At 41.1% G+C, this 68,291-nt stretch overlaps 6 protein-coding genes across 8 annotated transcripts in view; 3 read left to right on the forward strand and 3 right to left on the reverse strand.

Moving 5' to 3' along the window:
• The first annotated feature begins 697 nt into the window (after positions 1 to 697).
• On the forward strand, positions 698 to 4,314 carry tmem230b (transmembrane protein 230b). Its single transcript, XM_028034884.1, has 3 exons — positions 698 to 1,050; positions 2,279 to 2,401; positions 2,496 to 4,314. The coding sequence occupies exons 1-3, from the start codon at positions 958 to 960 to the stop codon at positions 2,634 to 2,636; spliced, it is 357 nt and encodes a 118-aa protein (XP_027890685.1). The 5' UTR covers positions 698 to 957; the 3' UTR covers positions 2,637 to 4,314.
• Positions 4,315 to 6,810: 2,496 nt separating this feature from the next.
• igsf9b (immunoglobulin superfamily, member 9b) lies at positions 6,811 to 39,929 on the forward strand. 3 transcript variants are annotated; one of them, XR_003597673.1, is made up of 23 exons: positions 6,811 to 7,323; positions 13,699 to 13,782; positions 18,810 to 19,016; positions 28,527 to 28,673; positions 29,842 to 29,993; positions 30,076 to 30,193; positions 30,451 to 30,592; positions 30,930 to 31,075; positions 31,187 to 31,329; positions 31,420 to 31,560; positions 32,053 to 32,169; positions 32,256 to 32,406; positions 32,516 to 32,627; positions 32,716 to 32,891; positions 32,983 to 33,221; positions 33,303 to 33,387; positions 33,499 to 33,669; positions 34,149 to 34,185; positions 34,293 to 37,577; positions 37,726 to 37,895; positions 38,069 to 38,250; positions 38,608 to 38,883; positions 38,972 to 39,929. XR_003597673.1 is itself a non-coding variant. In XM_028034874.1 (22 exons), exons 2-21 carry the CDS (start codon positions 13,734 to 13,736, stop codon positions 38,236 to 38,238), a joined length of 5,958 nt encoding a protein of 1,985 aa, XP_027890675.1. In that variant the 5' UTR covers positions 6,811 to 7,323; positions 13,699 to 13,733; the 3' UTR covers positions 38,239 to 38,250; positions 38,608 to 39,929. The 3 variants fall into 3 exon arrangements, 2 of the variants coding, with proteins under 2 accessions (XP_027890675.1, XP_027890676.1); XM_028034874.1 differs by having other exon boundaries at positions 38,608 to 39,929; XM_028034875.1 differs by lacking the exon at positions 38,069 to 38,250 and having other exon boundaries at positions 38,608 to 39,929.
• Positions 39,930 to 43,319: 3,390 nt separating this feature from the next.
• Positions 43,320 to 48,614, reverse strand: gatd3l (glutamine amidotransferase class 1 domain containing 3, like). The gene is made up of 7 exons (XM_028032896.1): positions 48,407 to 48,614; positions 48,284 to 48,336; positions 48,090 to 48,203; positions 47,841 to 47,972; positions 47,633 to 47,725; positions 43,645 to 43,810; positions 43,320 to 43,540 (listed from the first exon to the last, which is right to left on the reverse strand). Exons 1-7 carry the CDS (start codon positions 48,521 to 48,523, stop codon positions 43,400 to 43,402), a joined length of 816 nt encoding a protein of 271 aa, XP_027888697.1. The 5' UTR covers positions 48,524 to 48,614; the 3' UTR covers positions 43,320 to 43,399.
• Positions 48,615 to 50,179: 1,565 nt separating this feature from the next.
• On the reverse strand, positions 50,180 to 53,309 carry tmem127 (transmembrane protein 127). The gene is made up of 3 exons (XM_028032800.1): positions 52,537 to 53,309; positions 52,284 to 52,448; positions 50,180 to 51,725 (listed from the first exon to the last, which is right to left on the reverse strand). Exons 1-3 carry the CDS (start codon positions 52,772 to 52,774, stop codon positions 51,415 to 51,417), a joined length of 714 nt encoding a protein of 237 aa, XP_027888601.1. The 5' UTR covers positions 52,775 to 53,309; the 3' UTR covers positions 50,180 to 51,414.
• Positions 53,310 to 53,879: 570 nt separating this feature from the next.
• On the forward strand, positions 53,880 to 56,590 carry ciao1 (cytosolic iron-sulfur assembly component 1). The gene is made up of 7 exons (XM_028032798.1): positions 53,880 to 54,250; positions 54,757 to 54,905; positions 54,978 to 55,089; positions 55,193 to 55,281; positions 55,358 to 55,559; positions 55,646 to 55,715; positions 56,158 to 56,590. Exons 1-7 carry the CDS (start codon positions 54,112 to 54,114, stop codon positions 56,396 to 56,398), a joined length of 1,002 nt encoding a protein of 333 aa, XP_027888599.1. The 5' UTR covers positions 53,880 to 54,111; the 3' UTR covers positions 56,399 to 56,590.
• A 283-nt stretch (positions 56,591 to 56,873) lies between these two features.
• snrnp200 (small nuclear ribonucleoprotein 200 (U5)) overlaps positions 56,874 to 68,291 on the reverse strand; it is a 15,388-nt gene continuing 3,970 nt past the window's right edge. Inside the window, exons 14-44 of the mRNA XM_028032797.1 lie at positions 68,066 to 68,236; positions 67,793 to 67,986; positions 67,584 to 67,707; positions 66,932 to 67,081; positions 66,602 to 66,844; positions 65,515 to 65,703; positions 65,240 to 65,437; positions 64,997 to 65,149; positions 64,814 to 64,894; positions 64,646 to 64,729; positions 64,450 to 64,556; positions 64,248 to 64,366; positions 64,015 to 64,169; positions 63,743 to 63,932; positions 63,491 to 63,664; positions 63,241 to 63,401; positions 61,802 to 62,029; positions 61,531 to 61,722; positions 61,261 to 61,439; positions 60,855 to 61,006; positions 60,647 to 60,755; positions 60,455 to 60,563; positions 60,015 to 60,204; positions 59,764 to 59,928; positions 59,554 to 59,675; positions 58,539 to 58,682; positions 58,280 to 58,456; positions 58,032 to 58,192; positions 57,421 to 57,502; positions 57,244 to 57,336; positions 56,874 to 57,161 (exon numbers count right to left, since the gene is read on the reverse strand). Coding sequence (XP_027888598.1) covers positions 57,012 to 57,161; positions 57,244 to 57,336; positions 57,421 to 57,502; positions 58,032 to 58,192; positions 58,280 to 58,456; positions 58,539 to 58,682; positions 59,554 to 59,675; positions 59,764 to 59,928; positions 60,015 to 60,204; positions 60,455 to 60,563; positions 60,647 to 60,755; positions 60,855 to 61,006; positions 61,261 to 61,439; positions 61,531 to 61,722; positions 61,802 to 62,029; positions 63,241 to 63,401; positions 63,491 to 63,664; positions 63,743 to 63,932; positions 64,015 to 64,169; positions 64,248 to 64,366; positions 64,450 to 64,556; positions 64,646 to 64,729; positions 64,814 to 64,894; positions 64,997 to 65,149; positions 65,240 to 65,437; positions 65,515 to 65,703; positions 66,602 to 66,844; positions 66,932 to 67,081; positions 67,584 to 67,707; positions 67,793 to 67,986; positions 68,066 to 68,236 — 4,746 coding nt within the window. The 3' untranslated portion in view covers positions 56,874 to 57,011. The remainder of the gene's footprint in view (positions 57,162 to 57,243; positions 57,337 to 57,420; positions 57,503 to 58,031; positions 58,193 to 58,279; positions 58,457 to 58,538; positions 58,683 to 59,553; positions 59,676 to 59,763; positions 59,929 to 60,014; positions 60,205 to 60,454; positions 60,564 to 60,646; positions 60,756 to 60,854; positions 61,007 to 61,260; positions 61,440 to 61,530; positions 61,723 to 61,801; positions 62,030 to 63,240; positions 63,402 to 63,490; positions 63,665 to 63,742; positions 63,933 to 64,014; positions 64,170 to 64,247; positions 64,367 to 64,449; positions 64,557 to 64,645; positions 64,730 to 64,813; positions 64,895 to 64,996; positions 65,150 to 65,239; positions 65,438 to 65,514; positions 65,704 to 66,601; positions 66,845 to 66,931; positions 67,082 to 67,583; positions 67,708 to 67,792; positions 67,987 to 68,065; positions 68,237 to 68,291) is intronic.

Raw genomic sequence — 68,291 nt, forward strand, 5'->3', positions numbered from 1 at the left:
GATGAATGGGAAACCATTTTAATTTAGTTTTAAAGGAAATCTGATCCTGTCATCTGCTTAATACTTCAAAAAAATAAAGTTAGATCATTTTTATCAAATGAAAAATAAACAAGCACTTATTTTCAGTAGCATTTTTTCCTGTCAGCTGCAATAAGATTTTTCGTTGTTGTTGTTGCTTGTGATTTTTAAAAGCTCCTCTAAGGCTGAAAAACAGGTCTCAGCCTGTGAGTTTCAGCTTCTGTTTCACAGAAATGCGTCAAAAATCTGCAGAGAAGACAGAAACTCTATCATCTGGGGACACACAGTGATTACAGAGCTGTCCTGAGAGACAGAATAGCTCGAGTATTGAACATCCACAAAACAAAGTGAATCCTGACACTGCAGTGTCATTCTGTTCTGACCTGCTCGCTTAATTGAGATTTGACTGCGCCCTCTTGTGGGGGGAAGTGGAAAATGCAAGTGGTCACTGAACCCGCCTTTGGTACCTGTGGCAGCGATGCCAGGGACCGAGTCCTGTCAGAAAATAAAATGTGTAATGAATTTATTTAATATATGAGTTTCACTTTCTGAATAAAAAAAAAGTTTCACTTTATGAAAAGAGTGTCAAAAAGTTGAGCTTATTCGCGAATTTAAACTTTATAACGTAAAATACCAAACGTTTTCACTGCGTAATGATGACGTTTAGGCTGCGCATGCGCATATCCGCAGATCTGTAAGCCGTCGACACGGAAGACAACGGTTCTAAACAACACCTCGATATTGCTGCAGAAGGCGTTGTAGAAATTTGTAGTCACTCTGTCTTAACTGTAGAATATTAAATTTTACTTTGCTTTAACTATTATAGCTTGTGAGGTGAACATAAAAAACATGGCTGCCGCACTGTTAATTGTATTGTAGCTTGTTTGCCTCAAGAACGCCGAGAGTAAACTGTGGCAAGCTCCCGAAAAGCAGACGAAAATGCCAGCTCGTAATATTGTATCCCACGATACTCCTAACAAAGTTAGGTACTCCAGGTTAGCCACTGATGATGACGGCTACATTGATTTACAGGTAAGATCTACAGGTCAGATTTGCCGCTTAATGCTGCTGATCAGTCCTGCTCAGTCATTAGAGTTGAATGTCTGCCTTTTAAATTGCTTTATTCAACCAACATAGTCTAATAACTTAGATATGAAAGAGCAGAACTGGAACAGACCGATACTGAGGCAAAAAAAAAAAAAAAAATCACTTGCAGTCTTTAACAATACTATCCAGCAGTGCACGTTTCATTATGTTGACAGACTATAAAAGCACATCTGCGTTCCTATGGATAAAATGAAAAAAATGCACCATTGTTTACGTCAAGTTAAATATCAGTAATAAACTAAATACTCCATTAATGATTTCAAGAGTATTATTAAAAAAGGAAGTGAAGGGGAAATCCAGACGTTTTTCTCAAGAGGTCACTGATCTTTATATGTCATTCTATTTTATTGTTTATGATTGTGTATTATATATTTGTTTAATATATATTTGATTAGTGTTTCTACTACCTTGCTTGGGTACCTTTTCTTAAAGAAATTTCTGATTTCAACTCTTGGTTTATTAAGGGTATAAATAAAATAATAAAAGAACTTGATTTCCAGCCGTCATTCTCTGCCTGTGACCCTACAAGGATAAGCAAGTAGATGATGGATGGATGTTTGAGATTTTCTATACTATACAGTGTCAACTAACTTTTTCAAAAACTTTCATTTTGGCTGGAATGATGGTATAGCTTTATCAGGAGCTGGAAGATTGGCAAGTTTGTTTGACACCTTGACGTTAATGCAGTAAATAACAACCCACACAAATATATACTTAAAAAACACTGCATTGTCCAGGAATTTTCAAACTCACCAAAACCCCTTCTTTAGTTCAAATGACATGAGTTAATTTTAAAATTTCTTATTCATGTGTGTGTTGTTCTGCTTGGGTTGAATGTTAAATCTGTCAGAGCAGTGCATGGAGCCTCAATTTCGTATTAACCCACGATATTAGTATTTTGTGAGACTAATTCCCTAAAACTTCACTCTGTTAGTTTGGTTATTGTTATAATGGCAGCAAACATTGGCTTCAACATATGGCCTCAACAGAGTTAAAACCTTGAAAGACTCTTTCTAGACTTTGTGCAGATACTGCTATTGCCTTTTAAGCTAGTTCATGTTTTAGGCAATAACTATCTCACTTGGTATGTCGTCTGAAACTTGGACAACTTCTTTGTTTCAGATTTTGATAACTAATTTATCTTCCTCTGCAGTTCAAAAGGAGCCCACCCAAGGTCCCATACAAAGCGATCGCCCTCGCCTCAGTGCTCTTTCTAATTGGCTCTACTTTAATCATCATTGGTGCTCTTCTTTTGGCTGGATACTTTGGAGTTACTGTGAGTTCTTTCTAAAAGCAGACCTTTTTTTATCTTATGTTTGTGTGCTGTGTTATGTTAACATTTCTTAATAAAACATCACTGCATGTTTCAGAACTCCGACCGAACGGTGCCTGTGCTGATCATCGGCATCATCGTTTTCCTGCCTGGGATTTACCACTTACGGATAGCTTACTATGCATCAAAGGGCTATCCGGGGTACTCCTATGATGACATCCCAGATTTTGATGACTGAACCACACTAAAACCTCAGCGGCAGTCTTACTTCACTTGCATGCATTCGTGTATCGCTTGTCCTGAATTTAAAATGGCTAGTAACATCTTATAGCTTAATAATTCTTTTGGAAATCAGTGTTCTTTCTGTAGATTGTAATTACTAGTTAGTTTGTGAATGTGTTTATTTTAATAAATTACCAAAATGATCTTTTAACAATTCATTCGCTTAATGCCCTTTTTATGATTCAAGTGGTTTATCCTTATAGCAAATAATAATTAACTGAAACCAACCAAAATTATTATTCTCAAAGTTTGAGTGTCAAATTTCCAGATTTTAAAAATAGAAGTGATTCATAATGTTGTACCCAGTGCAATAGTTTGGCCTGTAATTTACTTATGTATACTTAAGATCACGAAAATAGTTTCCTGCACTATGATCCTTACTGTTTATCAGCTAAAGCCTGCCTACTTTCCAGATTTGTTGGGGTTTTTTTCCTTGGAGGATTTTATGTGATTAATTCTGATCCTTTGATCTCCATATGGTGCACCTGGTCCCTCTGATTCAGCATTATCAAATGAGGCACTACTAAAGCAATTACAAGCCTTTCCCCTTTCTGATCTCGGCTATCAACCTATAAATATCCGTGATTTTGAAGCAACCTGATGAAAGGCCGACCCCATTTTGCACAGCAGGACATCAAAATCATGCAAAGATGTTGCTGGTAAAGGTTTTCCTTCTGTAATCCCGTCAGATACGAGGCTACCTGCTGCTCTCCGAAGGGATAATTCAAGGATGCTTCTCTGCTATTAATTGCCACCCCTTGATCAGTTACCAACCGTACCTGGTATTAGTCAGATCGGATTATTCTCCGTAAATCAGCTCAGGAACTTTTTTCCAACAGAAAGGCTGTTTTTTTTTTTCGTTTTTCCCCCCATTGACTACTGTGTTTCTTAGGAAAGCAATAACCATATTGCCTAATAAATCATCTGCACTCCACTGCATTTTTATGTGCCGGTTTGTGTTGCAGATATATTACAGTAGTCTAAAAATCAGCATAAGACAAAGTCAAGGTGATCCTAAATTGAGAAACAAAGAATTAACAGCAGCCGCAACATTGAATTTTATTTAATTGAAAAGTTTTTTGCTTGATTTCTTTGTTTTGTTTTTAATACATTTTAAGTTTTTATAAACCAGACTTAAAAAATATTGAAACAACAGGATGGTAAAGGTTTTATCGCTTCACAGTGAGGCACTTTTTCCTCATCAACATGCAGTATCAAAGAGAAAGACATGTCTGGGGTTATTTAGAAGTTTTTAATAAAATGGGTCTAAAGGTGTGCAGCAGCTTCAAGTTAGTAGTGCTGCTGCTTTTTTACTCAAATATTTATCTAGCTATCAATCAATTAATCGATCCATTGTCTTTACCCATTATCCATGCAGAGGTGCATTATATATTTGTGCAATTATTACCATGTCTATATTGCTTGGTTTTTATAAAGATTTCCATTATGGGAAATATAGAAATACTGGAAAAATGTATATCAATATGGCAACATCAGAATCATCACAATTTGTGAATCCATTTCTTTGGGTCCCGGAAAATAAAATGCTAAATGACGATATGTATCTATTTGCTTATTTGACTCAGTTCTGTAAATGGTTACAGAGTGAAAATAAAAGCATATATGCCCGTTGAGACAAAGTCATAATTCATGTATTTATTTTATTTACCCTACTATTGCTATATCGCCCATGTTTTGTAATGTGTTACAATGTAGAAATGCACAAATTCTTACCTATTATTACCAGCCATACAAAATCTGAGCTATTTTGTTTAATATATTTATTTATAGACTGTGATTCTCACTTTGTCCTTTTATTGCCTATTTCAGTAATTTCTTACTACCTGTAAGCAATAACAAGTGGCGGTAATATGCCACAAACACACATTAGTAGTAGTAATAAGAATAATTATGACTATAGTAATCATTATTATTAATAATGTTATGTTTATAATTATAAATATAATTAATGTTATAACGTTAATAACTATTACTACAATAATAACATTGTTATAATAACGTAATGCTATTATAATTGTTATAATAATAATAGTAATAATAAATATTATTATTATTTTATTATTATTATTATTATTATATTAACATTATCACTGTAATGTTATTAACGTTATTATCGTGTCGTTATTATCGGAGGGTTGGTTTGTGGCAAATTACCGCCACCTAGTGGTGCTATTTCCGGCTCCTGATTGGCCAGTTTAAATATAACGTAAACGACGCCCCAATGTGCGTCTAATTATATTTCAATGACTAACTTTACCATCTTGTCATGGCAGAGCTGCAGAAGTGATTTTAAGGTAAGATAATGGAAAACGTTTGTGAATGCATAGCTTTGGGTCACGAAAAACAAAGTTATAGAACAATGTTTGAAACTAAAGTGCGAGATTAGCCATGGCATTTAGCTAATAGCTGTGTAAAAATAGAAGGAAATACAAGACAAGAGTCATAATCCAATCTTTTTGCATATACGTGTATTTCAGAATAGCAGAGGCCGAGTACGTCTTGCTAGGTTCACCGGTTCTAATTCAGAGCTAACATTTTGATCAAACTTTACTGTATATTTAATTGAAAATTAACTTACTTTAGCAACTTGGGTTTTTGAAAAGTATGCTAATACTGTTACGACCATAAAGACGACAATAAAAAATTATGTAATATTATCATTTTCTAAAGAAAACCTTAGTTACAGGAAGCTTTGACAATATAATTTATCGATACTCTGTGGAATGTTTCATTGATGGGTATTTATGGACCCTGGGGGTGAAGTGTATGATTGCTTCTGCTGTAAGCTGTAGGAAACGCGTCAGCTGGCTGCGGGTTTTCCTTTTGTTACAGTCACCAGTCTTTCCCACCGAAAGGCGCTTTTGTTTGAGGCGCTAAATTGCCAGGTTCGGCAAGTTACAGCGACTGAGGGATCATTAACGGAAGTAAATGTTTGTCCTTTCAAAATTAAAGCATTCTATCGTCGTTCCGAAAAAAGTGCATTTTTGTGCTCTTATTAGGAACATAGTTTTGACTAAGAGAATGTCTTCTAAATTTTACCTTAAGCTTGTTTTATGTGCTATTGACTTTTATTTCATAAATGAAAATTATACGTTGCTAAGTAAGGGCAGGCCAAAATTAATGACTAAATCTGATATTAAAAAAAAACCCCATTCACATTTATTTTCACAGTAAAAACACCCTATAATTTTACCCCAGTTCGCCTCTGTACAAAAAGAGCCCATAAATAACAATTTCCTAGAGCATTTGGGCCAAAGAACATTTTACAATAGAATTTCAATTGTAAAATTGACATATTTTATGTCAATTTTTTTTTTACACAAGATTGAGGGTTAATAAGGTTGTTTGAACAGTATTCAGTATGAATGGTTAACAAGAACAAAAACAAAGTTTTGTTCTGTTATGTGTTATCATACACATAACAGTTTATGAAGCTAAAACAAAAAGGGAAACGATAGCCTGCTGTGGAAAAACAAAGCAAACATGTAGTAGATTATATCTTTTTATCTAATCTCGAACAGACAGTTAATGTTTTAATTTATGATAATCTAATGTTGTATTGTCATTGCCAGAATCTATTGCAAATTCTCAAAATGCAGCAATTATTTGCATTTAATTAATGAAAAAACAAAATAATATATATATATATATATATATATATATATATATATATATATATATTTGCAACTATTTGATCTTCCTATGACCATCAAGGAAAAACTGATTAATTGGTGCATGTCTTAAGATATTGTACTGGTCATTGTGCTAAGGATAATGGGATCAGCAGCAAAAATTCTCAAAATGTTAATAGTTTCTTTATTTACTTTGTCAAGTAGTTAAAAATGCTAAGCTTTGAAAATGACAAAATAACAAAAAGTAGTCAGTCATAACATTTTTAGTTATGACTGAAACAGCTATTATAGTCACTTAAGTTTAAAAGCTTAGCTGTAATCAGAATTTAGCTAGAAATATGTTTTTCGGTTTGTGCTGGTGTGTAGATGGGCTAACCTTTATTTTGAAAGTTTGAACGGGAAGTGCCTTGCTGTACCGGTGTGGAACTTGACGGAAGTGTTTACAGCCACCGTAGTAGAAGGAGGGATGAGGCTAATGAGAGGAGGGACACCGCGGGGACAGAAACCACGGCAGTGCTTTAACTAACCCTGCGGCGTGCTCTGCCGAGGAGTCCCGCGCCTGGTGGATGGTCAACGTCGACTGGAAGTCGCTTCTTCTCATTTAAACAACTAAAAGCACTTCGAGCAAGTTTGGATCCAGGAGAATACTGTAATGAAATTAGCTGCTGGGAAAGTTCATCTTTTAACTTAAATGGGATGAGGTAGCATGTTTTTTAATATCAGTTTTTTTTTTTTTAAACTGAAGACGCAAAGAAGTTTGCGGGACGTCCGATCACCATGGAGAGGCGGGATTAAAATGGTTTTAATTTTTCTCGGATTGAAAGGTTAAAAATGTGCCTACCTGCGCCCCGTTCCTCTTGATCTGAGCTTGTTTTTAACCACAAATATCCGTGGCGATAAAGGAATGGACACTTAAACTGGTCTGCAAGAAATCTTAAAGCGCATCCATGGATTGAGAGACTGTACTTTCAGTAAAGTGCCTCATGAAAGGTAAGGTGCAGGTGGAGCTGAGACATCCTCTAGTAATATAAACCTTTAGACTTGAAGCATCTTTTGTTTAGTCATTTAAATCATGTGCACTTCCCTGATCTTTTGTTTGTTGCATGTTAATTTCTACACACACTTAATCCTACTGTAGCTTTTCCACAGCTTAAATATCCCCCAGTTACAGCCATGCTCACAATCCCTTATTTTAAATGTGTTGTTGTTTTGGGTATCACATGCACTATTTGTAAAGTGTGAGCGTGTCTTTTTTTACATGATAGACCATTCTAAAGAGGTTTAACTGTCTGCATTGCCCCTTTAAACCAGCAGCTCAGCTCCCTGGATTAAAACAAGGAAAAACTGACAGCAGTACATATGTATGTGCAAACTGTTTTAAAAGCCCGTCTTCTCATGTGGCTTTAGAGTCCCAGAGTAACACAAAAGATGCACCTGTTTTGTTTAGCAGAAGATCTTGGTGGCTTGGTGTTTGAGCGCACCACTTTATCAGCCTGCTGCCTCTGGAGGATGCAGGCTTTTGGACAAAAGCTAGTTGTAACAGTTTTACACAAAGGACTGCAGCTGTTCTTTGCACTGTTGTCTTGCTGATCACTTTATTGAGAAATATGCATCCCTGCAGAGGTCTGTTGTCTTGTTATGAATATGTATTTTGAAACCCATCTTAATAAGATTCCAGTCTAGAAGCATCTGAGCTTATAAATCAGATTGGTTGCAAAAGTCTTTGATTGTTTTTGACAATTTCATAGTAAGTTTTAACATGTATGTTCTTCTAAAAATGAACCCCCTGTGGAAAGCATCGTATCTTTGCTGTTTATAACAGTTGTAGTTCACGGGTTTGGAAAAGCCCCTGAATTATTTACACAAAACAGCAAGAACCTGTTTTTCATTTGGAATCAGTGTTAAACACGGTATCATCCAATCCCTGGAGGTGCTTAAAGCCTGTGCACGTGAGGAGCTCAGGTGTTGCTTTACACAGTGATGTTTCTAATGCTTGTCGTCTAGAAAGCCTCAATAGTTAATCCCGTATCTGGCATTGTTTAAATATGAAGATTACATGACCAAAGGTTCAGCTGTGGACAGACTGACCTGTTGTTTTTAGAGATGTCTCATTTATGAGCTGAATAAGGCAGAGCACATAGAAATAAATGAAGAAATGCATTCATGCTTGATCCAGCAAGAGAGTACCTACAGTCAATTAATTTCTCTAGCTTCAAATTACAACAGATGTCATCCTTTATTCTTTTCAAGACAAATGGATCAGGTTCCTATCCAGTTCTAAAGGTCTAGAAATTAGTCGGTTACTGGCATTGAAGTAAACTGAGGTTCTAAAAAGCTCTTTAAAAATTGGTGGTTAATATTGTCCAAGTTTTCCTTATCAGGCCGATGTGTTAAGAAATGACTAACATGGGCCAATACCAATGTCGATACCAATATATCTTGCATCCCTCATAATCCATATTCTTCTGGGATCAATAGGAATCACTTTTATTTTTTCCTTCTAAACAAAAGCATGAATCAATTTTTCTTTGAAAGTTTTGCATGAATACCATTATTTTTCTAAAGGTTATACATTATAATCACATACTGGTCCATGCTGGTATAGATCCAAATCCAGTTAATTTCAATACGATGCAATCATGTAATCAGATTGAAATAAATATAAGGTACAATATTATCCTTGTTATGTTGCCGTACAATCACAGTTAGTTGATTAAAAAGTTTTATCTAAGGAACTCCGTCCAGTGGCTTTGCAGCATTGACTTGTCCATTAATGCCCCTTTCATCACGCTATTAAGAGCTGTCCATAGTGAAAGAAATGAGTCTCTTTGTGTCAGTGTTCAATAAATTCAGTGCAATACGTCAGCATTCTGTGCTAAAGTTCATGACCTCAGACTTTAGGGCTTCGCTTAGTTTTATGGCTCTAACCTGCTTCTGAGAATTATAGGAGGTGAAGGACAAAAGCTCAGGACTTAAAGGGCAATGTGAGCTGCTTTGCTTTGCTGTATCTCAGCTACCAAACATGAATGTAGATCATCTCAGGAGAGAAAAAAAATTCAATCAGTCTGTTCAGGCATGAAGCACATGGGTAATTTATTGGTGTAATGTGAGGAATTATTCAGTCCCTGCAGAAGGTGCGCAGGAAACCCTGAATGCAAGAGACAGACTGACTGGAAGTGAGGAATTTGGAAACACTCTGCCAGTAATTATTGCTAAACCTTGTAGTGCCATATGTTAGCGTATTGGTTATCACTGGTAATCCATATACAGTGGGTTTTCCCTGGGATGCGGGGACTCCCCTCTCGTGCTCGTTGTCTACTCAGCTAATTTCCCATTTTGTTCAAATAAGCATCAATGGATTTTCCAAACTAGGTTGCGTTGCCAGGAACAAAATCCATGCATTGACTGCTCCAGTCTGCCGACTGGTTCCAGAGTTTTGGGACCAGTCGTTGTGTTAATAACTGTGTTTTGCCCGTTACAAATCTTTGGTTGGCCGGTCAGAGTTTCTGCTCGAGTAACACTTGTAGTTGCGGCACGACACAGGTTTGTACAAAGGCCACGGCCTGTCAGGATTAGGAGGGATTACTAAGAGAGTAATACTACTGCTTATCAGGCCTGTATCTGTCACAAGCATCACTGATGGGCCTGCTTAGGTACTGAGGGATAAGGCATACTCTCTCACACACATAAGGTCAAACTGACAATACAGAAACCGATATATTATGGAAATATAGAGCTCTTGTTTTTGGGAGACTCCCAACATTTAATCTAAAACACCTGCATAGCCAAGGACAGAGCATTTATCTATCTACACATCTGCAAATGTTTACCGACGTGCTTCTTGCTGCATTTCAGCAGGGAAAGTCTGTTAAGACCAGTCAGTTCAAGTGTCACGTGTCCTCCACATCCGAGCCTGAACATCGTATTAAAGCTGCCCACCTGGTAAACAATCCATGCGGTCTCCACTAGAAGAAAGTCTGGACCCCCCTCCCGTGGGCAGACCTTTGTGACTTGATATAGCAGGGATTGATCACTGCACTGCTACATGAAAGCATGTCCTTGATGTGTCTCAACAGTTTGATCTCTAATTCAGTTAAACTATTAACACTCGAAACAGGAGGCCAGGATTAGACTGAGTGTTACAAATGTACCGTCCAGAAGGCTAAGTCATGCCGAGATCCAAAGCAATTTGTGTCAGTGAAATCCAGAGGAACACAGCACCATTGCATATTGTCAACATGCATGGTTTGGTTTGAAATATCTGCTGCTGAGGTGTTTAACATTTACAGTTTTTTTTTTTTTTTCAAAAGTATTCATATTGCCTGGTGGTGGCAACGTCATTAGCATGGCCATTGCCTTTCTCCGCAATTCTGCGCGATTCAAATCTAGAATTTCAACCTGGCCAGTCAGGGAACAGAAGGAGAAGTTGTGACTAATGTCATCAATTTTTTGTGCTGTTTTTAAATTGTAGTCTGCCTGTAGTTTTAGCAATGGCCACGCTTTCAAATATTGAATAAACTTTAACAGCTGCCTCGTTCGCATTGGCAGTGGAGGGCGGTTTTAGTGCAGGCAATTTTGGCTAAGCTTCATACCATCAAACTGGTGCGTTACATGCATCACGGGCAAACGTTAGCAACTGGGTAAAATTTAAAACCTCATCACAGTCCACTCTTCCAGCAAACAGTCGTTTCTCAATAACTAAAAGTCCAGACCTTCTGTAGCACAGAACAAGAGACTGGTTTTACCAAGTGCAACATCATGCTTTGGGAATGTGTTTCTACAACAGGGGCTGGGAATGTAGTCAGAATTCATGGGAAGACGGGTGGAGCTAGGAGGGAAAAACTAGAAGAATAACCTTTTAGAAACTTCAAAAGTGGGGAGCAAATTCACCTCCCACCAGGACAACAACACTATAAACACAACCAGCGCTGCAATGATTAAGATCAAAATGTATTTATGTTTTAGTATTATCCAGTCAAAGTCCAAACCTAAATTCAGTTGAGAATCTGACAGTTTCCATCCAGTCCAACTGAGCTTTAGTTATTTTGCTTGAAGAATGGCCAAAATCTCAGTATCCTTGTCATGTAAAGCTGTAACTGCTTTGAAAGGGGGATTTCTTCAAAATATTGATGCGGGGAGCTAGATACGAAACTCAGTTTTCAGGGTTTTCTTTTTGTCAAATAAACCATATGTATGTTGTCTTCTTACTTTACAGTTGTGCCCTGAATACCTTTTCCAGGCGCTATGTGTGTTACATTGTATCATTTTATGCATACACTCTGAATTTAATATCTATCCTCCTTCAGAGGCCCTCAGAGTGCACATGCCAATTAAATGGCTCTGCTCTGCTGCATGAGGAAATAACCTGCTTGTCTCTGTCTAATACCGCACCTGCAGACAGAAACCCCCTCTGCCCCCATTCCACTCTTTCCTTGTCTGTCTGCACAAGACTGTCACATAGTACTTCCTGGTGCTGAAGCATATTTCAGTTTACTGGAACAAAGGTAAAGCTGATTTGAGATTGATAAATGATATTTGAGGTCTAGATGTAAGCTTAAATTGGAGAAACACTGTATGATGGGAATTTGCTGTATATCTCATTCTGTTAAAAAAAAAGAAGTGAGAAGGCAAAACGAAGGAGGATGCTGTAAAGTGCAATCACATCCATCAGTTTGTTGCCTGCTGGAGGTGACACATAAACAATTTGGACTGCACAGATTTGTTGTTTATCTTCTGAATCCATTGAGAGCGGCGCTTATTTCAACATCCCAGAGGGCAAACAGAGGGCTGTTGAAAGGAACCCTGCGCTTTTGCATTTCACCGTGATGCCTGACTGACTCTACGGTTCTTCTAAACAAGAAAGCCAGTAGAATATTGTGAAGTTCATGTTTCTGCTTTGCTATTCTGAGCTGTTTGTTTGCTTAAGCGCTCCGAAGCGATTAAATGTCTCCAGCGGATCATGGAGTTGGTTTGCATTTGTACGGTCTATCTGCGGCTGCATCATCACCTAGCATGTGTCCCACCTCTTTTCTAAGCACAGCCGCCTTCTGAAGTTACTCAAATGAACTTTAAGCAATGCGCTTATGGTAAGTGTACTGAATGAAGTGAATGCATGGAGAAGGGTGGAAGGGCTTCCTTTATGCTTGGAGGGCAGCAACTTTAACGAGTCTCTAATCCAATTTGAAGTAGGCAGAGGAGCCACTTTTCCACTTCTTCAAGTGGAGTCATGTTTGTCAGACTAATTAGGAGATCAAAATCTGGAGTTTGTTTTTTCTTGAAAGACTCATTTGGGTCATTTGTGCATTTAGTCTTTAGATGAATCTTACATGATTCTGCTGTTTGTTCGTCATGTGCTGTCTTAATGTTAATCTAAGTAAAGCTCGTCATCCAACAGAAATCTGTTTTTGCTGCTTAAGCATTAGCAATAAGGTAACATTTGGAACTGGGAGACTTACCTTTCAGTAGGACATTTATCTTTCTTTTTTTCCTGATACATTTCTTAGCAGAAGAATTTTGATTCATTGTTGTCACAATAAATCCCAATTAATGTTTAACTCTCAGAACTGTCCGTATTGTGTGGATTGTTAATTTTAGTATTTTCTCCACTGTGGATGTGCAATGAGATAAATTAAATAAATAAATTACAAAATATGATTATTGCAGTTTTTGTTTGCAGATTACCGGTAGTATTATAAATCACACTTCTTTATGGCTGGTGTCCGAAAGAAGCATAAATTGTATGTTTTTTTGGCAGCATACGTATTTGTGATTGCTATCATGCAGTCACAACCATACAGTTGCCTGAAAAAGAAGTAATAAATAGCTCTTTTGGTCACTTTTATTACTGTCACAGAACTACCACAAAATATTGTGATAACATTTTAAATTCATATTGCCCACCTCTAGCTTTCAGTGTTGTTCCTTTCTCCTGCCTACTGCTGTTGACCCATTTAGATTCAGGCCAGACCTCATGAATGTGCTGGACCAAACCCAAGCAACAGGTTAATCTGACCTTAAAGAGGTCTTCCTCATCGCTAACAAGCACACTTAAGTCCTAAACGTCCACAGGATGCAAAGTCTAGGCGGGTTTTACTGGTTGTTTTGAGAAGCTCTCATTGGATTGGCTCAGTTTGCCTTAAATCCAACATAAAATCAGATTATGTTTTCAAAGAATACACTTATTCATCAACCAAAGCACATCTGGAATATGGTGTTTGGCTTGGATAATGTGCAGACATAAACTCCAGGGATTACATGTGTCTGAGGAGGGGGATGTTTGAGGGATGTCCCCATGCAGCGGGGATTCTGTCAGTCTTTCTGTCTTTCTGATGAAGGGTAAAAAGGATGTACGGTCTTGTTTTTCAGACTGCAAGATGTGTGGAGGAGAGTGACGGACGGCCATGGGACTGGAGAGACGGTGGCTTCAGGCTGTAGCCATCTGTCTGCTAAGTAAGTATGCTAATGCAAATATGGATTAGCTGCATTCATTATTAATGCATTTCCATGTTGAATTTCTTTCTTGATGGCATTGTCCTTTTCAAGGGTTAGCTGAAAAAGGTAATAATTAACCCCTAGCAGAAATCTGTATTTGTGTAAGCTAAACAAAACGTATATATATATATATATATATATATATATATATATATATATATATATATATATATATATATATATATATATATATATATATATAAATAGAATACATATGAATAGTTAGACATTTTCTGATGAGAATTGTGTTACACAATTAGGCCTGTCACAATAAGCTTTAAATTAATAATCACATGATAAATTAAAACAAGCTCAATAATGTCCACGTGGAAGATTTATAATTTTTCTTTCTTCTCTCTCTTTTTCTGACAATAATTGTATGACAAAAGTCTTCAGTCTGATGTTTTGTTCTCAACTAGCCAATTTTTAAAAATAATTTCTTGGCACTAGTGGCCTTTATTTTAAAGTGATTAGACAGGAATATGGGTTACAAGATGACCGGCAAAGGTCATCGGGCCGGGACTTGAACCCATGACGACCGCTTGGAGGACTAAGGCCTCCATACATGGATCTCACATGTATCTCACACAGCAGCACTCCAACTAGGACAGTTTTGTTTACAGAGACTCTATAATTCATTATTTGTAGTTTCTGTTGTTAAGTGTATTTAGTATGGATATTTAAAATGTCCTCCAGTTTAAATATCCAACTTTAAATTCACTATAATTTAAAGTTTATTGCTCTTTGAGAATGCGTTCTTGTATTATTATACTATTATTAAAGTGAGAAAAATATGTTCCACAAGTTAACGTCAATTGATTTTGTCACCATAGTATTCAACAGTGATATTATTAAATGTTCTAGTTTGCGTAATTATTTTACAGCACTAGCTTTGGCATACCTTTATACAAGCAGGCATCCCTCGCCACCACTGTTACTTAGGATCAACAAGCATCTGGTGAAGCTTTGAGAAGCAGTGAGTGGATGTTGTTGATCAGCTGGACGCAGACGCTCCACATGTATAACATGGTTTATCGGCACTGCTTCATGTCGGGGAGAGAGTGAAGAGGCGGGGTCGCAGCTCAGACATGAGTGGACAAGAGAGAATGGGGACAAAATCCAACTTAAACAATATATCTCTGGGTGCGGATTTAGATCAATCCTGGATTTATGCTACCCCCCCTCAAACTCCAGACCCCAGGCACACGTCCTTGTGTGCATGCTTGTGTTTGTAGAAGGGGGGTGGTGGGTGGTGGGATTGATCGTGCTGGTTCCACACACCATGTGTATACCCCAGGGGGTGGTGAGAGGTTGGCTGGACCAAACACAGAGGCTCCTGCTGCATCAGAGCCTCGCCCCTCCTCCTCTTTCCCTCCCTTTGAGATTAAAGTAATCACCAGGCCAGATGAGTAGTGGAGCAAACACTGGCACCTAGTTGAGCACACACCCATGTTAGCACATGACAGCGAGAGAGATAAAGGAGGTGGAAGGACTGCTTCTTGCTCCAGGTGTCACTAATGGGATTGCAGCTACTCAATCTTTTCTACCAAATGCCCACATGATTGTTGTGAATGCCCTGTAATGGCCCGGCTTTTAGCAGTCGGGGAAAGTCAAACTCAGGAGCTGATCTGTGACCGGTTTCTGCCAGAATCAGTTATGATGTTATTTTTTATAACCCGTTTTTATAACCTCTTATTGACTTTTCTGTAGGCATGGGCTGGTGAGGTATGAAGCCTGTAGCATTTATTCAAAAATGTTGCATAGTATAATTGCTTTTATTTAAAGCAGAAAACCAGCAGTAATTCACACTTTTGGTAAAATAATAAATAAAACATATTATTTCAGTTGCTACAACCAGGTTTCTTACTGACCAGCATGGATTTCCAGTTTTCAGTTCTGACTGCTCTGAATTTGACAGATGAAATGGAAAAATCAAATAATCAAAGCACATCCGGTTTGTTCATGAGTTTTGTCAAGAAAATCCGAGCTCATCCCACTTCCCCATGCTGGAGATTTTAGTTTAACAGTAATAATAAATAAAGTTATCTTTAAAATGAATCACTCAAGTGACATCAAGGCCCAGCAGTAGACTTAAGTGTCAATAAAGTTAGTTTAACAGTAATAATAAATAAAGTTATCTTTAAAATGAATCACTCAAGTGACATCAAGGCCCAGCAGTAGACTTAAGTGTCAATAAAGTTAGTTTAACAGTAATAATAAATAAAGTTATCTTTATAATGAATCACTCAAGTGACATCAAGGCCCAGCAGTAGACTTAAGTGTCAATAAAGTTAGTTTAACAGTAATAATAAATAAAGTTATCTTTATAATGAATCACTCAAGTGACATCAAGGCCCAACAGTAGACTTAAGTGTCAATAAAATAAATCTAGTTGTGTGTGTTGTTTTTGTCTCATGCAAACTTTGCTTTAATTCTACTTTTTTCTATCTAATCATAAGAAATCATAGTCAGTCAGAGAGATTCATGAAACAGGAAAAGCAGGTTTCCTGGAAAAAGAGGAAGTTTCCAGCCTGCAGATTTATAAAAATAGTTGAGACTATTTTAAAGCATGAAAGTTTTAAAAAATTAAATCTAAACATTTTGAGTAATTTGATAAGATTCAAAGTAAAATACTTATATTAATATTGATTTACTTGTAATAATACTTACACTTATATTTGTGAGAACACTTATAAGAAAAACAAGCAAATGTAACTTTGGTATCAAATAATTAGAATAATAGATTATTCTTGGTTTCTTTTCAGAAAACATCTGTAATAACTCACATTAAGATTATAATAAGAGTAACTAATAAGTTATGGTTATAAAATCATAAATGAATGATAGATCAGAGAAGCTGAAGAAAATAAATGTGATATAAGTTATGGTTATAAAATTATAAATGAATGCTAAATCAGAGAAGCTAAAGAAAATAAATGTGATATAAATGTGATTTTGACATTAAACTTGAAATGGTGTAAAAGGTTGTAAAACTGCAATTAAACATCACTGATATGTTGGAGGTAGATGGTAGGTGAAAGGTGACAGGAAGGGAAAAAGGGGAACTAACAGGAGAGCAGAGATGATCAGCACCTTATATGGAAACAGGAGGTTGAGCAGCCCTGAGACATTGGCACAGACATCATGACATGATGTCTCTTAAGACAGTGACGGATATGAGATCATCTGTCTAAGCAGACAGATGAACCCTATATAAGGTGGGTGCAAAAGAGGAACCGTTCGTTGGATCCTCCGGGCAGCTTCGAGCCAAGATCGAGATGGACAAAGAACTCTGCAGCTGAAGAAGAGCCGGGGCCACGGAGCCGGAGACTGTCCTGCACATGGAGACCAACCCGTCTGGCCCACAATCTGTGGCTTCGAATCGCACTTCTCTCATCGGCTGGGTTCTGACCCCAAAGACAAAGATGAAGACAAAGACAAGGAAGAAGAACTGGTGCCTTTTTTCCTGCCAGCACCAAGTCCTGTGTGACCTCACCATCCATGCGGAGAGGAGGCTCATCAGACCTGCGGAGATCCTGGCCTTCATCGATCAACATCTTCCTCCTGTTGCAACACCTTCTTCATCATCAAGCCAGGTCTGGGGTTCGAGGCGCCAGGCTCCGTCCGTCTCTCTCAAAGGTTCCCTTTTTTAGTTCTCAGTATCAGCAGTAGGGAAAGATAGACTAGATGATTGATTTTACTTATTTGATTATTTCTGCTACTGAATTAAGCTGTACTGACCCTTGCAAAAATGCCTTACTAATAAAATATTTAGCATAAAGAAAATCTAAAAGATGTTGTGGACATTCAGTTAATGAGTCACCTTAAAGTTCTTTGATGGTTGTAAAATAGCTGTGATGTTTGATTCTGGAGAGGAAGAGGTGGAAAATGTTTTTAGGTTGCTGGTAGCCCATATTTAAAACCTCATCCTTGGGACTCGCCCGAGTCACTAAAACCTACCTGGTTCAATAACAAATGCAAGTTGCAAAATAGAGAACGAGCGACCGTTAACAGGTGTGCTCTGTGAAACTAGTTGGCTGTAGGCTGCTCAGTCTGGCTAATTCACAGGGGGAAGAAGGGTGGGACACCTGGATGTAGGCCGTCAGATAACCAGGCGAATCGTTTCTCGAAACCAGCTTAAACAGAGTTTACTTCAGTTCTGGACAGGGTAAATCCCAGCAGATTTAGGAAACTCAACGGACCCGTTAGACGGAGAGCTGGTAGCACATCTCCCCTCTCAGAAGAGGAAGTACGAGAGTGAGAGAGTAGAGACAGAAAGGAGGGGGGGGGTGTTGCGCAACAACAGTTTGTTGAAAGTTGTTAGTTTGGCCGTATTTATTAAATCAGATTTTCAGTATTTGATTTAGAATACAGATCAGAGCCAGTCAAATGAAAAGTGGTCGTATGAAATCACTGGCCCATTGATAAGTACATCTTTTACAATATTATTTGTTACATTTTTTGTTAATATTTGGATTTCAATGCATGGAGAAGAATATAAAATAAATACCCACTAAATTTAATATTAGTGTTTGTGTTTTGCACAACCTGAAATATTTCCAAATGGCTGAAAGATGTGTTCTTTCAGCCTGCAGACTGGCAGTGTGCAGCAGAGGAAAGGCCGCTACTCAACCTGAGAAAACTCTGATCACTCCGGCTCTTTTCCCTTGATTATGTTAAAACGACTGTAATCCATTACTTGGAAAAGTTAGGTGTTTTATGAAGTCATTTTTAAACTTTTCTATACTTTGTGGTTAAAGTTTCTCAGTAAAACTGATCCATTCTTCCTTAACAGCTTTCACATAAACAAAATTCCCCAAAGCAATCTCCAAAATTTCAGAGCATGTGATCCGGCTCTATTTGAGGCTGTAGCATCCTTGAAAAGGAGCATCTGTAATTTGCCCGTTCCTTGTTTATTGCCTCTTGCGCTGTCTGCACAGATCCACCCAGGCCTTTGCGCTGATGATATATCATCGTGTCTCCAGGTGTGTCTCAGGGTTTGGCATCGCTGGTCCATGCCAGAGAGGGTGACTCTGCAGAACTGGACTGCAGTCTGACTCCATCGTCCAAAGAAGCCACCACCCCGAACCTCTTTCCCTTACACGTTGTGGAGTGGGTGCGCCTTGGCTACAACGTACCTGTTCTCATTAAATTCGGAGTGTACGCTCCTCGTGTTCATCCTAACTACAAAGGTAAGAAAAGCAACACAAATTCCTCTTTGAAGAACAAGCGTCTGGCTTCCGTAGCTCAAGAAACCATGATCCCCCCCAGATAACAGATTTATTTGGTAACAAAACTTTCCTTCATCTTTTAAGAACAAAGGAAGTCATAAGGAGACTACACTGGTATTAATAACGACTTGGGGAGGAGATGTTGGGTTCAAATCCTACCCCAAATAGATAATCCACGCAAAGCACTGTAATTACAGGTGTTCAGTCTGTGTTTTCGGCATGCACTTGTACAGCAGCTCAGAGGGGAAGGGTGAGAATGAGCGACGGTTAAAGAGGGGTGGAGTGGAGATGAGAAAGGAGGAAGGGGCATACCAGGAACGCTGCTCACTGGGGGATTAGGAGTGTAGGTGGGGGCTTGGTTGTGAGCTGACAGTGTTTTATTAGTATGCTGAAGGGTGACCCAGTAAGAGGAGATTGTTGTGCTGGAAGGAGGATGCATGAAGCATTGGGAATAATGGGAGTTTTTCCTTGCTGGAAGCCCTATAATCCCATCATTGTCTGCCGGAGCCCAAAAGACAAAAGAGGGGTATCACAACCTCCCGTTGCGCTTCCAAAGCCGACAAGACCACTGGGGCACCCCAAATCCTGTACTGTCCCAACTGGGTCACCAAAAAGTAGAAAGTTTCCAAACATCCCAGCTCATTTGTTGCGTGGGTGTGCAGAGAAACATGTGAAATACCTGAGAAACCTCACTGTCACCTGGAACACGCTTCCAGCCATCAGGTGACTGTAACGCGTCGTTTTAGCTGCTGCTTATGCAGCCTTAGTTGTTATCTCATGCATGTGCACCCATAGTAACGTCAGCAACACTGCAGAGGTGAATTGTAGTGTAAAAAACTAGGTGTTTTCTTGTTTTCCCATATTCATCCTTTGTGTGTGTGTTTTTTTTTTTGTCTGGTGTGGGTTTTGCCTCTGTCTGCCTCAGATCCTCATATTTCCCCTCCCACTGGGGGCAGATGGCAGCATGTCAAGCGTGTCAGTGCTGCGGGTCTAATGTATGCTTCCCTCAAATTAAAATATTTTGGGATTTTAGATTTGACGCCGAGACAGGGTCAGGTCGCCAAACGTTTCCCGATCTTTGCGTTAGCCTGTCCGAAGACACAAGAGGAAATGCGGGGGAGCGTCAAGCTGAAGATCAAGATCAACCCATTAAGGATCAGAAAAAAGAGCTATGAATAATGGAGGAGCTGTGCTACTGTTCACTTCCTTTGTTAACAGAGCAGATTCTACCAGTTAAACTAAATACTTCTGTATCTATTGCTACCGCTTTTATATTTTGTCTTGTGAAACTTTTAATTCATTTCAAAGGGATTTTATGTGATAGTTGCAGCTTCTTGTAAAAAAAAAAGATACATAGTTTCAAAATTTATTACAAATAAAAATCTAAACATGTACTGTGTTCAGCACCCGCAGTTAAAATTTTGTAGAGTCACCTTCTGCTGTGATTACAGCTGCAAGTCTTTTAGTCTAAGTCTCCGTCAGCTTTGCAGCTCTGAACACTGACATTGTTTCTCTTTCTTCTTGACCAAATAAGACAACCCTTGTGACATTTTATGGAAAGATGCTCTACTGGATTTAGGTCTGGAACCATTCTAATACTTGAACATGCTTTGATCCAAAAACCATTGATTATTCGCTCTGGTTATAAGTTTGGTGAACCTCCATCCCAATCTGAAATGTTTTACTGCCTCTTTTCTTGTTTTCTTCCAGCATTACCTTGTACATAGTTCAGCCCCTTTCCAGTCAACTCTGACCAGTCTCCATTTCCCTGTAAAGCATCCTCAAAGATGGATTGGATGTTGGACAGAAAGTTGCTCCATTAGGTGTTTAAAGCTTGAGATGTTGCTTTATAACCAAATCCCTGCTTTGACATTCTTCACATCTTTCTGTTTGACGTGTCTGCTGTGTTCCTGTGTTTTCATGATGCTAAAGTTTTTTAACAAACCTCTACTCTTCACACAACGCCTGGACTTATACTGAGATTAAAAAAACACAGGTGAACTCAGTTTATTATTTGTTTAACTTTTGAAGTCAGTAAGCATTCCTAGATTTTTCTTAGGTGTAAAAAAGAAAAAGGAGTTGGATACAAATATCCAGCTCACTTTCCACACCACAATTATGTGCCTATCTTATAAAGTCCCAATAAAATACATTAAGTATTGGACCAGTATGTGACAAAATGTGAAAAGTTAAAGGAGAATCCCTACCTTTGTAAGACAGCAGCTAGAGATGTTTAAAACTAAAAAGCTCTCACTGTTAAAGTAGATTATGCTCCTAGTTTTTCTTCTGTACTCATTGCATTGCAAATGATGTCAGATGCTGTGTGTCCTCAGCCTGCTGCTATGTCCCAAGGTCGTTTACGCTATTAACAATTTTTATCAGCGGAGATGAAAAGAATCTCAGCGTGTGGCATCCGGGGTGCTTGTTTCCGTCCATTAAAGCAGCTGTTTTTGATATAATATCAGGTGCTCTTGAGATAGTGCTGTGTGTGCTCAAGGAGTGTCCCCACTCCAGCCATAGAAACCATTAAACACAAACCTGTCCAGCTCTCAGAGAATGCTTCATATTTCACCGTGGCCCGTTTCCCACTCTCGGCAATGCCCTGCAGGGCTAAACATTAGTCAGCTCACAGCTAAGAGGAAACAGCCAGACCAAACTGTGACCGACACTCTTGCAATAGCAGGCTTTAGTTGTATCTGTCCAGACAATGTGTTTGAGTCTGGCAGTGTCAGGATGGTTTACTGTCGCAGGGCTAGATCAAATGTCTCCTGTGTTGTGAAGAAAATCAGTAGAGACTGTGAGCGGGGGGCCCTGACCTGAGGTTAGGACGACAATGGGCAAACCCCCAGATCTCAGCGGGCCGCCCTCACACTCGCAGTGTGACTTGTGAAACCCCGGGAAAGTCAGAGTCTGTGTTTTTCACACACGTGCAGGAGTCAGTAAAACATTTACAGTCTTTAATGTTGACAACTGGTTCAGACAAATGCAAAATTTTTACCACCCGCCTTCTAGTAAAGTTTTGTGGAATTTATTGTTAAACATCCAGGCTTATGTAAATGTGGGCGTGTTTTACCTTCAAAAGCAAGGGGGGGAAATTGAAACATAAACCTGAATGTCAGTTTTTCTGGACCAGGTGATTGTGCAGCTAACAACAACACATAAAAAGCATAAGAGACTGAAACCAAAGTTCTTCATTTTTGTAATCTTGTAGCAGCAGGCTGACGCAGGGACCCGAGTGCTTCAGGCTTCATGTCCTGCAGAGTTTTGGCAAAAGGATGCAATTTGATTGAAGTATTTCATTGGTCTGGTCAAGCAAGAAAAAAAAACCCATTTGTAATCTCAAATATTTTTGCCTATCCTGTTCAGTACATTTGTAAGAACCTGTACATCCATTCATCTGTTTGGCAGGTGGGCATTTATCATATTTATCATTTATCACAATAAATTTCTTATAAAAGATTTGATTTGTCATTGTCGATAAATTGCAAATAATGACATTTAACAAAACAAGACCATTTGTATTGTCAACTTTACTATTTTCTCCTCTGTTCAATAAGAGTGAATAAATACCTCAAAATATGAAAATACGATAAAATTACTATACATTTTAGTGACACAAATCACACATCCTTATGTGAATGGAGTCTAAAAACCCATATTATATATTATATTAAAAGTTTACAACTGTAGAAATATCTTAAATTTTTCAAATAAGCCTGACAGCACCTCAAAATCTGGGAAATTATGACATTTTACTAGAAAAACGTATTATTCTTATTTTAAAATTAAAATAAGAATAAGCATTTATCTAAGGTCTGTCCATCTGAACTACGGAAACAATGACCAGACACATAGTAATAATTAACACAAGGTTATCTTTCCCTGATTCTCACACAAACTTCATGTTTTGCTCTGGGAAGAAGCTGATATACCTCTTCAAGTGTACTGAACTCTGAAGTTCCTTTGTGAAGATTTGAAAATTAAATCAAACGCTTTGTGGCCGTGCCTAAAGGGCTTATGCCTGTATTAAGTTGAGTTACTGTAGTAAATGTGGGCACATGAGCTTTGTGAAGCTGCGTCCAGCCCACTAGCTACGAGCTGGACGCAGCGAAAGGGGCAGAGTTAACTGTAATCTATCCCATGACAAAGAGCTATTCATAAGAGGGTTAAACTGATTAGTGGGACAGGAGGATTGAAGAGAGAAATTTGGGGGGAACGGGAGGGGGCGAGCTGTCCGAGGCAGCGGCCGGATCCAGACTTATGATTGTATTCAAATCAAAACACATCCCACAATGCACCACTGCCCCAGCTCCCTTACTCACATGTGGATGAACAAAGAAAAGCAAAGCTGATGCTTCTCCAAACAAAACAAAAAAAGCACTGCCTTCCTCCAAAGGTTTCCCTGTCAGCATATTGTATGAAATCTGCAATGCTACGCCTGTTTTATTTATGAATATGAAACAAGAAAACATTTGTACTGAAGCTGCAGTTTCCAGTAAGCTGATGAAATACAGTTTTCCTGCTTAGACGCTGAAAGAACAAGAGCTGTGTAATCACAAAGCATCAAGGCTTATAGGGGTTTCACCTTCGGGTCCTTTGAAAAAAAACCCGAGAAGGAAGAGATAACATCATGGAGACGATGGCCGGCCGGCAGCGGCTCCGCTCTAAAAGCCGAGTGGCTGCCGGCCCACCACCCACCGGGTGAGAACCTAACTCGCTAATATGAAGAGGCTGCGTCTTAGAGTTCAAACAGCGCTGGTGGGATTAGCGTTTCCATTTTCTACCCTTGGCTGCACTGCAGCTCAACCTGTTGGAAACAAGGACTCATTTTTAACGTGGAGCGGATCTGTCATGTGATTGCGACTGGACGAAGAAAGAAAAAAGGAAGAGGTGGAGATGGAGCAGCGGCTATTGTTTCAACCAATTGCTCTGTTCTCCATAGAGCTTAATGGCGTTTGTCTCTTGAAGGTGGACTTTGTGTTAGTGTAGGGCGGGGGGTGATGAATGTGTCTGCTGGAGCTCGGGGGTCAAGAAGGTCAACGTCTCATTGGTTTCAGTGGATTATCGATGCACATAATTTGAGTAACCTCCCCATAACCTCTTCCTCAGTTCTTCTCCGATTCAAACACGTGAAGGGTTGTTTGTATGCCATCGGTTTCCCATTTTTCCACACTTGTGTCCAGTCGTATCCCCGAAGAGATGAGCAACCTTATTTTTAGCGTCTGACAGGGCAGAACACCTGCCAAGTGCCATCTTAGGTTTTAATTCCAACATGCAACATTCAAATTTGGATAAAGCGCCATTTGTCACACAGCCTGGTTGTTTTGTCTGCCCACAGGGTGAAAGAGAAAGTCTCCTTTCTCTGTTGTTCATTATTTCTTTCATTCTCCCCTCTCCGTCTCTTGGGGTCTGGATTTTCATCCAATGCAATGTTTTTTCACCACTTGTAATTTTTCAAATCTTTGACAGTAGAACCCCCCTGCTCTCCCTCAGCCATGCACGATTGACCCGCCCCCTGCCCATGTTTGGCCGTGTCGTGTTTCTACAGCAACTGAATTTAAATCTAAACCTACAGCCCGGGCTTTCCTCGGTCTCATCACTATGGTAACCTGAGAGCACGAGGAATGACGGGGTGGAGCTGGGGAAGGAGGTTGTTGTCTCTTTGTAGTGACGGACATGGGGGAGGATACGGGAGAGGGTTAAGAAAGGGTTGGACAGTGAAGCCAGGCTTCAGGGGGCAGGGCACTCTCCGGTTTTTGAAAATCAACATGTACACACACCCACACTCACGTGCTCCAGGGCCCTGTGGCATCGTAGGGATTTCCACCGGCTGCATTTTAGCGATCCCCACAATGAGCAGCTCCACTCTTGCGCACAGAAGTGGGCGATAAATTCCACATCGGTTGAGAAAAGGTTGCAGAGGAAATGTGCAGCTGTGGGAGGATCCCTCATGGCACGATTAGAGGAAACCATCTAAAGTTATCCCGATACCTGTTATCATCTCCCCGCACATTTCCCCCCCGCTCTCCCAACCCTGCCCAGCTGTTTGAAAGATGCTGACCTGAAACCAATGGCATTCGTTTTATGGATCCTCTAAAGTGAGCGCCGCTCCCATCAAGTGCTTGTCCGTCTTTCAGGAGGTCAGTCAATCATTAAACCCAACTATTAAGCACAGCAACTACCCCGACAGGAATGCAGGGTTAATTGTTACCTATTGTCTGTCTTCACTCTCTGTGTGTGTTTCAACCCGTCTTAAGGCCGTACACATAGGCAAATAAAATGCAAAGCTTTCAGGCATTAATCAAAGGGTCTTCTTGTCTGGAAGGAAAAGATGTGTTTAATAGTCAGATTCTAAATAATGTTAATGCTGCTTAGGGTTGCAGGTTATAGAAGACTGTTTAAGATTAAGTGAAGCAATTTTTTTTATTATTTTGCATTCGGCCCCCTTTTAGTCTGATATCCCTAAATAAAAATTAATGCATCACTTTCTTTCAGAAGTCACCTAATTAACGTGTAGCTGTTCTACGAAGGCCTCAGAGGTTTGTTCGGGAACATTAGTGAACAAACAGCATCATGAAGAAACACAGCAGCTCTGGCAGAGCTGCAGAAATCCACAGAAATCTTCCAGCAGGACAGCTAATGGTCATGAAATGCACACATCTATGTGGTTATGGAAGAGTGTCAAGAAGAAAACCACAGATGAAAGAAAGCGTAAACAAGTAATGTTTGCAGTTTTCCACAAGCCACAGTGTTTCAGATTTTATTCAAAGTTAAGTGGAGCAACAAATGAAGGAATCCTGGAAGAAAAGGGTTAGAAGTTTGCTTTTCAATCTTACTGAGCTTGAGGTACTTTGCAGAAAAGGAATTTGCAAAAATTTCAAGGTATTCAAAAAGAGTTAGCTGAGACGTAAACCAACAAACCTGAAGCTGTAACGGCAGCGGTTCTACAAAGCATTGACCCTGAAGAGAAATTTACATCACTCTTTTTTCAGTTTCATTTGTAAATAAGACAATAAAAGCCAAAAACCGTTCTCCTTCCTCTTCTCAATTATATGCGAATTTGTGTCAGTTTTGCAAAATACATTAAAATTTGTGATTTATATAAAAACATTTTTTGAAAAAGTTAAATGTAATGACTGTCTTAGCAATGCATTTATTTGATTTTGCGTGGATGTGATTTTGAAACCTTTTCCAAAGTTTATCGATGCACAATCGGCCTAACCTGCAAGGAGAGCGGGTCGGTGGGAACTCCTTCACATTTCCGTGTTTACTTTCAAACTGCTCTGGCAGCGTCTGGTATGAGCATCGTGTGTGTTTTCCCCCCTGCCCGCATCCTCCAGTCATTTAAAGCCCTCAGATTGAAGGGCCAAAAAAAAAAAAAAGAGTTCATTGAGAGACAGAATAAAAGGAGGGGGTGTACCCTGAAAGCCAGGCTGCAGTCACCAGGCAACTAGCATATCAAGTTTCAAAGCTTGACAAGGAGTTGTAAGAACTACAGAGAGGAGCGGAGGAAGCGGGGCATTGGGGGTGTGTGGTAGAAACACTCGTGCATGGTCCATCTGTGTCTGAGCATGCGCTCACACAAGTGCAGTGTGCATCTGCCATGCTTCTACTTGTGCATTTCTATCCTTTGCCCCCCAATGAACAAAACAAGTGACTCATTTCTCCCATGCATTGTCTTAGATTTACATTTTTAGCCCAGCACTCCTGAATCCAAAATAAAAATGAGTCATATGCATACGTTTTTTATCGAAGTTCTTTAATAAAACACATTCAAGAATTTCTGGCTTGCTAACTGTAGCTCTCCGCTAAGCCGCCCAAACCCTAAATGACAGGACACCGTCTTCATCTGTCATCTTACATATCAATTTAACCATCGCTGTAGTGATTCATGTGTTTGCACTCCACCTCAGGGCCCCTGACTTCTCATCATCTGAGCTAGAGTCAGGAGACTTAGCCAACATGTTAAAGCTCGATCATTTTCACTGCGGTGCACGATGGCTACATAAATTCATTATGCATGAACGTTACTGGAAAGCATTCAGATTTATTTTAAACCAACTGGAGTCAGTGTTGTAAGAGATATTACAAAATACTTGAACTAATTATTGTTAGTGTTGTTTGCTTAATGAAGAGGTCAGAATGTAACACTGTAGAAAATTAAAGTTTCCTCTCAAGATAGATTGCTTGCATCCTCACAAAGCCAGCCTACCTTGACTTTTGGGATGAAGCCAGGGAATGAGGGAGTGAGGGGTTGTTCATTGTTATATGAGGAGCTTCGGTTTCTTGTAAAACTTTTAGTCGAGACATCCCTCTTGAAAATGACTCACACTGAGCTCATTTCTGGGTAAAAGAAGACATAAGAAAACCAATCCTCAGTGCTGTGCAATCGTATCTCTTCTTTTGTCATTGTGCAACTACAAACTTCTCAGTATTTTCATTGGGATTCTGCTCCAACCCAGATTAGTATCCCAAAGTAATTGAAATGAATGGAAAAAGTGTGGCATGCTTTGCGGATGGGAAGGTGGATGATCTAAATACAGTGCAGTCCTGCAAGGAAACATGTTAGAGACAGGAGGAAGAGGAAGAGGTTCACCTGCTAGCAGCAACAGCCTCAAACAGCCAGAACTGCAATAGATCAAAGCTTAATGAATGTGTTACAATGGTTCCACTCACTGAGTCTCATTGGGGAAGATTTCAGTGTCTAGATGTGCAAAGCTGATAGAAAGGAATTGCAGGGCAGCTTCTTTTTTTTCTTTCTTTTTACAAAAATTAACTGGGGACTGAATGCAAATACAAATATGCCATTCTTTAAAGATTGATATTTGTAAAAAGCCTTTTTTAAAAATCATTTCCTTCCACTTCATAGTTAATTATTACTGTGTGTTGGTCTGTCACATAAAATCCCAATGAAATGCTGGTTTCATTGGGGTTGTTAACTAACTAAATGAGTACTTTTGCAAGGTGACTGTGTATGTTTTTTTTTTTTTTCTTTTCTGGCCAAAACTTTGACTGCTTTTCATCAACAGAAAAATATTTCCATGCCTCTCCCTGGAAAATACAGCATCAAACTCCAACTGTGCACTTGTAGGTTCCTGGGGCTTGAATGACATCGAGGAACGATTGATCTTGGTTTTGACCATTTTAGCGACTAAAAATGATTTAATTTGCTCATCTGTTCTTCAAGATGTCTGCTGCTTCCACCATTTCTGCTGTTTTCATAAATCTTAACTATGTCATTTGTTATTTTGTATAAACTTGAAAATTCATCAGAGTCCCTCTCTGCATGTGGATCTGCCTGCTTGCAGAAGGTCTATGACTTTGACACTGGCCTTTGTGACAATGGATGGCTGTGTCCTCTGCATGAAAAGCCCTCTTCCTGCATATGCTGACGTTGCCTGTCTGCCTTTGTGCGTCTGTTAATCTTTTATTTTCCTCTTTGCCTTTCGACCCTCACCCTTCCTCCCACAGGGCGTGTGTCTCTGACCCATGGCGCCTCTCTGCTGGTAGAACGGCTGACCCTGGAGGACGAGGGCTGGTTCGAGTGTCGTATCCTTCTCCTGGACAGCAAAACCGACAACTTTCAAAATGGCACATGGACCTTCCTCTCCATCACAGGTGCAGCACTGCAGGGTGTTGGGAACATGGGAGCTGCTTCCTTCGTCACTCGTCGCTGGTTTAGACTTTATTTAGAACCTCTGCAGCATGGGGTCTGGCTATATTCTGAAGGCCCTGGCAAAAGGGAAATTGCTGAACATTAATTGCAGTGCATTAACGCATGCACACTGGATGCAAGGGGATCGCACCTTGTTTTTACCTGCCATGAAGAACTGACCAATGCTTGTGAGGTTTGTCGCTGAAGATTAAGGTTAAATGCTCAAAGCCTTTGACTCACATGCTTCTTAACTCTTAAGTCTCACTCACACACGCACGCGCAGCTAAAGCGGAGTTATGTCACTCAGAGTGTGAGGTAGAGGTTTGATATGATGATGCTGCAGTTGATGAAAGCCATCTGTTTGCTGCAGGACACATTTTTGGGTTCACAGCAGAAGTTCTTAGATATTGCACATGATATTGAATATCATATTATGTTCATATCTGAGAATTAATTGAATAATGATGGAATTCAATATGATGGTGCATAGTGCTAATGGAAGGGAAATTAATGTATGGTTTTCAAGATATTTACAAATATAATAGAAGTGTGACGTACGTTTGTGTTTACATGTAGATTTCGACCTGTTAGTATATTGAATCCACCATCTGTTCTATCCAAAATGGATCGACTTAAATACAGAGAAATCCTGGAAGAAAATATGTTAAAATGTGCAAAAGACTTGAGGCAGGGTTAGAGGATCATTTTCAGCAGGAAAACGACCCTAAACAAACAGCCAAAGCTGTTAGATTTAAACATGTTAATGTGTTAGAATGGCCTAGTCAAAGTGAAGACCAAAGTCAAATTTCAGTCTGGGACAAGAAATGAAAATTCATGTTTACACATGCTCTTACACATCAAGATATTTTTTAACTTCAATCCTTGGATGTGGAAACTCTTTAGGGACAAACACACCCAAAAACTACAAGCATAACATTTTGAAAACCATGTGTCATTTTCTTCCAATTAACTTTCAGATTTACTTTATGTTGGATTATAACACAAAATTCCTATTGAATCGTGGTTATAACATGAAAAATGTGAAATAATGAAGGCGTTGCATATGTATTGATACCTAATTTGATCATGTGAGTGAAATTCCCCCCCTCTGTGTTTGTGTCTTTGCTCTAGCTCCTCCTGTGTTCATCAAGACGCCGCCAACTTTTGTGGAGGTTCTGCTCGGAGACTCGTTGACTCTTAGCTGCGGAGCTCACGGCAACCCTCGACCAACGGTTGTCTGGCACAAAGATGAGAGTCCGATTGAGAAACACGAAAAAATTAAAGTGAGTCGCATCAACAGACAACCCTGCAGAGTTTTAAATAAATACTCATCCAATTTGTGTTTCATTATCGTTCATTTCTTAGGTGCTCAACGGTACTCTGTCTCTTGCGACTGTCACAAGAAATGTTTCTGGAGTCTATAAATGCCACGTGTCGAACACAGAGGGGAATCTGACCCATTATACGGAGCTGCAGGTTCAAGGTAATTGTTGAACGATCCGTCATCAAGCGCAGAGTCGCTGCATACCTAATATGAAGGAAGCGCTGTTGCATTTGTATGAGAACATTCAGCTTTTTGTCTTATCTGTTCATCTCCTTGAGAAAAACATTTGGAAAGGGTGTATTGCATGTAGTTATATGTTTGTGTATACCGCCACCTACAGTTCATTCTGTGAACTGTAGGTGGCTTAAAACTGACCAGCAGTAATTACGGATCTGTTCATTGCGGTTTTTTTAAAGGTCCACCGATCATCATCATCTCCCCTGAGGACACGACTCTCAATATGTCCCAGGATGCTGTTCTGCAGTGCCAGGCAGATGCTTACCCTTCAAACCTGACCTACGAGTGGCTGAAACAAGGACAGAACGTTTATCACATCGAGTGAGTCCATATCTGTAAAAAAAAATCTATCAAGACGCCCGGCACGGTGGGAAATATCGCACGTGGTAGTCTTATCTACTCGAAAAGTTGCAGATGTAAATATTTCCAAAGCACGCTGGTAATGCGATAAGTTTTAATTGGATTGTTCGTGAGATAATTATGTCATGTGATCATGAACAAGCTGAGACAAAGAAGATTGCAGTTTAGATTAACGTACCATCTTCTAAATCTTTCTTGCACATCCGTTTAGTAGAAGTCACTGTTTTCCGTGTACATTTCAGGGTGTTTCTTTAATATACCGTTTTATCATAAATTGCACCATGTTTTGTGTCTTTAGGTCCCTCAGGTCCAGAGTGAAGATTCTGGTGGATGGAACTCTTCTGATTCCTAATCTCATCCCAGAAGATGCTGGAAACTACACTTGTATCCCCACTAATGGAATACTGACTCCACCCTCGGCTTCTGCCCATCTGAAAGTGAAACGTTAGTGTCTTACCGTCTCATTCTTTGTGGCTCATCGAAAGATGAATGTGTTTTACAGCAATTTCTAATCAGAAAGCGGTTTTTAATTTTTTGAGTTTTTTTTTATTTCAGACCCGGCACGTGTTGGAAGAATGCTGCGTGAAACTTATTTGCCAGCAGGAATGGAGGGGGTGATCTTCTGCCCTGTACAGGCTGACCCGCCTGTGCTGTATGTCAACTGGACCAAAGACGGAAATGAGCTGAATCTTGACAATGTAAATGTTAGCACTTGTTTTATAATCTGTGCTAACTGGGTTCTCAAAGTCACTTTAGAGTTAATATTTTTGTTTTTTTCACTTGTTTAGTTCCCAGGTTGGATGGTGAACTCAGAGGGCTCAGTGTTTATAGCAACAGCCAATGACAATGCTGTAGGCATGTACACCTGCACCCCTTACAACAGCTATGGCACAATGGGCCAGTCTGAGCCCACCAAAGTTATTTTGCAGGTAAAGTTCCCATTTTCAGACTTGCAGTACCTTTAAAAAGTACTAAAGCCCCTAGAGCTTCTCCTCATTTTGTGACTTTACACCTACAAGTCTATGTGTGTTTTGTTGGGATTTTATTTGAGAACAATACAAAGCTGTGCAGAATTGTAAAGTGAAAAAAAGTATTCACACTGAATATTTTACTATATAAAATCAGCCCCTGAAGCAATGCTTTGTGTGACCAATTTTCCATTCAGTTGCAACTTTAAGTCATTTGGGTTATGCGTCTGTGAGTAGACATTTTCAAGTCTTGCCAAGCGACAGATTCTTTATTGGGTTTAGATTTGGCCTTTGCTTTTAGATTTGGCCTTTGCTTGGATGAAAATTTATCAATTTATTTATCTATATAGTGATTCTTAGACCTCTTATAACAAGTACCTCTCAGGGTCTTAAATATAAAAACATTAAAATGTATTTAGATGTGCAAAAGTCAAGACAGTGTCACTTTTTCAGGACCCACCATCATTTCGAGTTCCCCCCCTGCCAGAGTATCTCCAGGAGGTCGGCCGAGAGTTGATCATCCCCTGTGAAGCCAGTGGAGATCCTGCTCCAAATGTAACCTGGAGCAAGGTACAAAAACAAATTTTGCTTTTTCTGGAGCCTCGGCCAAGTCTGATGACTCCCTTACATGAACTTTCCGATGCTCTTCTCGACAGATTGGCCCTAGTCCTCGCTCACCGTACACGGTGCTATCTAATGGATCCCTCTTACTGCAGCCCCTGAGCAAAGACCACCATGGCGGCTGGGAGTGTTTGGCCACCAATCGTGTGGCGACTGTCAGTGCAGGCACTGTGGTCTTTGCACTTGGTGAGTGCATCGGCATTATCTGTAATGGACATGTAATCTACAGATAGATATAATGATATATGATGTGTTCATTGTTAACAGTATAGATTTAAAACTGTCTGTTGCTCAGGTACCAGTCCTCATGCTGTGTCCTCGGTGACCGTTACCACGGAGATGAACCAGGCCAACGTGTCCTGGGTCCCAGGTTTTGATGGTGGATTTACCCAGAAATTTACTGTGTGGTCAGTATTATAAAACACACCCAGGATAAAAGATTTTCTGCTATCAGCAACTGAAACTATTTACATACTTTGATTTTACCCTTTAAAGGGTCAAGCAAACATCCAGGGGGAAGCATGAATGGGCATCTTTGCCTGTGCCAACATCCAAAAACTACCTGCTTGTGACTGGGTTACTCGCAGGCACTGGCTATCAGTTCAGCGTCCTACCTCAGAATAAACTCGGCTCAGGACCTTTTAGTGAAATTGTATCAATACGGACAAAAGGTTTGTTCCTTGGTTTTGCCTTCCTTCCAGCCTCCTAGCGTCATTTTGCTTTCAGAAAGAGATCACCTATGAACACTTATTGTCCTCTTAGCTGTGCCAACAGAGGTACCTAAAACCTCCACGGGTGTCCCAGCCCTTGATCCTCCCACGTTGCTGTCAGCTAACCGGACTGGGCGAGGCGTTCTCCTGCAGTGGCAGCCTCCCGAGGCTCCTCTCTCCCCACTGACTGGTTTTGTCCTCCAGGCCCGCAGAGATCAGGGCCAGTGGATCATCATTGGCAGCAACATCTATGCCAATCGGAGCGAAGTACTGGTGCAAGGACTGCTAAGGGTAATTGTTATTTACTAGTAATAAAACAAACTGGGAGAATATTTGTTAAATAGTCCAATACACAATCTGTCTCTTACTCAGGACTCCGTGTATGATTTGAGGCTGATGTCACGCAGCAACAAAGTCCTGAGTGAACCGAGCGAGTCCGTGAGTGTTTCCACAACTGGTATGTTTTTGTTCTTAATTATTATTGAAAGTGACATAAATATTACTGGATATTTACTACATTTATTTATTAAACACAGAAGTTAAATGATTGACTTTGGTTTAATTACAGGAATGGAAATTTACCCACTTCGTCCTAGTTTCTTAGAAGTCATTCCTGAACCACTGATGGCTGGTGTGATAGGGGGAGCGTGCTTTCTGCTTCTTGCAATCATCCTCTCGTTGGTGACAGCATGCTACATGAGCAACAGGAGACGGCAGAGACTCAGAAAGAGGAGACAAGGTAAGACATAAATGTGTTAAAGAGAAAGGTCTTTCACAACACAGCTAAGATGCAGCCAAAAGATGCTGAAGAGTGATGACTGACTTGCTTTGAGCAACAAACTCAGGCATCATTGCATCACACAATGTTTACTACAAGGCAGACATAACTGTAGCAAAATCTGGTGGTCAGATGTGAGTTCACAAAGTGAAGATTAGATTTATTTGGTAATTTATCAAATCAGCTGATAAATAGGATAAGCTGATCTATTGGTTATACTGGCTTTTTGATGTGCTTATTTGTGTCGAGGTTGTGACTCAGAACACTATTTCTTCTGAAAATTGTGCTCTATTTGCTCGAAAACCTAATCAAAAGGTCCTAACGTGTCCATTTTATGCTATTTTTAGGTTTCATGGGTCTAAAATTCTGTCCCTAAAGTTTTGTTCTTTGTATTATGAAATACGTAACTAAAATATTTTTTTCCTGCTTTTTTCATTTAGATCTGCCAGCTGCCTTTCAGAAGAGCCCATCTCAAGAGTAAGTGTCTGGATAAGGTTGATGCACATTTCCTTCAATTTTGCCTTTCTAACATGTTATAGTCTCCATCCCTAATGTTTGAAGCTATTCTTCTTTGTTTTCTTCAGCACACGATCACCTTCACGCAGCCCGGACAGTGTCCTCAAGTTTAAACTATGTCCACCTCTGCCCTTCTTTCCCAACTCCTCGTTATCACAATCTGATCGCTCTTCGTTTGACAAAGGCAGCCGTGGGGAATACCACGATCAGCGGAAACAGCTTTTGTCCAACTCCTCTCCTCCACCTCATTACACCCTCTTCGAGAGTCATCTAGGTTCTCAGGCGCCTTCGCCAACTGCTCTGGAGTCCATTTCCCGAGGTCCAGACGGACGCTTCATTGTTCAGCCACTGCCAGAAGTTTCAAGTCCTTCCACTAAAAATATAAAGAAGGATGTTCTGCAAGTTAATGGAAGCGTTCACGGGTCAGGGAGCAACAGGACGTCAATCAGGGACTCTCCAAAATCAAGCATTTTGAGCTCAGAGAAGGACGAGAGGAAGGACTCTCCGCTTACAGTGGATGTCCCAGAGTTAAGCAGACCTCCTGCATCGCCTGGCAGAGTACGAGCCATGGCAAGAAACTTCTCCCGACATGGCTGCTTTTACTCCGATGACGAACAAGGCTCAGAAACTCTTTTGGAAAGAGCCAGTTTTTACTCTGATAGCAGTGAAAGAAAGCCCAGCGATTCCCTACGTAGATGTCGCATGCGGGGCAACACTGAAGACCTGTTCTCCAGTTTGGGAAGGAGAACAATGCTGCTGGATAGAGACAGACTCCACCATGGAGGCTATCGACCAATGGAAAGCCACCTGACTGACAACAGCACCCTCGTCTCCCAGCTAGAGAGTGAGCTGGAGATGGACAGCGTTAACAAGTGTGTCCAATTGGCAAAGGAAAGGGAAGAGATTGAGAGGGAGCTGAAGAATTTCGCAATGGATCAAAGACATTGCAGTCGAGTGAGGGACGCACCCTCTCCATGTAGTACAACAGAACGTCCTCAAAGGGATGAGACCGAATCAGTGGAAGAACCTGTCTGGAAACCTCAAGAAGTTACAATCAGACCGAAGTACAGGCCCACTGGTGTGACAAGTCGGGTTTCTGACTATAGGAGAGCTTGCTACTTTGGCAACACTAGCAGTCCGCTGGACAGGCTCCCCACGTCTCACATACAATGGGACGTTAGCCCTGTCACATCTGTCACTAGCCTCATCCCTGTTCAGACTCCTTGTAAGACTACGTCGCTTATCTCATCTAGAGAAGCCACGGAGGTGTCTCTTCCTTTAGATTCATCAAGCTCGCCGGTCACCCAGAATACGTCACTACCCATGCTCTCCCGTGATGTCACACTAGATAAAGCTACATCATCAAATCTTCAGAAAAACAAAGAGGCGTGTACCAAGTCTGGCACTGAGCAGAACATAGTAGAGGAGACACAGGAGTTAGGTGTTGTTTCTAAATCAACGAGTCCATTAGATTCTCAACTACGGGATTTGCCCAACACAGTGAGACCTGAAACTTCAGATTCTGTACAGCATAACCAGACTGAAAGAACTGCAGATATAGGTCACAAAACTTCAAGGGACCCCAGTCCTTGTAGTTCTTCAACCTTGCTGTATGATCATCATAAAGTAGGAGCTAAGTCCAAAGACAGAGAGACTCAGGACCACGATGACCAGCACGTTTCAGGGTTTTACTCCGATTTAGAGAAGGAAAGTGTCCGAACACGCTCCAGGAGAAGCGACAAGTGTCTCTTCCCTGACAGTCCTAGTCCCATACCAACCTTAACTCTTGTTGAAGAGGTCGAGAGTGACCAGTCTCAGTTTTTAGTCCCCAGAATGTCCGACTGCTTCAAGGCCAAGCCTGCAGCACCATCCCCTAAGATGTCCCCACACCAGACAAGTGCAATCCTTGAATACCTGAGTCTTCCAGGTTTCATTGAAATGAGCGTGGATGAGCCTGTGGAAGAGGGTCAGGTGACCGATGCTACCACAAAACAAACACCCAAGGAAGAATCTGTTGTGGCGAAACCTGATGTAGTTCCTAGAAACTGGGAGGTTCATGTTCAGGAAAACCCACAAGCTCTGTCAAGTCAGAAACAAGGTGATCCTCTGGGTTCTGCAGACTCTAGCTACGATGCTTATAAAACACAAGGAAATAGACGTTCTCCTCAAGTGACAGCCAGAGTGAGATTTCCTGATGACCCAAGGCCGTCCTCATCGGGCCCAGAAAAAACAAGCAAGGAGCTCTATAATGAGAAAACAAGAATTCGAGCAGGAAGTATTTACACTGTCAGACCTGAATCCAGACTTGGGTCCAGGTCGGCTCATACGTTGTTCAATGCAGCTAAAGGCATGGCAGACATTGTGTCAAAGCATTCTCAGAGTTGTGCAGACAGTGATGAGTTTTTGTCAGAGCAGCCCCAAAGACAAGCTTCTCAGGGAAACAGGACTAATAAAATAGTGTCTCGAATAACTCAAGCCCCTGTGCCATTTCTGAAGAAATCCTTAAGCCTTGGTCCCTGTAGGACTCTCTCTGGTGTGGCTCAGCCTCGCCCTTACCTTAAGAAATCCATTAGCTTAGGCTCACAGAGGTGGGAGCACTTTGAAAGCCCAAGACCATATATTTCTGAGAAATGTTACTGGGACGAGTTCCCAAACCCGGATGTGAGGGTGAAGTCCTACAGTCTGGGCCGCACGCCGCCTTCCCTCCCTAGACCGGGGCCCTGCTGGAAAGAATACATCCCATTCCGGCGTCCCAGCATGGGGAGCTTAGAGAGGCCCCACCACACACAAAGGTCTTTAGCTAGTCCTTCCTACCTCACTCCTTTGTACCCACCCAGACAAACCTCAATGTCTCCAATGCTTGAGCCCTCAGATCCACGACGCCAAGCTGCCATTTTCTCTGAGTCCTCCAGATGGTCCCCCTCTTTTCAAGACACCCTGAGGTCTGTCCAGCATCAGTTTATCCCTATGCCGACCTCTAACTCTCTACCATACTACCAGCACTGGCCGGATCCGAGAGGGGAAGGCTTGAGACACTCTGACTCTAGAAGAGGCCCTCCAAGGTCCTACCTCCCCCGGGGCATCAGCTGGCCTTCGCCTTATTACTCCGCCTTCCCACCCAGGGAAGGAGATGGCTACAGACATCCAGACAGGATGATGGGGAGGAGCGGAGATGCTGAGTTCAGGGACGGTGGCAGGGCCAGTTATGCCAGTCAGAGCAGCGGTAGAGGCAGCGCCGGTCTCTTTAGACAGTCCCTGTCTGTCACTCCCACCCTGCTCAGCTCCCCAGAAACCACAGAGGAGCATGAACGCCACAGAGCTGAGATGGAGCTGGCCGAGAGGAGAGTGAAAAGGTGAAAGACCGCCACCATCTGGAATGACTGACGATGTGGACCATCCTCTCTTCAGATGGATTCATTTACTGTTGCCAAAATGACACTTATCGTGAGACGTTTGTGTTTCGCTGTGTCTTTTCTGACCACTTTTTGTGTATCTCATTAGAAGGAACACGTCAGTAGATGAAAGTTATGAGTGGGACTCCGCTGATGCCTGTTTGGACTCCGAGGTCCTGGATGCCACCAGGTCTGGCCAGTGTCGAGCTGGTTTTCAGAGAGGCAGGAGGGAGACGGGATCGGACCAGACTGGTGGCCTCCGGGATCAGCGACAGACAGGTGATCTTTTCATTTATGTTTGAGTTTTTTTATTGCTGCATGTGTGATTATTAGTGAGCTTAATGTGACAGTGCTGCATGTGTTCACCTTATTGTCACAGTGCTATGAGTTTTTGTTAGTTCATCCCATGACATTTCCATCCATGCCTCTCCTGTCCCTGATGACCCCCCCAGGCCCACCTCCCCCTGTCATCCCTCCTCGCTCGCTCAGTGAGGCACGCTTCAACGCCCTCCGCCTGGAGTACCAAGAGTACAGGCGGGCTCAGGGATCCGCCTGTACCCGGGAACCCTGCTTCCACCCCAGCCATGACTCGGACTCTGACTCCAGCTCAGCGCTGCTCTAGCAGCTGTACTCGGTCCGTTGCTCTGCCTGATCCTCAAACCTTTTTTTCCCTAATTTTTCCTCCTGTCACGGCTCACCTGCTTAATTCCTTTTGCTGCCTGTATGTGGTAGTTATAGTGTAAAAGTATTCATTCCCCATGAATATTTTCATGTTTTGTCACATTATGAAGACCTGTAGGAGTTTTAATTTTATTTTGATAGACCAACACAATGTTAGATCTAGACCAACACTTCAACGTAGATGAAATGCTACATTGAAGTTGTTGGTTACAATGTGTAAATAAAGAATAAAGGTCAAAATAAAGAAAAAAAAACATTTTAAGCATATATTGTCTAATGTTGTTCTGCTCTCTTTCTCTCTCTTCTTCAGACGCATCAAAGGCAAAAATCAAATAGCAGTTCTACTGAAAAGACAACAGCACCATGGTCCTATACATCGGGAACATTTCATTCTACTTTAACAATTTTAATCTTGTGTTGCAGCAGCTTCAAGAGACTGTACTGTTCTGTTTTGTAAGACATCCTCAGCTTTGTTCAGGCTCATTCTTCTGTTCGATTTGGTTTCAGTGTGCTTTTTATAGTGGGAATGTGACAATCGGATAAAGTGAAGAGATGAAATGCTATGAGATAAGGTTCCCAGCTCAAGGTGAGAAGGACTTGCTTTGTGAAAGCAGCAGTCAGCGACAAAATGATAGATGCATTGAAAGTTTTTAGAATCTAAGTCTCCCTTGCAGTGACAATAAAAGATGCTTCTGACAGATCTGTAGGTAAGTAGACAACATCTCTCTGTGAGATATCTTCATCTGTATCGGTGCCTGCGAATAAATGGTGCTAGTTGTGCTCTCCATGTCTATATTGATTAATGACGTGGTACTAACTGTTAGGTAACTAATAAATTTGACCCAAAATTCCCTACATCTATGTACCTAGAAGCTGAGTATATGTCTGCGATTTACCCACTGATGGCCTGGAATCATCCCCACTCTGCGACCTATTAACCTCACAGTATTTTGTTTAAAGTGTATAAATGTTCATATGCATAGTTTATTGTGAATAAGTCCTGCTGTATTGTTATGCATTCATCCCCATCACTCCCATCAGTTGAGAAAATCTTACTTGGCTTCACCTGAAAAAGTGCGACTTCACCAGGGAAGATTATATTTGCCTTATTTTTTGGTCGGTACAAAGCCGAGATACAAAAAGAACAATTAAAAAGCACCAAACACGTTTTGTTCCTCATTGTGAATATGTCTGTGTATTTATTGAGATGAGTAACGATATGCAACAATGTTTACAATTCACATTCCTGATGTGAAGAAAACACTGTGAATATTTCATTGACTTCTGATTCTGTATTTGAATTGCAAGTCTGTTATGAATTGTGTGCCCATTTCCCTGCTGTGTTTGTTTTGTTTTCTTTGCTAAAGAAAATCAAGCTGTTTTTGTACGTTACCTGACAAAACAATTTAAAATATGTTGTTGTAGCTATGCTTTGGGGCAGAGTCAGCCTTTTTATTGTTTTTACTTCAGTTTCCCAGATGAAAACCCACATTTGGCGTGAGTATGCATTCCTGGGGATGGCTTTGGAGGTCTTGTACAAAGAGGAAAATTTTATATCTTGTTACTTGTTTTTGTCATTTTTATATGTTTGTAAATGAATAAATTGTTATATTCTGAATGTAGCAGACTTAAGGGATGTGAATGTGTTTTTTTTTATTATTTTTTATTTTTTTAAACCACTGATGAAAAGTATGATGTCCGTGCTTCCACTCCGGTCACTTTGCTGCTGTTACTCTCTGGCAGAGAATAAAAGACATTTCGTGGTCTTAATTTGAATTAAAGCTGCAAGCAGCCTCGAACGGCCCTCGGAGCTCAGCGCCGCTCCGGCCACCAGGGGACCGCGGAAGCTCTGGCGACGCCGCCCGCCAGCCATTGCTGACGCTCTCGCGCAGTTCCCGCACCTGTCCACCAGGTGATGCGCACCGATGCGTTCGGCAGCGCTATCTCTGACGAGGCACCAAAAATCTGGTGGAGATCGATGCGGTGAGGAGAAATAGCTGATGGAATAACCTAGGGGGCGCAGTGGAGTCCCCAGGGTTGAGGACACCTGGCACCCAATTAACTCTTAATGAGTGTGGTGCATAAAAGGAGACTCACCTGTTTTCTTTATGCCTGCACATGGTCACGCCTCAGTTAGAAGGCGGCTTGTTTGGCTTACAGTGGTCATAACTTTAACATCAATGTTTCTCCTACAGTTGGTTAATTTAAATCGTTTAAATTTAGAAACTGCCTGGAGTCTCCTGCTTGGTACTGGCGTGAAGCTGACACCCCACCCACGTCAAAAAAATCCAGCAAATAGTCTTGAGTGGTTAGTGCTCCGTTTGTGCCGTTAAAAATTTCGTTTGTGCAGCTTTAGTTTCTGAGATATTAAACATTATGTCGTAGGTCATCCAGAGTTCACCGTTCCCCCACCTTGCTCCAAAACAAACCAAAGTGGGCTGCTTCATTAGTGCTCCGTTTGTGCCGTTAAAACGACCGCAGCGAAGTTGTTTTCAAGTTGGATATTGGATATTCGTGCTCCGCGGAGTGAGCGGCACCTAGCTCAAGGTTGATCCGATTTATGAACGCTAATTTCGGCCAGCCGTTCCACCGGTCCCTCCTCAAGCGCTCGGAGGTTCACTTAGGGACTGTCAACAAATTTCCGAACCAATGCTCCTAAGAAACAAATGTAAATCGATATCTGACCAACTGACACAAAATTTATGCTGTTACACGAGACGCAAAGTATATATATATATATTTTTTTTCTTTCTTGCAAACTTTAATATTAAAAGACAACTTTGAACCACTGAGCATCGCCCGGTTCTTTTTCTTCAGATGCTTCTGATGCTGTCTCTGGTCCCGAAGTGACTCAACAAAAATACTACAGATGCTCAGACTCCTGCCGAAGACCAAAACTTGTGAATCTCCTCTAAACTCTTGAATGGGATTTGCTTTACAGTCCTCTCAAGGCTCCAGATTTATCTACCACACTTTTTTTTATTCCACATAACTTTCTATTAATGTATTTTAATACATGAATTCTGTCCACAGCCAGTTTCTTAATTAAACAGCTAACTGCTCCTCTCAGTAACTATGTGTCTATCTGACTATTAAGTCAGCAGTCTTCCCTATAATTGCTGACCATACCATTTTGGAGTTAAAAAAACAACAGATTTCTTGCTGTTAGGTAATTTTCTTTTTTCCTGTTTATCAGCCATAAGTCATAATAACCTACATTAACATAAAAAGATGAATGTATGGGTGATTAATCTGTTCACAGATAAATTATTTAAGTCAATTAAGTAATCAAAATGCACCTGTGTTACTTTAAAACAGAAAATCTCTTCGGCTCTTTACCAATTTCTCCATGCACATTTAAGATTTTCCTTCCCATGTTCTCCCTCCTTCTCCTCTTGTTCTCGTGGATCCTTAACTTCCTGAAACTCCTCATTAAACTTTTTGTTTTTCCAAACGCGAGCTTGGATTTGAGTTTTGTGATTCCTGCTTCCTGTCCTCTCTCACTCATCCTAAAACAAAAGGGCCATTATTCAGCGGCGTGTTTCATGGGGGTCTTACATGTAGAGATGCCGCACCGCCCGACTCAGGGTCAACACATATTGTTTATGAAAAACAAAAGGATGATGACGTGATGCCATGTCTAGACTCCATGCAAATGACCAAGGTTGATTTAAAAAAAATAAATAAAAAATTTAAGCTCGCCTATGCAGTATTTTCCATGTGACGACACACAAGCGCAACTTATGCAGAACAGGCGCGCACCTGGTCCTGACAAACTGGAAATGATTATGATAATGATGAGAATCATGGCTGCCATCACTGAGTATTGTAGGACACCCAATGATGATCAATCACTGAAAGTTTGGTGCCTCTGTGAGTTTTTGTGTAGGAGATACAACAGTTTTGTTTCATGTCCAGTAGGCAAACTTGGCAACCCCCCTTCAGCAGCTCACCGTTTCGATAACTTTCAATCGGCCATGCCTTATGAACGATCCGACCAAGTTTGAAGCCGATCAATCGAAATCCCTAGGAGGAGTTCAATCAAATGCGAAGGCTGTAAATGGCCAAAATGGGGTCAAAATCGGAACTTCAATCCAAAATAGTCGACTTCCTGTTTGACTTACACTATGAATTTTCTGTGTGTTCTGGGGAGCTCTACAAGTGTACCAAATTTAATGTCTCTACGATTAAGTAAGGTCAATGCGGATGGTATTTTGAAAGTTCCCAGGTGGCGCTGTTGAGCCGTTTCTGTTGCGATTTTTGCGACGACCTTAAAATACGTAATTTTCACGAAGACTTGACACGTCGGCCAACTTTGGTAAGCTTTTGAATATGATAAAGCCCCCAAAAAGCTAATTCTTTTGACAGAAGCATAATAAAAAGAAGAAGTACGATTACAATAGGCCTCCGCAGCGCTTAGCTGCTCGGACCTAATTACATCACACGCCCCCATGTGGTCATGGATAAAATAGCAGCGCAAATGATCAGTTGTACATTGATGCTGTAAACACAAATTTGCATCAAACATAAGTGACAGAACCTCATAAAAACTATGCTTGATCCTCTGTTATGTTGGCCATTATTATGCTGTTGCTCTTTTTCTTTTGCACACTGCTAAGAAACAAAACTAATATTCAGATTTAAAATAATAATTTTCTTAATTAAGAAAGAAAAAATGTAAACCATCCTTATCTTATGTGATAAAGTAATCATCCCTAAAGCTGATAACTGGTTGATGCAGCAATTCATGAACAAGGAGCCCACACTGGTGCACACACTGCAAATTTGCACGGTACACAAATATGCTTTTCACTTGCCCAAAATTGTTGCATCAAAGATCCTTCTTTTTTCTGGATTGCGCAATATCCTATTTCTTTATCAACTGAAGTTTAGGTTTACATTAGCTAGGTTCACTTTTTGAGTGAATTTACTAAAATACGTACACGTCTACGTCTGCTTCACTGAGACGCACACGTTTATAACATTTATCCAAAACAGCCTTTAACCATCAATTGCACAAAATTTGCATTTCAACTAGAGCATTTTTATTATTCCAGGTAAGGTTTCATCACAGTGTAGAGGTGAATGCCGGGCATTCAGCATTACTCTTTCTTGGAGGAGAGACGCATCACATGTTTGACCATATTTCCAACACCATCGAATATATAGTGATAGTGATAATCCGTCTCCCACATGAAGGACGGAGTGCTGACCACTTTGTTCTTCTCATCCACATAGGCTTCGTGAAAGAAATGGTTAAGGTCAAAGCAGCGGAGGAGTCACAGTAATGATGAAGACGAACAGGCTTTCGCTTGAATTTACGACAAACAGCGCTCTGAAAGGATATGTATGGCTCACGGACGACGTGGCGAGCGCCCATGCCCTTCACAGCCTGCACCATGTTGGTTTGAGGCCAGTTCCCCCAGCGGGTGCTCTCGTCCCGCTCGTAGCCCATGGTCACCTCGATGCTGGGCAACACGCGGCAGGCCAGCACCGGAGCCATGCTGGCCAGGCTGGAACAGAGGCACAAGTCTTTCACCGCTTTAATGCACTAATCATGTCCTGTTAACGAGGTCAAAGGTTGATTGCATGTTAGTGACATAGAATTTTTTTTTTTAATAGAAGAAAAACTACAACTCTTTATCGGCAGAAACTGTTAGCTACCATGAAGTGTTGATTTCAACGCAGTTTCAAGCCTCCAGCTTATCCAAAGTGAGAGTTCTGAAGAACTAAAGGGTGAGATCAAATGTGTCCAATTTTTACCTTTATTGACAACCTGCTAATTACAGAATACAATTTTAAATACAAATAAAGTTCTTAATAATCAAGCTCCATCTTACATCAGTTCTGTTAGGTTCACTGATGAGAAGCAGATCCTCTAGTTATCGAGCTCCCCTCCTGTGGAACCAGCTTCCAGTTTGCAGCAGACGCTCAGTCTACATTTAAGACTAGGTTAAAAACTTAATTTTACAGCCTATAGTTGGACTGGCTTAGATTATCCTGAGCTATCTCTGTAGTTATGCTGCTATCGGGTTAAGTTGCTGGAGGACAAACTGACTATCATGTCACTTTGCTACTTTCTCCTGCTACGCTCCAATCATGTATATTATCTGCTGTTATTTATGACATTAACTTTATGTTCCCTCTCTACTTGTTCCTGCATATAAATGATATCTGTTTCTGCTTATTTATTTTAGGCTGCTGAAGCAAAAATGTTCCTTTCCACTGTCACCACACACATGCTCAACATAAGGAATGACTGCAAAAGAACAACTTTATGAAATTAACTGACCTCTGTCACCGCATTCTTTTTAATCTCCAGTAATTGGTTAATTTATCACTAGCTCTTATTTATTCATTGTTTTATTTGTCTGTTTTCCTTGATTATTTTAATGAATGGATTTCTAGTGGTTTCACGTTTGTATATTTTTAACCTTTGGAAAGCACTCTGTTTTACACTTAGTTGCATGAGCATTTGACTGGATTTTAGTCCAGAAATAGACAACTAGATTGTCTATTTCTGTATATACACCTGGATGTTTTAGATTTGTAAATTGCCTTGAGATGACATTTGTTTTAAATCCATACTGTATGAGTAAATTGAACAGAACTGAAAACCTAAGTTCAAGTGATCCTTGTTTTTGGGAGGGACTGAAAATTGCAACATATAAAACCTGAACCAATTGTAAAAGTAGGAATTCACCACAGTAATATTTGGATAAAAGTCCCCAGCTGAACAACTACAGACCTCTTGCAGCCATCATCAAGGTTTCGGTTAGATATTTTATGACTCTTTTTGGCAGAACTGGATATAAACTGCCTGAATTATTTTTGCATAGACGCAGCTTTTAAACCTAGTTGGGGCCAATCTAGATCCTTAATGGCAGCTAAATTATTAGTGGGGGTGTATCAGTAAATTTGACCCGCATGTCCAATTTTGAATTTTTATAAATAAGAGAAAATCAGCAGTAAATCTAAATTTGTGTGCCCAATTGTTGTTTTTAAAATGAATTGAAAGTTGCATTGTTATGTTTATCATACCACTCTAAAACAAGACAAATTCAAACGCATCATCAAAAGTGCAAAATTAAATACATTTAAGCCGATGATGAGTGTATCTGAACTTCTGACTGGCACAGCTCAACATATATTATTCAGATACAAAAAAAATACTCTTTTAGGCACCAACGCCCACAAAACCAACCAATGGAAAAAGCAGTATTCTACAGCCGACTGGCACGACAAATGTTTTTTTACTTTCACTTTCTGTAGCCTTTGTTTTTACGGGAAATATGGTGAACTCCATTAACTGGTTCATAAACAATTTTGTTTTATTGTTGTTGGGTTTTTTTAAACTATGAAACTAGGGTAGAGGTCGGGACTACCCTCAGTCTTCAGTTGTCATGGTGACCTTTTCTTCACCTTTTCATCAGCATCCAGCTCCGCTCTTCCCAGTAATTCCGGTAATCCCAAATCTCCTTCATCTGGGGATCTTCCCACCTTCATCTAATACCCGATGCCACCTCTCACCTGACCGTAAGAAAAGTCCGCACAGCGCCTGCCTATGCCTGTGAAACCAGAATGGGTCCTGCAGTTTTGTTGCAGTAATTTATTTTATGAATGATGGCCGTCTGTACTTTGTACTGCAACAGCGCGATTTAGACTGAGAATCTCAGTCCACACCAGGGGGGCCGAAGTCCAGTCCTCAAGATCTACTACCTTACAACCTTTAGATGCATTTCTTCTTGAAAACACTTAAATCACATAAATTGCTCGTTACCCAGCCTCTGTAAAGCTGAGAGACTGCTGATTATAAAATTTTGAATGCGTCTAGAAGTTGCAGGATAGTGGCTATTGAAGACTGGGTGTGGGCATTCCTGGTCTGCCAGTGAGTAGATTCTTGGTCATTAAGGACATGAGAGTCCTAAGCACTGGAAGAAGTCCAGTTACCTTGTATTTAATTACTTAGGATTATGCATAATGTAGCATCCTGATCTCTTCATACTCAGCACACAGCAACTTGACTCATGTTAGCAGGTTGTTGTAAAATTAATTAGCAAGTCTGTCAATTTTGACCATACACTTCTACATAATTGATTAAGATAAGAGCAGACTGTAGGGGACAACGCTGGTTAAGATGTAAAAGTGATCAACAGAATGAACAAAGAACAACGTGCATCTGAAAATCACCAGGCTCTTGTCTGCTAAAGGAGAAAGCAATCACCAAGGCAATACCAAACGTCTATGAGCTGTGATTGTTCTCGGTTATAACTTTCAGACGGATAAATTTTGCTGAAGACAGGAGCTTCATTGGCTCAAACTCGTTCTGTGCGCTAATTGTGATAGGTAGGGATTACGGTGCACGGGTCAGCAAACTATTTAACCTTCTGTTGTCATGGCGACTGTCCTTTTACCTTCTCCTCCTTAGCATTCTCCTTCACTCTTTCCTTTAATTCCTGTAATCCTGCATCTCTCCATACCTGGAATCCTCCCGTCTTCACCTAACACCCAGTGCCCTTTCACCCGACCTCAACGCAGACGTCTGCCCGTCACCTCATCCCTCCGGCCAGAATCTGTTGTTTTAACCCGATCCCATTAGAGTGGAAGCATTTATGTCAGAGCCTTTGTTGTGTCCTCCCCGCTTTAAAGGATTTGCCTGCTTTCACATCTTCCAGTTTGGGCTTAGGAGCAGTAAGGCTATTTTTACGGCATTTGCCCTAGCTGCTCTCTCCACTGAGAGTTCAAGTGAAGACTCTCGCTAAACAGATTCCTAAAATCAGTGTACAAGAAAAAAACTACCTTTAAAACGGCTGATGAAGTACAATTTCTGTTCTTCTGTCCATTGCTGTTTGTCAAATCCTGAAATCTGAGAAATTTAGATCAGATTCACCTATTGTGTAAACAAAGGGCTGCTGAGAAGCTTTAGGCTTTGTTGTGCCGAAATTAGCCTTGTTAATTGGCTTAATAAACTTTACAGGACGTTTGTGGAAAGAATCAACTTTTTTTCTTTTTTTTTTTTACCTAAAAAGGCTTTCGCAACAAAAAAAGATCATACCGTGCTGAATTAAATGTTCACCACAGCTTCCTCACCTAATTTCATTTGCCTGACTAAACGTCTAAGTCACCAGTGACTCCTTGCAGTGCCCTAATTCCATTATCAGGTTGTCTAAAGCTTTTGTTTATTTAAATTGGTGCATTTTAATTAAGACAGGAGGAAGATGTCAGAGGCAGTCTGGAGCTTAGCCTCATGTTCGACATAGTTCTGTACTTCTCCCTGACTTTCTAACTCAAAGTCAGTGAGGCTAATTACTGAGGACGGATCGCAGCATACATACCCAATAGGTTTGCGAGAACGGTGGAACTCTTTAAGCACTCTTTCCACGTCATTGTGCAGCTTGCAGTCCTTGCCGTCCTTCATAAAAGTGGATCTAAAAATACAATTAAGATTTTTTACACTTCCATTAGTATTTAAGGCTTGAGTGAACCGCATTGTACCCAATTTTACTTTTCTTTGCACAGCCCAGTTTGCAAGTGACCCCTCACAGATTCTTGACGATCCCGTGGCCTCCAGGAAAGATGACGGCGTCGAAGTTGTTGACGTCCAGCGTGGATAGGTCCTGTATTTGCTTCTTTCCCTGGCCATGAATGAAGCGAGCTGACTCGATCATCACGTTCCTGTTTGATGGCCAGATATAATCAAAAATACTACCTTGTGGGAAGAGTCGGGTCAGACGGTTACACATGCATGCGAAAGGTCAAGTCAGTTCACTGTCTGGTGTGTGTGGCTCCTACCGGTTCTCGCCCGAGGAAGGCTGCTTCTTCATGTGATCCATCACATGCATTTGCTGCTGATTTGGAGCAAACATGCGGAAGCGGGCGCCGTTCCTGCTCAGGTGGTACATGGTGCTGCACACAAAAGGTTTAGAGCCATCATGTCTGCACTGGTGGAGGTTCATGGATTGGTGAGAATGTGCCTGGATACTCACTACACTCCTTCATGGACATCACTTCCATCCCACCATCCACATCCTGAGAAAACCTGGAATATATCGACTCACTGCATTGGTCCACTTCTTTTCACTCGTAGCATATTATTTGCTTAAACTTACCACAGCAACTTTGGTGTTTCCCCAGTAGCCATATTCCCCTTGATGAACGAAGCAGGCAGGCTGATGAGAGACAGCGGTCAGAGTCTGTTTTGACAGCAAGGTCCTGGTTGCCAGCATGATTAAGCTTTAGTGATTCCGCAGGAAAGTACCCGATTAACAGACGGAGCCTGTAAAGACCTCTGAGAGGGCAGATATTGATCTCACTGAGGAGGTCTGTATTTATACTAGCAGTGTGGGGCCGAGTGACGTTATCACATAAGCTGAGCTCCATTGTCTTTTCACGACTTGACTTCTTCCTTTCCAGAACACCCTTCCCTATTAATACCTCGTTAATTCTTCTGATTAACTTAAGGTATTTAGCCACGGAGTGAAACTTTAGCTTCAGCTAATATCTTGACCCATTAAGAGCTTGGCACTTGATACAGTGCATTGATTAGGAAACGGTGTCCAACTGCAATATACGGGCATAGTGGCATACCATATGTCCTGTAAAGTCCATTAGGGTGTAAGGCTCTTACGCTTTGTAATGCCGTGTTGAGTCTAGACGGCGAACCCAGAAATACCTTCAACAGATGGAAATGTCACTTTCAGAGTAAAAATGTTCAGCTGCATCTCAGTAAACTATTTTGAAAAGTTTGATTCAATTCAGTATTTCAAGTCAAGAAGTGAAACTCATACAACTTCATCACACACTGAGATGAAGTGTGTGTTTTTTCTGTTAATTTTGATGATTACAACAAAGGAATACCTGAGATTCAGTTTTTATTTTTTAAAGTTAGAATATAAAACTATTAAAAATAATACTGAAATGTTATAGCCTACTTAGTGATAGGGAAGAGTGTTGATTGAATTGTTGGTAAGCCACAAAACGTCATTGCTAAAGAGACTGTAAGAGGACTGTATCAAAGATTATTAATGGAAAGTTGTGTGGAAGGAAAAGGTTTAGCAAGAAATTATGCAGGAAAAACAGGAATGACCGCAGCCTTGAGCAGACTGTGAAGCAAAGTCAATTCAAGAGCACAGTGGGTGTTCACAAGTTCTAGTCTGTAGATGGAGTCAGTGCTTCTGGAGCAACCACACACAGATGCATCCAAGATAGAGATGCTACATTGTTACATTTGTTGTGTTGAACCACTCTTGAATTAAAGATATCAGGAGTTTCTTACCTGAACTAAGGACTGAACTCAGTGCTGCAAGGTTCTCTTCTAAGGTGAAAGCAAAATGTGCATTTTATCTAAAGATCAAGGCCCCAGAGTGTGAAGGAAAGGTGGAAAGGCAAAGATCCAGTCAAATGTTTAAGGACAGTAAAGATTAAAAGAAATAAACACTTGATAACATTTTGGTAACACTGTATTTGAAGGGATGTGCATAGGACTGCAATGACATAACAGCTAAATGGCGTAACAGCTGTCATGAACATAAAGGAGTCTTTATGAATGTTTGACTGTTGTCATGAAGTGTCATTCGGTAAATAATGACACTTTTAATGCAAAGTTGCTTTAAAGGTTGCACTAAAAGTCTATTAAAAGTGCCAGCTTTGCATTAAACTGTCATTATTTACTAAATAATTCAAAATTGGCACTTTTAGTGAACTTTTAATGCAACTTTGCATTAAAAGTGTCATTATTTACCGAATGACACTTCATGACAACAGTCATAAACATTCATAAAGACTCCTTTATGTTCATGACAAATGTTATGCCATATTTATGACAGTCATATCAGTCTTTAATAAAAGTGTTACCAATATTTTTTTCAATTGAATCACAAGGAAATGTTTGATATTTTAATTTATTGAGATGCACCTGAAGGGGAGACAACTCACAGTGAAGGTTCAGGGAAAAAAAAAGAAGTCATTTGTCAATGTACAGATGAACAACAGAAGGCAAAATATGACGTTTCTTTTATTATGGCCACTTTACTGCATGTATAAACAATTACTATTTACATAAAGATGAAGAAAATACAGTGAGAAACAAAATACACAAACAGAAACAAATGTGCAACCGACTACAATCATCACATCAGTCACAAACTCAAGCGGCAGCAGGAACCTTACGTGGAACACGGAAGATCCGAACCGCGGCCTACAAATCAGAAAAATCAGCAGAACTCACGCATGGAAAACACATACTGAAGTGGTCACGAAAGGTATTCACAGAGTACAAACAAAATCCTCTTTTTTAAAACTCAAATACAATTATGATGACGTAACCGATGTTTATGCTGCGAGGTTTGCTGCCAAGCTAGCCTCCATTTCTCTGCACCCGCGATCCACACCGTGTTTTCGAAACACAAAAAACTCCCCTCCCTCACAATGTTTGTAAATGCTTCTGTCACGTCTAGAAGAGAGGAGGTGAAAATAGTGAGTGAGAAAGCAAGAGAAAAGACAGGACAGAATGAATAAGGTACGGGTTTTTTTTTTTTGTATAAAATTCATGTTTAAAACAATCTCATCAGTGTTGATGGATTCCTGCAAATAAGCAACATCAGGACAAAAGAAGAAGAAGAAAGAAATCACACACGTGGCAAATATGTCAAATGAAAAATCACAAAGCTGTTTAATCAAAGCTCCACCCAAATCCAACTATAACTACGGCTGATGATAACACTCGGCAACAGCGCTGATCAGGTTGCAGCTGCTTCTTCTGTTTCCTGTGATGAGCGCTGTTAGGTGATTTTTTATTTTATTTTTTTGCAGATGACTTATAGTTACATGTAAGGACCAGATCCTAAAAGCCATTTACATGCAAATCACTAACCACTTCAGCAGTGAGAATTAAGTATGAAGCAGCTCCTAAATTGACGCCACCACTAAAGAAAGCTTCCATGCACCCAAAGCCACTGTCTTTCAAGGAATCGACGCACCGACCCGTGCGCGTGTTACGTTCGTTGCCGAGAGTTTTTGCAAAGGTTTCCATTTGATAAATTGAGCGTGGTGTGCACGTCAAGCAAAGTAGCTGTGGTCGGGGATAAAACAATTTTTTCGCAAGGCCAGTCTGGTTGGATTAGGGCGTGTAGGCAGGTGGCGGCTGAAACTGATTGGCGACGTCGTAGTCGGCAGGAAAAGTCTCGCTGCTGTCCTCCATCTCCGAGAGCAACTCCAGGGCCTGCTCCTCCTCCTCCGTGGGGTAGTGGCGTAGGAGGTTTGCGGCGGTGGCGAGGATCGATGCGCCGCCAGCGCCCGCCACCAGGTAGAAGCTGATGGCGAAGGTGACGTATATGAGAGAGCCGTGGTACTTTTTGTGCTGCTGCTGAAGCGCCAAGATCAGTTCTGAGGTCCAGTAGCAAAACCCAATTACTGTGGCACACTGCAGCACTGAGGGGAGAGAGAGTAGGTTAATAAAACTAACAGAATAGGTCTGCTCGATATAATAGTGCACTAAGGACAAGAACAAGTTTGGTTTTCAATGTTCTTGTCCAGCTGCATCAGTTTTGATTATTTTTATTTTTAGAGTTGTACACAAAGTTTAAATAATGTAAAAAAACATTTCATGTCAGGTTTGATTGCATAAAAAGTAGTTTGTACATAAAGATTGATTGATTGCTTGAATAGATTTACTCAAAAGATATAAAATTGATCATTTTACTTTAAATAGTGTGAGACTGAGCATAGGGTTAAGTTTATGTCAACTGTACGTAAGAGGTTAGCAACATAACACATTATATGAAAATCTGTTTAAAAACATTCTTCCTAAATGCTCTGGTAATATGCTTTCTTTAAGGTAAACCTTTCTGTATAAAAAAAACTCAGACATCATGATTTTACTTTTTAAAAATTCTGATTTGATATTTTTGCCAAATCGTCCACCTTTACTTTGTTTATTGATACACAAAATAATTTTTAAAAAAACCCTCCAACAATAAGGATATGTACCTGTTAGTATATGTGCAAAAGCATATCTGCGTGTGACCTTTAGGGCAGAGTGCTTGGGTCCAAACACATCCAACAGAAAAGCAGTCAGACTGCATAATATGCCGAGGAAACAGAAGGCAGCGATGACTCTCAGCAACAGGATGATTTGTGGGTTTACACAGTAATCTGTGGAAATATAGAAGTCACAAAGTTACAAGACAGCCGAATGATTAACAACTGCCTACGCTACGGGTTGTGACGTGATTATTCTCACCATCCAGAAGCTTGGGATCGATGTACCCCAAGACATCCGCCACCCCCAGCTCTTGTCTAGGGCAGGCCCCTCCGTGAACCCGGAGCCAGGCCGGTTCAGCCAGAGCCGTGCACAGCGCTGTGATGGACAGAGCTCCGGGCAGAGCCGACACCAAGCTCCGCTCCGGCTGCTTGGGCAGGGAGGTGCCCGCTCTCCGTCTCCGACCTCCAGGGAGAGTGGAACCCGGTGGCGCATACATGGTTATTGCGTCTCCTTAATAATTGGTGTGAGGAGCGTTAGTGACTTCTTTTTTTATAGCAATCCTTCCGTAGCTAAGGGATGAGGCAACCAAGAGAGTAGGCAGAGAAAGGCCTGTAAGCCGGTTCAGGCAAGGAAACTTGGATCACGAAGGGATGACAGCGGCTCTGGACTCTTTCTTTCGATGAGTTACACACTATATGTCCGACAAAAACTGGGATGCTAGATAAAACAAGACGCTGGCGGCCGATCAGACAATGAACAGATGGCCTCTAGGCCTGTTAGCTCTTCTGTTAGCCTGATACGCTAACTCCTTGTCAACGTCAAATATAACAAAATCTAAGGAGAAAACTAAACCCAACACAAACAAACAAACACACTTAACACACGATAAGAATACCTACAACAATAAAAACATACGGTTACTATTAGTACAGAAAAGGAAACACAAAACAAAACAAAAGACAGCTTACGCTGGTTTCCTGTAATGTTGACTTCCTGTTAGCAGTTGGCACCGGTCTAAGAGGAGGGGTTGCTGCCATCTAGTGGTGACTCGTCCAAAACCACTTACACAACAGTAAATAAATATTTCCAATTAGATTGCCAATTACAAATTGTTTTACCCCCACAAAGAAGTATTAGACAGTTTTCTTCTTTTTTTTTTTTTTTTTTTGCCTCATTTCAAATCAAAGTAGTCTAAAAGTCAGTAGACTTATTCCTTAACATTCAGCCGGCGTATCACTCGGCTAGAAGTGATGACGCAGTGGAGTGGGAGGAGTTTCCCCTCATAAACTGAGAGTAAAGTGTTTGCTGTTTAGTTACTATGTTGGTGCAAGGTCAGGGATTTCTTTTCACAGAAAGTTTGTTTACAAAGTTTCATTAAATGCCAACAAAGGAAACGTGTAATAACTACATAAAATTTACCAAATGTGATCTGCTGCTTGATACCCCGCCAGCAATTTATTACATAGAGACAAATGTCGATAAATCATTTTTCTAAGACATAACTTGTATTTTTTTTCCCCAGCCGAAGTGGGTGTCCACCGCTCTCGCCGGCGAGTAGAGGAGAGGTTGACAAATGGTGCGTGTCTAGCGTCAGAGAACGGAAGTGATCCAGAATGCAACGCGCGCAGCCTATGATAAGCAAACATGGCAACATTTCCGCTGTAGACATCTCTGTAAGATATTGTTTTACTTTGTCCACTGCTACATAAACGACCCTCATTCATTTCTGCTGCTCCACATGCTGATACATGACAAGTGGGCTTCGTACTACCGGGCGTTAAAAGTAGACACGGAAGTATCCACGCTTCAACTGCGTGAAATATTTGAGTAGCCATGAAGGAAGCTCTGTCCCTGGTTCAGAGGATCAGCGCGCACCCGGACTCCTGCTGCTGGTTCGTCTCCTGGAGCCCGAGTGGGGCCCTGCTGGCTTCATGCGGTGGTGACAAGGCCGTCCGGATATGGGGCCGAGAGGGTGAGCTGTCAATAACACGAGCTATAGCACAACACTAACACTTAAAACATGGACAGGTGGGTCATGTTTCTGTAGATAAATGATGCCAACAAGGTAATGCTTAGAAAACACTTTTTAAAGTGAAACTTCACTTTGAGCTCGTTCATCTTCATTACAATTTAAGGTAGCTCACAAAAACACTTGCCAGCTGGATCCACCTGGTTTGCATCCTCTCCGTTAGGTGTTGCAGTTACTCTAATCCATGTGTTTTGGACATAGCCTGTGTTTTATATACTTTAAAGCAAACATTTTAGTGTTACATTTCTGTATTTTTAATTTAAAAAAAAAAAGCCAAATACCACATGAAAACAGAAAATGTCACTTTTACACTGTTGAAGTAGTTCCATCTGTTATGAGTGGGACCGATTTGTCCATTTGCCCCAAATGGGATTTTTTTTCAGTCTTGTCTCTAACGGTGTTTGTTGAATGAGATTAAAGGATTGATCTTTTCTGCATTTCTTTTTCAGGTGACTCTTGGATCTGTAAGACCGTGCTGCAGGATGGTCACCAGCGCACTGTGAGGAAGGTGGCCTGGTCACCTTGTGGCAATTATCTGGCCTCTGCCAGTTTTGATGCTACCACATGCATCTGGAAAAAAAAGAACGATGACTTTGAGGTCCGATGAAACTTTTCTTGTTCAGCCAGTGAATTTTCAAAAAACTTCTGAACTTTTGAACTTGTCTTCTAGAGCTTGACCGTGTTGGAAGGACACGAAAACGAGGTCAAATGCGTGGCGTGGGCTCCTTCAGGGAACCTCCTGGCCACCTGCAGCCGAGACAAGAGCGTCTGGGTTTGGGAAGGTTTGTTTTCACCGAATCTAAAGTGAAATCCATTGTCGTAAAATCACTAAATTAACGCTAGCTCTTAGCTTGTGTACAAACACAATTCGTTTGTGCGTTTCAGTGGATGAAGATGAAGAATACGAGTGTGTTACTGTGTTGAACGCTCACACACAAGATGTCAAGCATGTTGCGTGGCACCCCAAGAAGGAGGTAGCCCCTGACTCCTTGCATGCTAATCATACCTTAGCTTGACAACAGGCTGTCACTGAACTTTCTGTTTACACAGCTTCTGGCTTCAGCCAGCTATGACAACAACATCTGCATTTACAAAGAGGAAGACGACGACTGGGAGTGCCAGGCCACCTTGCAGGGCCACACATCCACAGTGTGGAGTTTGTGTTTCGATGCCTCAGGGGAGAGGATGGCCTCCTGCAGTGATGACCGCACCGTGAAGATTTGGAAAGAGTGTCCCAGCGAGAATGGGCAAGGTGAGTTCATGGTGGACAGCAGCACTTTTGTCGTCGTGTATTGCAAGGAAAAATGAACAACTTTTTGTCAATTTGCTTGTTTAAAGGGAACCTCTCCTGGAAGTGTGTGTGCACCCTGTCTGGGTACCATGGACGAACGGTGTACGATGTCGCCTGGTAGGACAACCAATGCCTGTTAATGTCATGATGATTGGGTGCATCAGCGACTTATGTTATTAACAGTTTAATCAGACCTTTTGACATGTTTTAGTGTTTATTTACAAGTTGATGGCTTATAGATAATTTCCCAATAGCTCCTTAGAAATTCTTTATTGCAGAAATGTTAGGACCCAGATAGGGTCGTAATTACGGTGAATAGTGATGTCCTGATAGTTGTGCAGCTGTCAGTCACCAACACCAATTTTTCTACTTTCCATTAGCTGTAATAAAAATTCAAAAATGCTTGAAATTTCACAAATTACCGAAATAAAATGTTTGTTGTTGTAATTTGAAAAACATCTCAGTAGCTATAAATCGGTCCATTTCTATTATCAGTCTTAAAACACTTTTTCTCTCTGAAAGTGAAATTACTTGACTTAAATAAATCACGTCTGTTCAGGTGTGAACTGACGGGCGCTCTGGCGACCGCCTGCGGTGATGACGCAGTGAGAGTTTTCAAGGAGGATGTGACGGCCAGTCCTGATGAGCCAGTGTTTTCGCTCGTCGCCCAGGAGACCAAAGCTCACAGCGAGGATGCTAACTGCGTTTCCTGGAACCCGAAGGAGGCGGGCCTACTGGCTTCCTGCAGCGACAATGGAGAGATTGTAATTTGGAGGTTTAAAGAAGAAGAATTAGACTAATTCTGTGGTTTTTGGACCTGATTTTGTTGTTGAAAGGTTTTTTTTGTTTTTGCAATTTCAGGTAAATGTTTTGTCTGTTTGAGAATAATACTGCAATGTGCTTTTGTGTCTGCATTTTGGAAATGGTATCCTTTGAAAATTGCGTGAAAGTTTTTTTATAAATACAGAATATTAAACATAACCACAAATTGATCCTTTATTTAAAAAAATCTTTTCAGACAGTACATGATGCTAAAAACATGTAGAGGAGGAATTAGTTATGTTTAAATTCACAACATAACTAGAGTGCTTGTTTCTATTTGAAACACAATCTGCTTTGAGACTGCAGCATCTTTATCTTCAGAAGAGTCTAGGTTGCCTTGGTTACCTCTGTTAACTCAAACCGTACACGACTGTCATGTAACTGAGATTAAAGATTGACAGATGGACTGGAAGTCAACAATCAGGTGTTTCAAACTTAAAGAAAACTACCAGATAAAATGACACTGGACTTTAATAAGTATTGAGACATGTTGACAGGTAAAGCAAAGGTACATAAATCAGGTTGAGCATCTAAAGGACAAAAAAATAAACCCCTTGATTCCCTATGTCTAATTTAAAAAAAATTTACTGCTTAGTCTGAGTCACTTTCCCCCTCGCTGTCGGCCTCTTTCACATCCACGCTGAATTTGTACTCCTGGTCACAGCCCATGTAAGCGTCGCTCATAAAGTACAGGGTGTAGTTAAGGATGCCCACAGCAGGCGCAACAAAGTCCAGCTTGACCTGCAGATAAGAGGCAACAAAAACGGTGTCAGGATGTTACTTCAAGGAGCGTTTTTGTTGCAGCTTTTGCCTTTTTTTTCACCTTTGCTTTCTGCTGAAGAGTCAGCCTCTTGATAGAGATGAGGCTGTTCGACTTGGGGTCTCCGATGACCACCCACCAGCCCTCCTCGCGTTTCTGCAACAATTATAGATTTCCACACATCAGTCATGTTCTGATAATGGAAGGAACGCCCCTGAAGATGAGTACAGTGACACTGACCTGAGGGAAGAGTGGTGCGATGACTGGACCCGTCACCTCTTCCTCTCTCTCGAGCTGCACCTGGACCAGAACTGGACTGCCGCTGTGAAAATATATGGCAATTAGGGCTGAAACAATCGCGATTAATCAATTATTAACCAATAATCGCTAATATATATATGCTGATCACCCTGAGTGCTGTAATTAGGCCAAAACAGTACAAAAATATATAAACACGTTCTACATTTAAGATGAAAACCCTTCTTTGTAAGCAAATATGTAAAGGAAAATTTTTTTTAATTTATTTGCATTTTTATGTATTTCTAATATTGTCTTAAAAATTCTTAGTGGACAAATGGCTAACCTGATGTTCATTTACATTTTTGAAGATGATGAAACTATTTATGCCTTTTATTAGAATTTTATATTCTAAAATAATGAAGGATTATAATTTAGAAGAAAAAAAAAAACATGGTTCTTTAAACTTTTGGTAGTACAAATCTGTAAAATGAGGCATGCATTGGTCTTCAGATTCATTTTGGCCAGTTCTGATTTCGCTTTAGGCATAATATAACCTGCCAAAATGAATGTATGTGTCTGCAAGGCAATTTAACATCTGAGAGCATACAAACCTTTTGATGTTGTCCCTCTCCGCTACGTCATAAGAAAGCTCAATGTTGGGGTAGCGGTTACAGAAGCGAGCCACGTCGGTCATCTGCCCGTCGGAGAGCTGCAGCAAAGACGTTCTGTCCTCGTCCTCCATTTCCATGATGTCAAAGATGCTCTCCACACCCTGAAGACGGAACAAGCACGGACGATATAGTTTTAATCTGCATCATGTGCTCTAATATCGCCACTGAAGCGCCTCGGCACCACTCACTTTGTCAGTGCAGCGTTTGATGTGGTCTGAGGTGAAGTGGGGCAGCTGCTTCAGGTAAGAGTCCTTGGACCACATGGCCTGGGTGACCATCTGCGCCAGCTCCATGGCAGCCAGGGCAGGACTCAGCCAGCCGTTACTGGACAGCACGTCGACGCAGGCCTGAATCAGACGGATCGCCTGCAAACGGAAAACGATTTAAACATGTTGCTGTCTGAAATGGAAACCCAATGAGCTGAGTCATCAGAAGGCGAGTCCTGACCTTGCTCAGTATCTCCTCCGTGTCTGACTGGAGCTCGGCGCTCAGCTGCATCCTGGAGAGGTGGGCCTGCAGCAGCAGGTTGGTCTTCACGTGAGGATCGTTGAACTTCGGGTTGTTCAGCTTGTGGGGAACTTTCTGCACCAGCTAAAAATTAAAACAAAATAAACACTCAGCAACAAACATCAACAACCAACTAGGGAAGGAAATCATCACTTAGTGAGTTAGTCTAAAGTTAATTGAGCTTATCGATCAACTATTAATTGATAAGCAGCCAATTTCTTAAAAACCTGCGTTTTCTCTTGTATCAAGAGTACCAACCATCTTTCCATAATATGCTGAATTTAAAAAAAGAAGCACATCTTTATATATATATATATATTTGCTTCAACTGTATTAAAAAATGTTTTTTGACTATATTAAACTTAGATATGCATCTAAAACTTAAAACAGGAACCTCTTGGGTTGCTGAATAGAAATAAAAGATGAAAAGAATGAAATATATAAACCACAATCCCTCATGAACAGAAATGTGTTCATACACTGTCTTTGAGGAAGTCAAGTGCCCTAAAAACTGGCATGTTTTACTATTATGTCACAATTTTTCTCCCTTATGCCTTCCACCTATCTTTCTTCGGAAATCAGTTTTTTGGTCGAGACAAATTGAAGCTGCTTCCCTGAAAGAGATGAAACTGAATGAGCTTGTTGAGTTTTTATATTTCAAAACCGAACCACATAAAGTGCGGTTTGCATCACACACACTAGACTCTGTTTGGCCCGTTTCTCTTTCCTGTTCTGGTATGGTCCTGCCATCTTTATTTCTGTATCAACTGGTTCCATTTAAGGATGACCAGCGGCACTCTCTGCTGGATGGAGGTCAAACTACAACACTGAAAGAAGTTCTAAGCGAACGTTATTAGCTAATTGACTGGAACTAATTTAATAATTTTTAAATAATAAACCATTATTCGACAATTAATCGTAAGTCGATAAATTGTTTGCAACTTTCCCCATTTACCTGTCGGAGAAGCGTGTCTTCGTGGTGCCTGATGGGAATGTTCTTGTATTCAGCTGCGTTGGAGATGATCTCGATCAACCCACGGATCTTTGTCTTGGCGTTCAGGGACATACTGAACAACTCTGCCCAACACAACAGCAAAATAGCAGCGATATTCAACATAACATACGAAAATCCTCCAAACGTCAGCAGGGCCGTGTCGGTACAAACCGATCGTTGTGTAGTTGATGTAGTAGTAAGCGGCGATCATTCCCAGGTTGAGCGGAGCGACGTCCATTTCGTCCTCGATGCTGATGCACTTGGACTGCTCCAGGTCATGTAGGGTGTTTTCCACCAGCTCGGACAGGTGATCGGACAGGTGGCGATGGGACATGCCTGCCACGATTAGAGGATGGCGCTCAGATCTCCTTCAAGCCTTTCACTCGACCTGATCAGTCAGGTGTTTACAAGCCGATCCTCACCTTGCAGGTTGTAGTAGTTGGGGTTCTGCGTCATCCGTCTGTAGAGGAACGTCCAGGTCAGGTAGTCGACGGCGTCTTGCTTGTTCTCGACCGTCTTGGTGACGATCTCGGCGTTGAAGTGATCGTGGAGACAGTGATCCAGGTGGGACTCTACGGGCAGTGGCTCGTACAGAAACTTCTTGAAGAAGTCCTACGGGGAAAAGGCACATCATTGGTGACATTTTAATAAAATCCATCTTTGTGGGTCGTAAGCAGAAATTTTTTTTTCTGAAAAACTGAAATTCCAACAAATTACTGGAATATTTTAACTCATTCAGAGCTGCAAACTATTATTTTTGTAACCTATTATTCTGATGATTGATCAGATAAACTTTTTGGCAAATTTTGCAACTTTTTTATATAACTGCTTAAACGTTTTCATTCAATATTAAAAATCATACCTTCTTGGATCCCTGACACATGATAACACAGCGTCCCTCGTCATCCAGCATGGGCCTGTTTGCCTTGCCGACCATCTGGAGGACATCATATATGGGATAGTCCACATACCTAAGACAGGAGAAAACAAAAAAAGATAATTACTTTTTTTTTTTTCTGCAAAGTGCTTTAAGTCAACTCTCCAAGAGCCTTACGCATGGATTTTTCCATTATAGTACTGGGTGTCCATGACAATGACGAGATGGGCAGAGACGTTGATGCCCCAGCAGAGCGAACGTGAGGAGACCACCACCTGGACAGCACCTGTACCAGGACAGGAAGTTAAATCATCAGAAAACTGTTATGTTTTTGTATTTTTCTTCTTTAGTCCTGAAACTCTCTGTGGATCAGGTTGTTTCATACCAGAGTTAAAAAGCTGCTCAACTATCCGACGCTCAGTGGCAGTCAGGCCCTCGTGCAGGTACCCCACTCCGTTGGCTAGAGTTTCCTTCAGAGTCGGGTCGTTTATTTTCTCCAGGAATGGAGCCAGTTCTTTCTCAGAGCAGTACAGGAACCTAAAGAGAGAAAATACTTCCTTCAGATGAGCTTCCTTCACTCTTAAAAGGGCAGCATTATGCACTTTCCAGGCACATGGTAACTACGTTGCCTTCAGTTGCCACGGGAGACTCAAAGATTTCTCAAACATGTATAAAAGAATCAAAGCAACACTCTGTTTGTTTTAGATGAGGGAATCACATTATAACATGATGTAAAGTTAATTTTACATAATGCTGCCCCTTTAAATCTCTGTTTCAAAACAAAGGCTGACCTCTGAGGGACGACATCAGCGGCGCAGAACGTGAGGATGTCGATGGCGGTGAGGCGGGTCTGCCTACGGGATGGGACGAACACCACCACCGGCTTGGAGGGAGAATGCTTCATGATGGCGTGATACACCGGCTTGGCCATGGACAGCAGGCGGGTCTGAGTGTGGCTCACGTTGAAGCCCTGCAGCGACACGTGAGCGTTAACAGAACGTTAGGAATCTTGGCAGGTGATTCGTCCGTTTCTGGGCATCAGCAGCCATGTGTGAGCAGACCTGGATGTGCAGCTCCAGAGGCACAGGCCTGACGTTGGGGTGGAAGTTGAACGTAGCGGTGGTGCTGCAGCCCAGCCAGTGAGCCACGTCCTTGGCGTTGGACAACGATGAGCTGAGAGCCACGATGCGGATGGGGCGCTCGATTTGAGAGGAGATGTACCTCATCCTCGAGCAGATGACCTCCAGCACAGGCTAATAGGAGCATCAATTAATTTTACAGAACACAAAACAAAAACGGCTAATGCAAATCTTGACTTCTCTTTGTTCTTACTCCGTTTTCTCCTCCGATGAGGTGCGTCTCATCCACGATGAAGAGGCTGACGTTCTGGACGTTCTTTCGCTGTTTCCAGCGACGAGACAGGATGTCCCATTTGTCCGGGGTGCTGACGATGATGTCGCCTTTTCCCAGCAGCTTCAGATCTGTGCTGGTTTCTCCCGTCAGCAGAACCACCTTCTTGTTCAGGATATCCTGGAATTTCTGGTGCCAGTCAACAAACACCTGAGAAACAAGAATCCGTGTTTAGAGAGATCACAAATATTTTCTGCATTTTTTTTTTAACATTCTGATCACATTACAGTCACAAACCTGCATTTTTGTGGCACACGTGAAGAGGAAGAAACAATGTATAGTTTTCTAAGATTTTCACACATTATAATCTGTGAGGTGTGACATAGATTTGTATTTAACCCCATTTACTTCAAGAATCCAGTGTAACCTTCAGAATTCACCCAATCAATGAACAAAGTGAACTTGTTAGTTATTTAATCAGATACATAGAAGCTTTGTTAAAGTACATAAAGGAAACAAATAATAATGGCTGTATTATGCTGTGGGGGTCACTTTTTTCAGTAAAAACAACAGCTGAAAAATGTTTGAGACTTTTAAAATCAAACAAGAGCTACGATTTTCTCATGTTAGAGTGGCCTAGTCAAAGTTAAATGTGTCAAAGAGACAAAAGTGAGGTCCTACAAACTGAATTAGTGGGGCAAAACACAAATGAACTAAACATATTTTAAAAATCATATTTCTTCCACTTCACTGGCATGTAGGACTGTGACTAATAATTAATTTACAATTTAATCTATTGTTTGATGGTTAAAAATATTGGGACATTCTCTAGACTTTTCATTTTACCACTTATTAGAAATACATAAATACATAAAAATACATAAAAATTACAAATAAATGAATAAGTTCCTTTTTTAAAAAAATAAGAAAATAAGCATTTTATTGCCTGGTGTGCAATAGCACAGTTTTCCTTTATTGTTTGGATTAATAAATGAATAGTAAAAGGTGCTTAAGATATTTTTGTTCTTAATTTGAACCAGGAGCAGCTAAAAATGCCACTTGAGAAGTTCAAGACTTTTCATCTTAAATCAATTTTTTTTGCACAGTTTTGGCTTAATTACTGCTGTAAGCATCCTGTTCTTTCAGCAAATGACAATTTTTTGTGTGTCTATCCTTAAGTTAACAAATGATTACCAAATTGGATGACGATTATTTCAATAATTGATTAATCACGATTAATTGTTTCAGGCCTACTGGTACACACCACTTTGCATTGATCCAACACATGAACTCCAATACAACATGCTACCGTCTGTTTTTGCAACATTACAAGATATTAAATCCCTGCAATGACTTGTATGTCATCTAGCTAATTAATAAGGAAGGTTTGATGGTTTTGTTTCAGATTTGTGACTTTGTACCTGCTCCGCCAGCGCTTCCATTGGGGTGATGTAGACGCAGCGACCCTCTGAGTTGTGCAGCAGCATTCTCAGGATGGCGAACTCTGCACAGATGGTCTTTCCGCTGCCAGTTGGAGCTCCAACAAACACATTATCATCACTGTTGTACACAGCATTGAAGACTGAAAAAGGGGTAAATAAGAAGTTAGATGAGCAGTGAAGTCAGTCCTGATCTAGGCTCAAGTTAAAAGTCCTGTTTCCTGTTGTGTACCTTGTGTTTGGATGGGGTTAAAGAAAGGGAACTTGTTCTGATAAAGAGCCTCGAAGGCAGAGTTTCTGAGCGCGGTGACAGGCAGCGGCTGCAGATCCAGCAGCTCTGTGGGTGGCGGGTACTTTTCAGGTAGGATAAGGTGACGGAAGGACACGGGCAGCTGCGTCTCACAAGCTAACAGAAAAACAAAGAATAAAACCTGCTAGATGAAGAGCTAAGACAGACAGTAGGAGAATCCTGAAGGCTGCTTACAGAGCCATCGGTCCGAGACGACACGAATGAAATACTGTGGAGGTAAAGGCTCAAACACCGGAACAAAAAAGGTCACAAGGTGCTCGTCCTGGGCGTACTTGGCCTTAAGCAGGAAGTACTCATGGTGGAGGATGACCTCACTGTCGACATCCTCCACCAGGATCCAGAAGGCTTCAGACGATCCGTGAATCTGAGCGAGAAAATAAACGTCTGAGACGAAGCTAAGGAGAAGTAAGAGATGACAAAGGAACCGTGCTGCGAGTTTAACTGACCTTATCATCCCACTGGAAGTCCGGCGTGATGGTCAGCTCCACTTTGAGCGTGGAGCGAGTGATAGGCTGAATGTGGACAGCCAGGTCAAGCTTGGGGAACTGGTGCACGTATTTATGAATGGTCTTACCCATCTTCGGCATGCGGATCAGCTCACCTGAGCAAAGAAACGTTCGTTATCTTTTTAACTACGAGAGCGAGGTTAAAAAAACAAAACAAAAAACACAATGCTCACCAATCTCATTGTGGTTGAGATCATAGAGACGCTCGAAGGGGAAGTTTTTCTTCTCGATCTTCTTGACGACCTCTTCAGGAAGCTTCTTGAACTGCCGCAGTGGGGACATCGACTGCCACCTGTTCACGCCGGAAACACCAACCATAAACGATTTCCCTCGACATATAAATTATGCTAGCTTAGCACTGACAATCCCACTCACATCCGTTTGTCAATCATCTTGCAGAGATTCATGGTCTTGTCTGTGAGCTGGGCCCAGCCACGGTTGAGCACAATCTCAAATATGGCTCGCATTAAACGACCAGCACTCTGAAGAAAGAAAAATAAAATTAATTTCTTTACATAAAACTGCAGAATATGGAAATGCTAAGCTATAAAACAAGCTGTTCTTGCTGTACCTGTGTGACGTAAACCATGTCTGCCATCAGGGCAAAGCCTTCCAGTTTGAGCTGAGAGATGAAAGCTTGAAGCAGAACATTAATCTGAAACAAAGTTGACGCAAAAATATTCAAATATGAATAACCATGTCAACAACTACTAAACTTACTAAAACTCGATTATGTTACCTTAGCGCTAGGCTCCTCAATGCTCTCCTTTACAGGAATGGGAACTCTTTCCAGAAGCTTCTGAAGCTCAAGTTTTTCCTCCTAAAAGAGAAACATTTTGTCTTTGTTTTGTATTATAAAAAGCGTACAGTGGATCGATTAGGGACAGAAAATAGTCCCCACGTCTGTCTCCGGCCAGCATACCTCTCTCACTGTGATGTTCCTGAACTCTGAGGACAGTGAAAAGACTCTGAAGAGTTCGATCTCACTGAGCGTGGGCTTCAGCAGCTGGTTGTAGGTCTGAATGGAGTCGTGGGTGATGTAGAAGTGGCTGGCAATGCGACCTAGGTCTGTTACCTTTATGTAATGATGAATAAAAAATATTAACTTACTGCAAATTTACTGTAACGGGGATCATTACGCATTACTGAGAGCTAGTTTGCAGACCTGGAAAGTTCCCGTCCTCTTGTCATATTTAATGAGGCTGTTCTTGTCCAGGACGTTGGCGGCTGTGTGAATCAGGTCCATCCTGCGCCTCTCCAGCAGCGGGTCTGAATTTCGGTCGTCGTGGGATACTCCATACAGCGTCGGGTTGCGGAGCATGCGCACGTACAAGTAGGTATAGCCGAGCCAGTTCACAGCATCCTGCAGCGACAAACGCTACAAATTAACCACGGAGAATCTCAATTTCATTTGGTTTCTTCTGTGTGGTGGTCACTCACCTTCACATTCTGAACGTTTCCCAGCACTATCTCTGCGTTGAGCATGTCAGGGAGCTTCACCACCATCTGGCTCTCTATGGGCAGCTGCTGGTTCAGCAGGGACAGGTAATACTGCAGCTCTCCGTGAGACGTGATTAGGATTCCCTCTCCCTTGGTGTCATACTGCGGACGACCGGCTCGACCCAGCATCTGAAATCAAGTGGCAGGTTTCATTTCTACTGGTTGCAGGGTTTTCCCACAGTAAAACACAGGCACGTTTCAGGCATTTTCAAAGTAAGGTTTTAAACTTTTTCAGCACCTCACTTTGGAGACAAAAACAATACAAATGTACTAAAGAAGACAGTTTCATTTCTACCGATATATGACATCATATATTACGTACATTAATAATGTTTGGTGATTGTCCTTGCTATGTAAAATACTAAATATAACAAGATTTTTAAAAAGTCTCTCTCTCACACACTATTCACCTGACTTGTTTGAGAGCAAAACACAAATTTAACAACAACAAAAATTTCCCCAATTTCAACAAGGTTGCTTTAATATATAAAAAATATAAGCCAAGATCTATTTAAATTAAGTAAATCACTAAAGTCATTGGGAAATTAGGAAGAATAATTATTCACTACATTGAAACGATTCAAACAAAGCTAAGTTAAATTACCTTCCTGCTCAAATTAAATGCCTAAACACAATATACAAAGAAAACATTCCAAACCATGTTCTCATTAAGTTTTATGGCTTTTTGAAAGAAGAAATAACTTTTGTAATTGTAACTGACCTACAAAAAAGTCTGGTCTGATTTCACTTCAGACAGTGAGAAAAAAAAATCTATGTCTTTATTAGGTGTATGAAAATGTCTGTGTTCAGATATAAGTAACATTTTCCAAATTTAGGCTTTTAATCAAACGTTAGATTGCACTTTATTACCAAACTGTTCAGTTTGAATATCAAGCCTGTCCAATGACTTTATACAGAAATCAAACACTTTTCCAAACCTTGAAAACACATAAGGGAAGTTCAAGCACCAGAGTTGATCAACTTTTCAACAAATCTAAAAAACAGCTGGCTTTAAGTCCAGACAAACCTGTAAAATGTCCAGCGCTCCCAGCTCCGTCCATCTGCCTTTCTCTGGGCTGTAAACCTGGGTTCCTTTGATGATGACGGTGTGAGCTGGCAGGTTCACACCCCAAGCCAGAGTGGCTGTGGACACCAGAACCTGGATGTGTCGATCTGCAAACAGATCCTCCACCAGCGTACGGTCCACTCTGGTCATCCCAGCGTGATGGATAGCAAAGCCATAAGGAAGCAAATCCTTTAGCTCCAAGTTCTGAAAGAGAGATAAATCTTTAACTCAGATCAAGCAGCTAACACTGAAAACTTTTGGAACCCCTCTGGTCTGGTGGTGTTTACTGACTTTGCATTGTTCTGCCTCGGTTCTCAACACTTCAGTAGAAGCAGAACCCTCTCTCAGGAACAAACCCAGAGTGTCCTTCTCCAAGCACATGTCCCGAATGGCTCTGGCGGTCTTTCCTGTCTCTTTCCTGGAGTGAACAAAAACCAGGACCTTTTGGGAGACAAAAGAGCAGCAGATTTACTCACAAGCGAAAGTAGAGTGAATAACAAAAGGAGTCTCAGTCACTGCAGATCAAAGTCAAAACACACCTTCATTTTGACTGCAGACAGAAACATTGAAATTCTACATTAAATACAATGAAATTGTAACATTGTTACTCTCATCCATAGCAGTTACAGTTTAAAAACGAAGTAAAGTTACTCAAAACTTTATCTCTATCAAAACAATTAGACTTTCTTACTTATGATAAGCCATCCCAAAGCTTTAAAAGAAATGTGGAAAAAGTTATTTCAGGAACAGGTCCTGAAAACAGGTTATACATGGTCCTTTTTTTAGGACCATGTATAACCTGTTTTTGTTTTGGCCCCGTTTCCTAACAAATGAGGTGTAAAAAAAAAAGAGCCCCAGAAATCTTCTTGGAAAATATTTCTACAATGTCAAAGAAAAACTGTCAATTACAGTAACTCTAGATGTTAAATCAAACACAACTCACCTGGTTCTTTCCAGCATGCTCCATGATCTTTTCATAAACTATCTCATTCATGATTTGGAAACGTTTGATGGCTTTCTTTTCTGTGATACCAACGTACGTCTGCTCAAGGGGCACAGGCCGAAAACTGGAAAGAAAAATTAAAACAGCTCACAAATCTGACACATCCCAACAGGAAACAAGCGGTTAAGGGATTACAATCCAATAAACACCTGTTGTCAAAGTAAAACAGCCCCTTTGCAGGATCAACGCGCAGGCAGGTGGCTACGTCTTCATAGTTGGGCAGCGTGGCGCTGAGACCGATCAGCCGCACGTCCTCCTGGGTCAGCTCCACGTTACGGATGGTCCTAGCCACCAGGGACTCCAGCACGGGGCCACGGTCGTCGTGCAGCAAATGGATTTCATCCTAGAAAACGTTTCCCTGATTACCCTCAAGGATTTATCTCAGTTTTTAGTTTCTAAACTTGCTTAGTGGCATGACTTACAATGATGATGAGGCGCACTAGCTGGGTGTAGGTGCGCTCGCCGCCTTTCCGAGTGATGATGTCCCATTTCTCAGGGGTGCAGACGATGATCTGAGTGGCGTTGATCTCCTCTTTACAGAGCTGGTGGTCTCCGGTCAGCTCAGACACAATGATGCCGTAGCTTGCAAGACGCTGAGAAAAAGAGAAACGGTGGCATCATAATCTCTGGTCTGTTCTGCAGCAAAGA

The sequence above is a fragment of the Xiphophorus couchianus genome, chromosome 12, assembly GCF_001444195.1.
Source record: "Xiphophorus couchianus chromosome 12, X_couchianus-1.0, whole genome shotgun sequence".
In the NCBI taxonomy this organism is placed as follows: domain Eukaryota; kingdom Metazoa; phylum Chordata; class Actinopteri; order Cyprinodontiformes; family Poeciliidae; genus Xiphophorus; species Xiphophorus couchianus.

What these genes read in the sequence shown, in the direction of transcription:
- tmem230b (XM_028034884.1), top strand. Translation starts at nt 958, where the DNA reads ATGCCAGCTCGTAATATTGTATCCCACGATACTCCTAACAAAGTTAGG. An exon ending in ACGGCTACATTGATTTACAG is followed by an intron (nt 1,051 to 2,278) that starts GTAAGATCTACA and finishes CTTCCTCTGCAG; the next exon opens with TTCAAAAGGAGCCCACCCAA. An exon ending in CTGGATACTTTGGAGTTACT is followed by an intron (nt 2,402 to 2,495) that starts GTGAGTTCTTTC and finishes TGCATGTTTCAG; the next exon opens with AACTCCGACCGAACGGTGCC.
- igsf9b (XM_028034874.1), top strand. Translation starts at nt 13,734, where the DNA reads ATGGGACTGGAGAGACGGTGGCTTCAGGCTGTAGCCATCTGTCTGCTA. An exon ending in TGTAGCCATCTGTCTGCTAA is followed by an intron (nt 13,783 to 18,809) that starts GTAAGTATGCTA and finishes TCGTGTCTCCAG; the next exon opens with GTGTGTCTCAGGGTTTGGCA. An exon ending in GACCTTCCTCTCCATCACAG is followed by an intron (nt 28,674 to 29,841) that starts GTGCAGCACTGC and finishes TCTTTGCTCTAG; the next exon opens with CTCCTCCTGTGTTCATCAAG.
- ciao1 (XM_028032798.1), top strand. Translation starts at nt 54,112, where the DNA reads ATGAAGGAAGCTCTGTCCCTGGTTCAGAGGATCAGCGCGCACCCGGAC. An exon ending in CCGGATATGGGGCCGAGAGG is followed by an intron (nt 54,251 to 54,756) that starts GTGAGCTGTCAA and finishes TTTCTTTTTCAG; the next exon opens with GTGACTCTTGGATCTGTAAG. An exon ending in AAAAGAACGATGACTTTGAG is followed by an intron (nt 54,906 to 54,977) that starts GTCCGATGAAAC and finishes CTTGTCTTCTAG; the next exon opens with AGCTTGACCGTGTTGGAAGG.
- tmem127 (XM_028032800.1), bottom strand. Translation starts at nt 52,774, where the DNA reads ATGTATGCGCCACCGGGTTCCACTCTCCCTGGAGGTCGGAGACGGAGA. An exon ending in CGATCCCAAGCTTCTGGATG is followed by an intron (nt 52,449 to 52,536) that starts GTGAGAATAATC and finishes ATATTTCCACAG; the next exon opens with ATTACTGTGTAAACCCACAA. An exon ending in TTTTGCACATATACTAACAG is followed by an intron (nt 51,726 to 52,283) that starts GTACATATCCTT and finishes CTCTCCCCTCAG; the next exon opens with TGCTGCAGTGTGCCACAGTA.
- gatd3l (XM_028032896.1), bottom strand. Translation starts at nt 48,523, where the DNA reads ATGCTGGCAACCAGGACCTTGCTGTCAAAACAGACTCTGACCGCTGTC. An exon ending in CCTTCCTCGGGCGAGAACCG is followed by an intron (nt 47,973 to 48,089) that starts GTAGGAGCCACA and finishes GCCATCAAACAG; the next exon opens with GAACGTGATGATCGAGTCAG. An exon ending in CGTTCTCGCAAACCTATTGG is followed by an intron (nt 43,811 to 47,632) that starts GTATGTATGCTG and finishes CCTCTGTTCCAG; the next exon opens with CCTGGCCAGCATGGCTCCGG.